Below are 72,089 nucleotides of genomic sequence, written 5' to 3' on the forward strand. Positions count from 1 at the left end.
CTACTAATGTGTATCCCCCTGTCCGCCCCTAACTCCAAAACGTCAACAGGAGGAGCAGGTTTGCCTGCTGAAGCCCAGACACTGTTCCAGGGACTCGAGACCCAGCAGAACGAAACACTGAGCCCCTAACTGCTTGACGCTTCAGCCTCAGGGGTCTGAAGGCCAGCGCTGCCACGAAGCGAGCAGGAAACTTTGAACCAGTGAGCGCATGGCTCCCTGGCCTCAGTTTCCCCATCTGTGAATGGGACGACAATCCCTCCCTCCCAAGGCCATTGTGAGGCTCAGCGAGCAAATGTCTCAGAAGCGCCGCGCACCCAATGGGCCCTCAATCAGAGCTTGGTCCTCCCCTCTCCAGCCCCCGAGCTGGCTGTCCCCCAGGGGACTGTGCTGGGAGCGTTATTTTTAACCGTGGCTCCGGCGGGCTGGGCAGTGGCTCTGAAGGCTGCGGGGAGACCACAGGGCGAGCAACATCCCGGCTCTCTCGACGCCAGGAGACCGCGGCGTGGAAACATCAGAGGAGGACGCCCTGTGTTCACGCTCTGTCCGGTAACCCTTTATGCGAAATTATGTCATGTCACCCGACGCTGTTTATAAACTTAGTGCTGACCTTTCACAAGCAGGGTGCTGGGGGAAGGGGCTACACCCCAGTCTCCCCGCTGCTCCACCTCCCCCAGGAGCTGTTAGTGGCCCCTCCTGTTAGCCCACATTTACACCGAGCAAAGCTGGGGGGCTGGCCTCTGGCCAGACTGTGCCCGTTTGTTTCAACACCTCCGAGTGCTCGCAGCTGACCAGCCCTGGGTATTTTTAAACCTTGGCCTGGGCCCACCTCTTTGTCACATTCCGGTCGGGGCTTGGACGGAGTGCATGCCCCAGTTAGGGGAGCTGAGGGTTTGGGATTCGTTTGACAACAAACATTTAACCAAATTCCAGGACTTAGACACCTACTGTGTGCCAGGCCCTGGAGCAGGAATGGAAACCCCAGGGGGTCTAACTCACAGAGCCTGTCCTCAAAGTGGCCTCAGCCTGGAGGGGACACTGTGACAAGTGCTAGCATGCAGGCTAAGACGGCAATTACAACTTGAGGATCTACAGGGCCAGCAGCTTGTGTAAATGAATGAAGTGGGCCTAGTGTGAGGCGACAGGGAGCGGTGGGGACTGCGGTGCACTGCCAAGCTCATGCCCTGTCTGAAGGGGGCAGCCGCTCCTCAAGCTCTGACCTCTGTCATCAGGAGGGAATGAGGCCCCATGTGCCCAGAGCTTCTGAATTTCCAAGAGAAGCTGCAGATCCAGGTTTATGTGGAATTTCATGCAAAAATCTCATGACTTTTAAATGTTGGCAACAAATTAAAAAAAAAAATGTTAAAAACATTCCAAGAGCCAAATGCAACCCATTTGTAGGCTGGACTCCGCCCACAGAGTCAAGTTGATCAGGGCAAACAGATTGTGCTTTCTGCTGCAAACGGATGCATTATAAAATGTTCACCAAATACGGGCTGAGCACCTACTATGGGCTCCTTCTACTGTTCTAGACCCCAGGGAAAGAGCTGGAAAGAAGATGAACAATGTTCCTGTCCTCATGTTGCTTATACCCAGTGAGCTGGAGCTGGCTTGTACTGGCTGGCGAATTCTACAGAGCCATCATTAAAAATTAAATTTTTTGAACTTACAATTAAATAAATTATGATACAAATAAAGGTAACAACTTCTCAAAACTCATCACTTTCTCACTAATGTACTGTTTGCTATGTTCTTGAGGTTATTGATATCTATTGTATGAGATTGCATCATACATCATATTTCATGGTGGCAATAGTATCTGATGGCATGACACTGAATACATCTCCTCAGCTCCCCGTTCAGTGAAGTCAGGCTGGGAACTTAAAGTCGGCCATGGCGGGAGTGTTTACGCCACAGAAATTGGCAAATGTAAACATCAGAGCTCCCCCCTTGCCAAGAGCCTATCCAACATTTAGCAGCAAACTAGATTAAAACAAATATACTGATAATATGTAATATGTCAGATAGCAGCAACCACAGTGAAGGAAAATAGAGTAGGTTGAAAGACGGGTGGTGATATAGGGAGCATTTTATGTGGGCAGGTCATGGAAGTCTTCTCTGAGGAGATGATATTTGAGCAGAGACCTGAATGAAGTGACAGAATGAACCAGACAGATATCTGGCAGAAGAAGGTTCAGGCAAAGGGAACAGCAAGTTTCTGCCTAGGGACAGGAACAAGCTCTCTAGTTCAGGGACAGGGAGGAGGCAAGTGTGGTGGGGGCAGAGTGAAGGAGGGAAGAGGGGTAGGGATGAGGTTGGGGAGGTGGACAAAGGTCAGATCATACAAGGTCTTATAGGCCACTGTGGGGAGGGGGATTTTTATTCTAAGAGGGAAGGGGAGTTTTAGAAAGTTTTGAGCTGGGGCATGACCTGACTTAATTTATCTTTTAAAAAGGTACCTCCTACTGTGATGGAGCAAAGCTGGAAGCCAGGAGACTAGGGAGGAGACAACTGTCACAGTCCAAGTGGGTGAGTATGGTGGCCTCCTGTGCCATGGTGGTGGCTACAAAGGTGGCACAAGAATATGGATTCAGGGTGTATTTGGCAGTTGAGTTCACAGGACTTCTGCTGGATGGGATGTGTGGGGTGATGCAACAGGGAATCAAATATGGCTCCTAGGTTTTGTCCTGAGCATCTTGGGGAGGGGAGGCACCATTTACTGAAAGGAGAAGACCAGAGGGAAGGGCTGGGGTTTTAGGGGGGGGAGATGGGAGGTCCTGAGGTTCTCTGTGACCGTTGAGGGGGTCTGTGTGACACCCATGTGGAGGTGTCCACTCGCCAGCTGGAGTACAAGGTAGTTTTGGAAGCAGTGTCTCTCTGTTGCTATGGCAACCCCCAGCCAGGGGGACAATAATGCTGGGGGATTGGGAGGGGGGGTTCTGGGAAGGCCTCACGGTGAAGGAGTTGTGAGGATAAGGAGAAGCACCTGGTGGGTGGAGACAGGAGGAACTGCACCCCAGGGGGAGGGCAGAGCAGGGGCAAAGGCCTGGGAGCAGGAAAGCAGAGCCTTTGTGGAAGATGGGGTGGGAGGGGGCCCAGGAGTGGGAGAGAAGGCTAGAAAGGCAGAAGGGCAGGTCTCTCAAAGGCTGCTTCTCTCAGCCGAAGGAGGCGCAAGGGGAAGCATGTAAGCAGGTTCAGGTCACAAAGAGCACCCTTAAGAAGGAAACACTGCACCCACTCTGGCCTGAGGTTGTGCAGGCAGAGGAGCTCCTGCCCTCCCCTCCCCACCAGCCCCCCCCAGCACCCTGCCCCCAGCAGACACAGCAAAATGCCCCTCTTAGTCAGCCTGGAACATTTGCTAACCAGCCAGTTTCTTGGAGATTTTTTTTGCCGACAATCCAAGAAAACAAAATAACCCTGAGGGGAGGGAGGAAGGTCGAGGGAATATTCTGGAAACTTTGGTTTCTGGATTCCCATCAGGTGGAAGATCCAGGAGGTCTCTTCCCTGGACTGAGGGATGACTGAGGTGAACATGGCACGGCAGGGACTTGGGTGTTTACAGGAACTTTTGTAACCAACCTCAGGTATAGGCGTGGGGGACATGGGGGTCTGGGTTCAAAGGTGGGCTTTTCTGCCACATATTTGCAGTGTGATCTTGGGCAGGTCTTATCTTTCTGAGCCTCAATTTCCTCATCTGTACAAAGGGATAACAGTGGCACCAGTAATACTGTCACCGGCCCCCTGGAATTTGTAGGGGATGAAATGAGATAAAACAGATCAATAATTTCGCCCAGTGCCTAGCTCATGCCAAACTCCCAGTAAATGTCAGCTGTCAATCATTATTTGCAAAGTTATTAACTATTGAGCACTTTCTGTATGCCAGGCTTTGAGCCATATGCACTATCTCATTTAAGCTTCCTTCCCTCCCTGTGAGTGAGGGGTATTATTGACTCCATTTTACAGACAGGGAAACTGAGCCTCTGAGAGTTGACCTGGCTTTCCCAAGGTAAGTTGTCATAGGGAACACAGCTGGGATTTGAACTTACATCTGATCTTATAACCCATTCCTGTTTTCATTCTGGGTTCTGTCTCCTGTGAATCGAATCAGGCTCCAGAATTCTGGTAAACAATAATCCACGTGACCCTCAGTATCTCCCCACTCCAGCAGGGACCCCTGCCTTTCCTGGAGCCAGCCAGCTCAGGCTGCACCCTGGGCCTGGGGTGTGGACAGGACACGGATGACAGCTGCCCCGTGGCAGCGCAGGGCGTGGAACAGCAGAGCCATCCTAGGCCAGCCTGCGGCCTTCCTCTCGAATCAGGAGTCCAGCTGGGCACCCGTGTCCCATCAATAAACGAGCCCCAAAATAGCTCGCTGGGCCCAGCCAGGGCAAGAGGACCAGGACGTCCTGTTCCCACTGGCTCTGGCCAGAGAGTGACTGTGTACTTGGCCTTCCCCTTTGGAGGCTGCTGGAAGGGAGGGCAGAGCTCATCCTGCCTGTGGACTGATGGGAATGAGCAGCCCCTGGGCACCAACACCCCCAACCTGGGACACTGGGATGCTTCCCAAATGCACCGCTGGTGGAATAGGGCCAATGGCTTTTATCTTAGTAAACAGTCTCCCAGGGAGGTTAAGAAATTGGAGTCTGACTGGTGGGGGTTCAAATTCTGACTTAGCCATTTCCTAGCTGTGTGACTTAGGGCAAGCGACCTCTGCTCTCTGAGCCTTGGTTTCGTCACCTGGAAAATGGGGATAAACATTTCAGAGGATGGTTGCTGCTGCTTCAGCGCGTTTGTGTATACACAGAGTGGGTTGTAGGCTTGGCACGTTTATTTATTATCGGCTCCTCTCCCTACCTCGCCCCTGGAATGCGAGCTCCACCAGGCAGGAATCTTTATGGTTTACTGATGAACTCCAAAGCATTCACAGCTATTTGTTGAATAAATGGATAAGTGAATGAATGAATGGAAATGCCAGGCACATAGCAAGTGCTCAAAGATGCTTAGCAATTCTCACTGTCTTAATGTGCCTTCGAAAAAGAGAAACTCAAGGATCACATGTGACTCACCATGAGGACTGGTCAAGATGTGGAGAAAGTTAAAGTGAGTCAAGGGGAAGAAAGACAGATGTCACACACAAAAGGGCCGGAGAGAACTGGAGGGGACAAAGCCGGGCAGGTGGGCTGAGACTGCCGAAAGCTGGGAAACATGGGGACAGTGGCCACTGGTCTGGAGTTCTGAGTCTGGGAGTCTGGGATGGTAGGAGCACCTGCCTCTTGGCGTGACCTCCTCCTGGGTCACCTCCATGCACGTGAATGTGGGGGTTCCAGGGCTTCTACATCTGAGGAGCTGGACGCAAGGGAAGAAGTGAGTAGCTGGGCGGCTCGTTCTCCTAATAATACAGCAACAATACCGATTCGGGCTCCTGCAGCCTGCCCCATGCCAGGCTTCACATGCATGAATGCACTGAATCCTCGGGACAGCCCTAGGAGATGGGTACTACTATCATTACTCCCATTTTACAGATGAGGACACTGAGGCCCAGAGAGGGGGTGTGGGCCACCCAAGGTCACAAGGACAGTGAGTGGTCAAGCCCCTCCCTGCAGCACTCTGGCCACATGCAACCTCGAAGAGTCCCCCGAGCACATGGGCTCCTCTTTCCGGGGGCCTTCCTGAGCTGTCCCTCACTTGGAGCACTCTGCCCGGTTGTTCTGCTGGGCCAGTGTCACACTTCCTCGGGCCCCTCCTTGGGGGGACCTCCCCTGATCTCCCCGCACCCCCAGCTCCTGCTGTCTCTTGCTGAGCTGTGACAGTTACATATTCATCCGTCCTCAGGATCTCAGGGGCAGCCGAGGGCTCTGCATTTTCTCTGGGACACGGTACCCAGCACAGAGTGGCCACTGCTGGAAACTGTGGCACAAACACATCCTTGGGTACAGCTGTGTACCAGGAGCTGTGTCCCTCAGAGCCTTGAGTCCAGGTTAGTACCTGGGACAGGTGGTGGGTGGAGGGGACGCCAAGACTGCTGAGTCTCAAGCCACACTCTGGGGCCTTTAGCGCTACTGCCTGGTCTGTTCACATACAGAAGCAGCCCTGTTCAGTGGTCAACGCCCCAGCCCCAGGGCCCAACAGTGTGCATGCAAATTCTGGCATAGCTACCACCCTTCCAAGGCACCCTGGGCCAGTGATTTAACCCCTTTGGCCTCAATTTCCCCACCTGAAACATGGGGAAAATGACGGGGTCGTCGTGAGCATTCAATGAATTGAATATATGGTTAATGCTTAAAGTCGTGCCTGCCACATGCCAAATGCTGGACGAGTGTGAGCAGTATTACCATCGCTAGGCAAGGTGGATTATGCCACACCACAACTAAGAAGTTTGGACGTAATCCTTGAGGGCTGGGTAGCAGGGGTAGATTTTTAAACCTGCTCTGAGCTGGTTTCGATGACACTGAGAGAGATGTGAGGGTGATGCTAGAAGATCTGGCATCCGGAGCTGCCGGGCTGTGCTCTGTGCTTCAGTACGTTGTTGACTGAGGTCTCACAAACACACCAGAGGGAGCGCCCTTGCTACCCCTTTTCAGGTGGGGAAACTCTGACTCAGCAATAGTCAGTCACCTGCCCGAGGGCACACGGCCAATTAAGTAGCCAAACCAGGATTCAACCCAGTTTTAAGTTTCCCGCTGCTACTATAACAAATGATGTCAAATTTAGTGGCTTAAAACAACATAAATTTGTTATCTTATGGTTCTGGAGGTCAGAAGTCCAAAATAGGTCTCCCAAGGCTAAAATCAAACACAGGCTTGAGGTTCCAGTTCTTGCCTTTGCCAGCTTCTAGATGCCACCCACACTCCTGGCTCACATCACTCCAACCTCTGCTTCCATCAATACCTCCCCTTCTCTGACTCCGACCCTCCCGCCGCCCTCTTACAAGGACGCTTGCAATTACGTTGACCCTTCTGGATAATCCAGGTTCATCTTCCCACCTGGAGATTCTTTATTACATCTACCAAGTCCCTTTTGTCATGCGATGTGACATAATCACAGGTCCCAGGGATTAGGACGTGGGCATCTTTGGGGGAGACATCATTCTACCTGCCACAAACCCAGGATCCAGGCCCAGCCTCTTTGGCTTCCCCTGCGAGCACCCCAGACTGCAGGACCAAGAACGAGAGGATGCCCAGCGTGGTGGCAGGGAGTGTGCGGAGCCCAAGTCTCTGTGGCAAGTCTGGGGTCTTTGTGCAAGGCGGCCCCAGGGAGGGAGGGCAGGCCCAGAGATGAGTGAGGTGGGCTGGGCTTGGACACAGGGACCAGAGAGGCCCAGAACACTACCCCAGCTGACCAGAGAAGAAGTGGGCCTATGTGGCCCACGTTGCCAATTTTCCAAAGGAAGCTGGAAATCCTAGTTTTTATGTGAAATCTTCAGTTTTTAAATGTCAGCAAATAGCTCAAACTTATGAGAAAAAAAAACCCCTACAACACACACATGCACACACCCACACTGTGTGTAAGGTCACACAGAACACATCTGAGGTCAGATAAGGCCCACGGGCTGTGAGATCCTGACGGCCGGCCTGCCTGGGAGAGAGGGTAGTGGGTGCCGCGCCGTCCTTGGAGGAGCCTGAAGGGCTTCCCCCGGCTTTGCCATGTGGGGAAGACTGGACGGGGAGCACCATGTATTCTATCCTCAAAATCTAGAGATTGATGTTATTAGGGCCCCCATTTTACAGGTGGAGAAACTGAGGCCAGGACACACAGGTCACTTAGCTAGCAAGGGGCTGTGGTGGGAAGGAACCCCTGACCCCAGAGACTATTCTCTCAGCCCCCCTGCCTTAACCTTTAGCTACTTATCAGTCCCTAGGGAAGCTTAAAGCCATCAGCCAGGGCATCCTTGGAGCTAACGTGGAGGAAATGTCCTCCCTTTGTGCTACACTCTGTCCGGAATTACCTCTTCCCAACTTCAAACAGGCTCCAGTTCCTGACCTTGTTGACTGCATGGCCCCTGGGCGCCTTGAGAGATTTCAAACAACTGATACTCTTTTATCTTTCTGGACTCGAGGTCTGGGCATTTTTCCATTTCTTCGCCTGAGGCTGTCCTGGGACTCCCTAAGCCATTTTACCATGTGTCCAGTTATTGGACCTACTATGTGCCAGGCACTTGATAGGCATGACCTCATTTAACCCTTAACAATTTAACCCTTAACAAGGCAGGTGCCAGGGCTGATGAGGACACCGAGGCTAGATGGGGTGTAGTCACTTGCCCAAAGTCACACAACCATGAACGGAATGGCTTCAAAACTGCCCTGTGAAGCCCTGTGCCACGTGGCTGCTCTCCACCAACTGCTGGGTGGGGAGACTTTTCTGCCCTTCACCAGAAACTTCACACTCCCTCGGCCCAGTTCATTCTCAATGCCTGAGAGCTTCATTTCTCATTCGTCCCCAAAGGGAGGGCTCCTGCCTGGGATCAGGGGCTGGGTTGCTAATGTGTTCCGAGGCCCCCTTCCCAGCCCCTGTCTCAACTCTTGTGTGGGGTTCCCCAGTGGGGAAGTCTTCCCATCTTTCTCCCCCTTGAGTCTCCATTGCTGGGAAAAGCAAGAAGGGAATGAAAGGTGGACGCTGAGGGCAGGATGCAGGGACAGGCTTTAGGGTCCCAGATGCCAAACACCCAGGGAAAGTCCAGTCAGAAGGGTGGAGCTGCCCAAACCAAATTTGGCTGGTTCTTATCAGCTGCAGAGCTCTTCGGACAGGCAGTGTGGAATCAAAGGAGGCTATTTGTTTACTTTTTTCCCTCCTTTTTGGCAAAAGGAGATCAAAGAAAATCTGCTCTGCCCAGCCCCTCCCTCCTTTCTTCCTCTTTTCCTGGTCTCTTTTAGAAGCCCGAGAACTGAAAACCCTAAATTTGAGAGGGAGGGTTTGTTATCACCACCTCATTATCCCTGGCGTGACTCTGCACTGAGCCCTAGGTCGAGCACTTTACGGGAACAATGGCAAGGATTCCTGTAAATGATGAGTAACAGCTCATATGATTCCCCCGGCAAAGGAGGAAACCGAGGCACTGAGAGGGAAAGTCACTCTTCGGAGGTCACTCAAGATTCTGACTCCCTGGTCCAGGCTCTCAAGCCACATCCCTCCTCCAAATCTGTATCTCCAACAAGAAAAATGCCATGAGTATACAGGGGGCTAACAGCAGAAATCCAGCCTCAAAGGCTCCCTGAGTCTCTCTGCTGTGCCTAGCCGTGATTTCAGGGGCTACAAACTCCTGGGACTTTAGTGTGCAGGCAAGACACACAGATGATTGAAGGCAGCTGGGTGGGAGGCAGCAGGGAGTGGTGGGGACTGCGGTGAACTGGAAAGCCCCGGAATTTCAACTCAGCACCAGCCCACGGCTGCCTTAGAAAAATAAGGGCCCAGTATTGCCAGGGTTTTCAGGCAAGTCAGAATTCCAGATGTTTTATGTGAAATTTCTGTATTTTTAAAAATATGATAGAAGATGAGAGTCTATTTTTATTTTAGTGATAAATAGAATAAATTGATAGTACACTACGCTGGCATCCTGTACTCAATATTCTGTTTTCCCAGTGAGTTGAAATACCACCTTTGTCTCCCACCATTCTTCTATTTCATACGTTTCCTTATAAACTCCAAGATGATTTTATCCAATTAAAAAAATCCTGTGGGTCACTACTTAAAATTATATTAAGTTTATATATGTTGGCAGACTTGTCATTTGAAGGATGTGAAGTCTTCCCGCCTATTTATTCTCATCTTATTTCTTGCCCTTTGGGAAGACATTTCAGTTTTCTTCCAAAGTCTCTTGATTTTTAAAGGATGGCGAAATTCCAAGGTGTTGGAACTGCGTGGGCTAAGTAACACTTCTCGTGGGCTGCGTCTGGCCCAGGGCCCCCTGTTGCCCCCTGAGATTCTGGGCGGCCTCACCCCGGAGGGGTGGGGGGTGGCTGAACACGCTGTCATTCAAAGATAACCCTGTCCCAGGCGGAGAGATCTCCGGGGCCAGGGAACTCGTGGCAGGCTGGGCTGGGAAACTCTGGGATGTTCACCACTTAACCCACCCTGTGGAAAGGCAGGGTACCCACTTCCTTCATGCTCAGCCAGATAAGGCTGCAGAGGCGACGCTTTCCTGCAGGGCTCCAGCCAGCTCATTTTTTACCAGCACTTAAAACATCAATTAAAAGTAATCCAGATGGTTTGTTTTTTAAAAAGAAAATTTTTTAAAAATAAGAAGAGGAAAACACAGTCAGTTGGTCAAGGAATATCTATTGAGGCCCCCTCACGCTGGGCACTGCTCAAGGGGCTGTGGGTAGGGGTCCAGCTTCATGGATCTTATGCTCTAGTGGGAAACACAGGCCATAAACTAAGAAACAGATGAAAAACTAAGGTACATTCCAGTGCTGCTCAGTGCATGAAGAGATGAAGTAAGGTGATGGGAGGCCAGAGGACCTCCACAGACAGGGGCTTGGGGAGAGTCTCTCAGCAGAGGTGACATTTTGCTAAGACCTGAGTGATGGAAAAGAGACAGCCGTGAGATCACTGCCCTGGCTATCCTGACCCCCAGAGAAACCACTGTGACATTTGGGTGTATATCCTGCCAAAGTTTTTTGCCTAATTTTATTTTTATATTTGTATGACTAAACTAAAAAAATAATTTTTATTTTACATGTTTACATTTTCCGAAAAACAAAAGTGGCCACATAGTGGGGGTACTGGGGGTTTTGTTTGTTTGTTTTTTCACATAGTGTTTTACAATCACCTTCTTTCCTACTCAAAGTCTCAGTTTCCCCAGCTGTAAACCAGAGTTGACGTTAGTAGCTACCCCACGTGAGGGTGAAACAGGTGGGTGTGAAGATTACCCAAGAAAATGGCCTATGGCACGTGACTGATCCAAAGATCAGCCATTATCGGTATTTTTTAAAAATCACGTTTCAGTAGCAGCCCTGAGAGGTGGATATTATGGTTCCCATGCTGCAGGAGAGATTTTAAGGCTGAGATGGGAGCCAGCTGGGGAGAGGGCAGGACGTCACTCCCCGGTCCCCAGCCTCTGCCCTGTGAAACCTCAACCAGATAGCGCCCCTTCCTCCCCAGAGAGGAAGTTAAGGCTGAAACCAGGGGCTTCTTTTTGGTTGTTTTTTTCCTCTCTGTGATGTTGTTCATTTTTGTGAACATCGCACTTATCTGATGTCACAGGTTTGGGGAACCCAAACCGCAAACACAAATACGCCGTGTTATTCTTTGAAGGATTGTGTGGCGAGATAAGAGAGCTTGGTGCTGGGGGGATACGGCATGCAAGGAGGCATGGCTTGTTTCTGCAGAATGAGGAGCGTCAGGGTTTGTTCTTGGGTACAGAGTTGTCAGCATCTTTGGTGGGAGCTTGGTTACTGGTCACTGTTGCCTGGGCCACACTGGGTGTGCTGTGAGACTTACCCTTCCCCAGTGCTGCCACAACAGGCAGGTGGCGGATGCAGGGGAAACCCAGAGGCATCACCTGCACCACAGCATCAGCATCTCTTGAGGATGCTGCTGAAAAGCCTGGTGGCCCAGTGGTTCCTGAGGCTAAAGCATGCTGGGCCCTTCCATCTTTTGGTAAATTCTGAGATAACCCGAAAATCCTGTTTGGTTTTCCTGTGCTTTTTGAGAATGTCACTCGAACACCTGAATTCCCTCTCTGACCTAAGTGTCATGAGGCCTGCAAAACCCTGCTTCCTGCTTCCACCCTGCAGACTCTTGTTCATATGCAATCAGTGGGATCCTGTGAAAACCCAAGTCAGGTCACATCCCTCCTTTGCTCAGAACCCTCCTGTGGCTCCCACTTCACTGAGGGTCAAAGCCAAGTCCTTACTGTGGCCTGCAAGGTTCTACCTGCCCGATCTTCCCCTCCCCTCCTCCACCCTCACTCCTTCATCTCTCCCACTCACTGCACTGGACTCCACCATGCCCCTTTGGGCCTCAGGGCCTTTGCACTTACTGCTCCTTTACTTCCTTCACTGCAATACATTCTTATCAGAGAGGCTGACCCTGATCCCACCAAAATGGTGTCTCTTTCCCAAAATACCTATCCTGTACCTGGCTTGATTTTCCTTCCTAGATCTTTGTCACTACCTGACATGTCAGATATTTATTCTTCTGTTTACTGTCAGTTGGACCTAAGTTCCCAGGGACTTTTGTGTTTCTCTAGTACCTAGAAACCTCCTGGCACCTTGAGTTAGCTCAGTCATTTCCTCTTTTGTGTGAGTAAACTCAAGAATCTTGGTGTCAACTACTTCAGACCAAGCGGTTTAGCTCAGGTCTTCAGGACAATGAGAATCATAAAGGATTTTAAAGTGGGGACTTCCATGATCGATTGGTTTGGGAATGACCACTGAAGCTTCTGAGAGAGGCTACATGCTCTACTTGTTGGGCACATATGTCGGGGGGTGGCGAGGGGGGGAGCGGGGAGCAGCACTGATGGATAGTGTTGTGTGGAATACAGACAACTTAATACCAGCACCTCCCTCCTCTCAGGGATTAAATCAGATGATATGTGTATGATGCTTAGTCCCATGCTTGGCACGTGGTAAGTGCTCAGCAAATGGTCATTATAAGTACCAGCCATAGCACAAAGGGTGGAGCATGGAGACAGGATTAGCTGACGTCCAGGGTCCTGGATTGAGTGGCTGCACCAATGGGTATGCACGAGACTGAGAATAAAGGAGGAAGTCTGGGGTATGGTTGAGGCCAAGGGTACCAGGGTCAGGGTGGGAAAAAGAGTTGAGGGTCTGTGAGATGTCTCAGTGAACATGTCCAGTTGGCTGAGGGTCTGTGAGATGTCTCAGTGAACATGTCCAGTTGGCAGGTGGACTCAGGTGAGAGACCAAGCCTGGAGTTACAGATTTGGGGATTATCAGTGCAAAGATGGTGACTGAAGACCCAAGGATGGCCCTAAGTCAGAGATCATGTGCAGAGAAGGAGTAGGGGTGAGGATGGAACCCTTAGGGATTCCCAGTGGCCCTCTTCTGCTCAGGGCTTTGTCCTGAGACCTGACTTAGCTCCTCAGGATGGGGAGGGGGCCTCCCCCTTGAGCACATGGACTGATACCCCCTCAAATAAAACAGGGTTCTCAGACAGGCAGAAGAGTTGACAATGGCTGTGGCTGGGCAACTGACACACTTCTATTGACTAGAAATTTTGTATCCATCCTCTTCTCTCCTCAACTCACCACCATGTTGTTAACATTCTCACTACATGTATTGGTCATCTATAGCTACAATAATGCTACATAACAAACCACCCCAAACCTTTTATTCTCTTGAATGTGGAGGGAGAGAAGGGAGAGAGACGAGAAAACCATAGATGAGGCTGAAAAAGAGAAGCCAATGAGGTAAGTAACCAGCAAATAGAGGTGATATCAGAGCCAAGGAATTCTTCACCATTCCCTGGATCCACACCTCTTGACATATGACCTGTGGTTCCTCCCACAGAAGAGGTGCAGCATATTTCCTCCCCCTTGACTTGAATTCAGCCACATGATTTGCTTTCACCAACAGAATGAGATGAAAGTGATAGTGTGTCAGTTGGATACTAGGCTTTAAGAGACTTTGCATGTTTCCACCTGGCTTTTATGTGTCTGTCATCACTGTAACCAGACACATCTGAAGAAGAGAGGTACATTAGGCAAAGCGAAGTCACACCAGCCGGGTCAGCCTAGGTCAGCTGACCTCCAGCTGAACAGTAGGCAGATGGAGGGGTCCAGCCAAGATCAGCAGAGCCACCAAGCCAAGCCCACACCAGATCAATTGAACTGTAGCAACTCCATATTCAAGAGAATAAAAGGTTTGGGGGTGTTTGTTATGCAGCAGTATCACAGCCGTAGATAACTGACACATGCTGTGAGAACAGAAGTACGATTGTGGTGAGTTGAGGAGAGAAGAGGAAGGGATTTTTAAAATTTTGGTTAATAGAGGTGTGGCACACATGGTCAACTGTTCAACCACAGCCACTGTCAGCTCTTCTTGTTGGCTGAGAGAACGCTCTTTTGTTTGAGGGGTCATCGGCCTATGTACTGAAGGAAGGGGGTTGTCCTCCCAACCTGAGGAAATAAATCCAGTCTCAGGACAGAAGCCCACACACTGCCAATGGTAGAGTAGAAAAAGAGAAAAAACATGTGTCCTGGATAATGTCTCTGAGTCTTTGTATTAACATCCCTTGAACAACTTGTGGCAGATATTCCTCGGTGCCTACCCAATACCCACCCTTCCTTTTATCCTTGTTTACAGAACCCTGATTTTATTGGGATGGCAGCAGGCTAGGTGAAAGCGCTCAGTCTCCTAAAGTCCCTGACAGCTAGGAATGGCCATGTGACCCAGGTATGAGCAATGAAAATTAAGCAAAATTTGCCAAGTGGGGCCCCTGGGAAAGCTTTTTGAAAAGGGACAAACATAGTGGGCATTCTACCCTCCCCTATCCTCTTCCTCCTGCCTGTAATGTGGATATGAGCTGGAGACAGAATGGCCATCTTAACACCATGACCAACCATGAGGACAAAAGCCACATGTTCAAGCTGGCCAAGCAAAAACCAGGAAAGAACCGGGCCCTTGGTGGCATCACTGAGTCATCCTATCAGCCTGAGATGCCTACCCTTGAATTTGTAACAGGAGACAATAGAAATTGGCCAGTGGTAAGGTTTTGTGTCACTTGCAGCTGAATGCACACCTAATAGATCCACCCCACTGCCACTGGATTTCTGAACGCATAAGAAAGTACATTTCCCTAATGATTAAGCCATTTTGGGTTGGGTTTTCTGTCCTTGCAGTTGAATGCATCCTAGTGAGTCCTGAATTTTGCAGTGAGTTGATTTCTGGTAAACTGAGATATGCCTGATCTTGGACCTGAGTGAAATGGGGGTGGGGGGCAGGGGTCACTTTCATCCTCCTAGAAAATCAGATGGTGAGAGATAGGCATTCTGATCTCCTGTGCATCCTTCTGCCAGGATCAAAAGGACTAAGGACTCAGAATTTACTTCTACTTTAGATACTTGTGAAGAGTTCTTATGAGTCTAGTTGTTTGTTTGGTTGGTTGGTTCTTTGCTTTTGAAGGAGAAAACTAAGGTTCAAGGAGGCAAATTTACCACCTAAGGAAGGCACTCAGCCAGAGCTAGGTCTGCCTGACCCTGGGATCGTCTTCTTTTTTTCTCCTTTCTAGGTCCCTGTCTTCTCATCGGTAGAGATTACTCAAGAACAAAGCTTTTAAAACATTTCATTTCAAAGTAGGCAAAACTCTTTTACAGCTGAACTCTAACTTGTTGTCCAACCTATAAAAAAGATAAAAGAGAAACTGCTCAGAATGAGGAGGGTGAGGAGGCCTGCAGCCTCCTCCCCAAGCCCCACAGCCCACTGGCACCTCACTGCAATCCCCGGTTAGCGGGAGGCTTTTAGGAAACGCCAGCCTAGATTATCCCAAGGCTTTTGGGAAAATCTCTGAGTCCAGGAGGTGAGTCTCTGATCTTTCAAACATTGCTAAAGTGTTTCGCAGAAGACAGGCATACACACAGCAAAACCAAAACCAAAAGCTCTCTAACAGTGCAAAAGGAACGGAAAATCACCTCCCTCTCATCTCTGACTTGCCATTCTTCCCCGAAAATACAGAGCCTTGTCTCCCAGAGAGATGGTCTGTGCATCTCCCAGTATATATATGTACACATATTGCCCCATCTTGCCTTGCACCACACACAGACACAGACACACACAGACACATAGACACACACAGACACAAAGACACACAGACACACACTGTAGCATCCTATAACCACTGTTCTGCATCTTGATTTTCTCGTTTAAGGTTACATCTTGGCAGCTTTTCCGAATCAGTACTCAGAGGTCTGCTTCATTCACTTCAGTGGCTACATGAAATACTATTTAATTTATTTGGCTAAAAAGGCCCTTATTCTGACTAAGAGGTAGAAACTACTATGTATAGAATAAATAAGATACAAGGATATATTGTATAGCCAGTGAATATAGCCAATATTCTATCATAATTTTAAATGGAGTATAATGTATAGAAATACTGAATCACTATGTTGGACACCTGAAACTAATATAATACTGTAAATCAACTACATTTTAACTTGAAAAAAAACAAGAAAAGAAAAAAGCAAAGAAAATGGGATACTAAAAGAAAAAAAAAGTTTCTTATTCTTGGATACTCAGGTTGCTTCCAGTCTTTTACTGTGTCAAAGAATCCTGCAATGAAGGTTTTTAGTTCCTTATATATGCATCTTGGTACACATGTGCTAATTTAGATTCTTGGTTTGTTTTCTCCCTCTCTATCTCTCTCTGTCTCTGTCTCTCTGCTTTTTTGCTTTATTTATTTATTTTTTTGCTTATTTGCATTTTTCAACTTTTATTCTATGAGCACGTCTCATCTGTGGAATAATTAAAAGGATATGTTTACAGGCGCAGGCCTCTAGCTTCAGCCAAGTTAGATAAACAACCCCATGCATAAGCACAATTGAGAAAGAAAAAAAACCATGCAGCCTCAGCTGCTGAGGTCTGTTTGGCTGGGAGGCTGCATATCTGGGGAGTTGTGTGCCAAGGCCTTCCCTGCCTGCTGCAACACGTCCTGGAGTGTAGGGTCTGGGTTCTGGTTTAGGCTGTGTCATTAACTTGCCGGGTGGCTCTAGGGAAGTCACTAAACCTGGCTGGGCCGTCAGAACAGTGTTTACCATGTGCTGGGCTCTGAGCTAAGTGTGATATAGCATCTGGGAGGTTGGTATTATTATCCCTACAACTCAGATGAAGAAAAGAAACTAAGGGAGATGAAGCACTTGCCAGTCTCCTAGGTCAGTCAAGGAACCACCATCCACCCAGCCCAGGAGTCGGTCCTGATTCCTCCCCACCTCCCCTGCTAATATCAGCTCACCTTTAAGTACCCTCAGTTCTACCTGCAAAATATATGCCTGTCTCTCACTGAATCCTCACCACGCAGACTTTCAGGCCTTCTGTCATCTGCCTCACCACGCCCCCACCTTTCTAATTTCATTTCCCACCCCCACTCTTCCCCAGCTTTCTCTGCCCCATCACACCAGGCTCACTCCTAACCTCAGGGCCTTTGCACTTGCTCCTCTACTTGGCTTCTTTCACTTCCCAGCAGGTCCAGGACTAGGTTGAGGCATGTAAGGTGTCCAGGGTGAAAACATTAAGGAAGCAACCTCCTCATATGCCAACCTGCCCCTGAACAAACCTGAGACCAAGCCTCCCTCACATTTTGAACTCTGGGTCACTCGTTTATCTCACCCTCACTTTGTGCTGCTTCCCAGACTTTCTTCTTCTCATCATTTGGGTCTTAGCTTAAATGCCACCCCCTCACCCCCGGCAGAAGGACCTCCTGACCTTCTTAGCTAAGGGTGTTCTCATCACTATCTAGTCCACCACACTGTCTCATTTTCATTTATTTTCATTGCTCTTATTATACAATTATTTGTTTTGTGCCTATCTCTGCCCACTAAGTTCCAAGCTCAGCGAGGGCGGGGACTCATTCTACGATACTATTAGGTATATTCTCCCATGTATCCCCAGCACGCAGCTCACAGCGGCATTCAGTTTATAACATACCCAATAAATATCCATGGGATGAATGAAAGAATGAATGAATGAGCTGGTTAGAGGCAGAGTCACGATTCAACCCAGCTATGCCTGACGCCAGTCAGTCCTCCCATCCACGACTGAGAAACAAGGGCCAGGGCACTCTTGACTGTGGCTTGTGTCACAGCCTGTCCTGATAGGAAGCCTGAGTCCCCAGGACAGGCTGCCTGAGGAAACTTCCAGGTGGGGAGGAGCTTGGCCACAATCACGGGGGCTGCTGTCAGCCTCGGGCCTTCGTGAGGCCAGCTGTGCCCCACCCCCCTCGTTCTAGTTTTTATTTTTAGAGGCGAGTTTTTGGGCACAGAGAACTCTCCTTAGGAAAAGTCCAGCAAGAGGATGAGGGAGGAGGTTTTGAAATCCGGTGGGAAAGTAGGTCAGGCTGGGTTGCTGGCTGGAGTCCAGACGATAAGGCCTCTGTGGAAGTTTAATAACGTGAGCGGCCGTATCCATGACATAATTCATAACTGAGAGGAAATAGTAATTAAGGGACAATTGTGCAATGTGGGACAAGCCTCCTTCACAGCTCATAAAAGCAGGAGGAGAGAGAGGTGATGCTGTCACTCTGGGGGCATGGGGGCCGGGCAGGGACTGGGGGCCGCGTTTCTACATAGGGGGGGTTTACACCCATCCTCTCCCCCTCAGGCCTCAGGGAACTAGGAGGATGTAGAAAGCAGAGAGTCCCTTCAGCAAGCACCTACTACGTGCCTGGCTGGGCTCAGGGCTGGGGAGAGAGCCGTAAACATGGCATTTTGCTGAAGTTCAGAGATTTGGATGCAGCTGCACTGTTTTGAGGCTGCCTTGCCAAATGGAGAATGGCTTTGATTATGAAGTGAACTGTACAGCAGACACTCTGATACTTCCTCTATCTCCCCCTCCCTCTGCTCCCGTTACTATGGATTTTCAGCTTCCCCTTTATTCATTCTCTATTGATTGATCTTTCCAGGAGCGCTCTTTGCTTTTATATAATCAGTTAAACACACACACACACACAATTAAATCCACATTGGCACCTTTTCTCTTTCTTGAATAAGCCAAGCATGTGCTCACCTCCGGTCCTTTGCACTTGCTGTACCCACTGTCTGGAATGCTCTTCTCCTAGGTATCCCTATAGCTCACCCCTCACCTCCTTCAGGTCTTTACCCAAATGTCACCTTCCCTTTGAAGTCTTAGTTGACCAACCTTTTTAAAGCAGCAAACCCATCTATTGTTCTCTATCTACCTCTCCAACTTTATTTTTATCTACAGCACTTACCACCAATTAACCCTCTCCATCTGCTGTTTTTTTTTTTTTTTTTTTTGCCTACTTGGTCCCACTCGTATGTTAGCGCCACCAGCAAGGGGACTTTTGTCCATCTTGTTCTTGGCTGCATCCCGAGTGTCGGGAACCACGCCTGGAACACTGTAGGTGCTCAGGAAATATTGGTGGATGAATGAATGAGTAAATGTTTGCTACTATTATTGACTGATAAAAAGGCTGACCATTTGCTGGCTTGGTTTGGGGGCTGCGTCAGAATGCCCCCGGATCAAGCCCTTCTCAGATACTGCTGATGGGATCAGAAGTTGGGGTCACCAAGGCTGGTTCAGCTGGCCCAGGTATTGGCATCTGGCAGCTGTTCTGATTGGTCAGTGCTCAGTTTGAAGATCACACCTCCTCCCTCCTCCCTGGGAACTCCTTGGCTATTTTAAACTTAAGATTCTAAATGCATCTACCCACCGACCCCACCCATCCATGAACATTCTCGTGAAGGGGGCGGAGCTCTGTATGCAAAGGGCTTCCTTGCAGAACTTTTCACAATAGTGAAACACACACACACACACAAGTCAGGGATACACATGCTCCCACGCACATATTCAGACACACCCTGATCTCGAGATCCAGACCTGGGGACACACACACACACACATGCACGCATGCACACACACACACACAGTTGATCCCCCCAGACAGCCTGCCTGCCCTTCCTGCAGGCCAGGGTCCCCTGAGCCGGTCCTTGGCTGTGTTTAGAGGACTAGGGACTGACCACGTGCCCCGACCCCCGCCCACCCTGGATCTCTCCACTCTGACCCCCGGCTACCCCGAAGCCACTCAGCGGGAGCACGCAGGGCCAGCTCCACAAGCGGCGGCTGCATGATGACCACATCAGCCCTGACTGTGCTGCCTCTGGGCACGTCTGTCCAGCTCATCTGCGCCCCAGGCACCCGCCCACTTCCTCCCCATCAGAGGGCGGGCCAGGCTGCTGACATCAGGCGGTTTCTGAGCCTGCCTGGCACCTAGAACAGAGGAAGGAAGCGATCTGTCCCAGCTGCAGGGGCCGACCCGTGGAGCCCAGGACGTGCCTGGTGGCTCTGTGACCCAGGGCCCCTGAGGCTGGGTTGCCCACCCCTCCACCCACAGGGGCAACGTGATCTGGGCTGCGGCCACAATTCAGGGGACTGAACTCTCTGAATTAGCCCCCAAGGTTGCAAGTACCTTTCCTTCCATCCCTGAAAATAAGGACAACAATAACTGATATTCACGGAGCACTTACTGTGAGCCAAGCACTGCCCTAACTTGCCGTGGAGTATCTCTTTAAACCCTCAAAACACCAGCCCTATTGACTGGTGTTGTCATCATCTTAGTTTTACAAATAAAGAAACTTGAGCTGGAGGACTAGCCCAAGGAGTAGGAATTGCACCCCCGCACCCCCCCACCCCTCCCCCGGTGATCTGTCTCCAGACACCTGCTCTCAACCACCCCAGCCTCTCCCAGCTTCTCTGTGTCATTTGTTTGTTTTCCTGAGCCTCCAATACCCACAGGCCTCTGGACCTCACATCTCTGTGAATCCTGGCAACAATCTCACAAGCAGGGCACCAGTATTAGCCCCATTTAACAGATGAGGAAACCAAGGTTTAAATGACCTGCCTGAGGCAGACAGCAAGGAAGAGGCAGGTTTGTACCTGGGTCCAAGGACTCTTTTTGCAATGCCAGGCCATCTGTCTCATGTGCCAGAGGACTTTGACAGGACCAGAGGTAGGGAAAAGGGGGCTATGGGGGGGCGGGGTTCTTAGTGGCCATACAACTGAGAAATAATAGTACATTTATGACAATGACCACAAAATTTTTCTACCTTTTAAAATAAATGGGAAATAATGAACATACAATAAAATGCACGGATGTTTACAGGGTTCCATTTGATGGAGATCTGACAGATACACTCAAGAATCACCCACCTAAAACACGATACAAACATTTCTAAGACCAAGTTCTCTCATGCTCCTTTCCAAACAACCCTCCACTGCTTCAGCCCCAGGTAACCACTGAGCTCTGCGTTGTCATCATAGGTCACCCTGTTTCACATCATAGGTTAGTTTTGTTTCACCTAGAGTTTCAAATAGAGGAAATTACACAGTATGTGCTCTTTTGCACCTGGCTTCTGATACTCAGCCTAACACCTGTAAGATCCTCTGTGCTTTTGTAAGCAACAGGAGTGGATTCCTTTTATGGCTGAGAAGTATTCCACTGTGAGATTTTCCACGGCTTGTCTATCCAGCCTCTGGGGGATGGGGTCTGAGTTTCTGGCTGCTGTGAACGTCTGTGCACACTGAGCACTGACTCTGAGCCAATCACAGTTCTAACCTAGTGCCCGTCCCAGGCACCACGCCTGTTAATCCCCACCCCAGGCCGTTATCACTGATCCCACTTTGGGGCAGGAGGAAATGCAGGCTCGAGGCAAGAAACCCAAAGATACAGAGCTTACAACGGCCAAGGCAGGCAAGCAACACCGAGCAAGGGGCCGATGGAGACACAGTGATGGCAGGAGGCCCTGGCCCTGGGAGTGCATGCTTAGTGGAAACCCAGCCAGACCAACAGCAGTGATGACCATGGCCTGCATTTATGAGGCACCTGCTAAATTCCCAGGCCTGTTCTGAATACTCTGCATGAGTCAACCTGTTCAGTCCTCCCAACAACCTCTGTTATCCTCTTTCATAATTGGGGACACTGAGGCACAAGCAGGATGCTTCCTACCTCCAGGGCCACACAGCTAGTGAAGAGTGGAGCTGAATTTGGACTCAAGTGGCCTAGCACCACGTGCTTCTCTCTTAACCACAAGTCTGTATTATCTCATCAGCCCTCCTTCTATTTACTTGGGGCCCCTAGTCAGGCAGGCTCGGGTCCTATCTCACCCGGAGGCATTTCCTCTCATGGTCATCTTCCTGCTCAACTTGGAACCTCCCCCAGGTTGATCAGTTTAGGACCCAAGGGCCTGGTGCTGGGAATGCAGGCAACAGGAGGGAAGGTCAAGAGCAGGACTCTAAAGTCAGCCTTTGAATCCTGGCTGTGCCATTAGCTGGCTGTGTGACCTTGGATCAGTCACCTAACTTCTCTGTGCTTCCATTTCCTCATCTATAAAATCAAGGATGGTGACAAAGATAGTGACCTCACGAGGATTCAGTGAGATGGGTATGGAATTACTAGAACAGACATTTACGTGCATTTTGCTACCTGCCTAGGGCCTCTCAGTGCTTAACGCAGGCTCATGGCAACCTTGCAAAGCAAATGCTGTTTAATCACCACCATTTTACAGATGAAGAAACCGAGTCTCTAAATACCATCTCCATGCTAAAAATCTCCAAACGTACATCTCCTGCCGGGATGTTTCACCTGAACTCAAGCTTGAATATCCAGCTGCGACTCGACATGCCTGATTGACAACTCAGCCTGCAGGTAAAAAACTGAACTTCACCTCCCTGCACGGCCCCACCCCTCCTGGAGCCTTCTTCACTTCCGGAAAATGCCACCTCTGTCTTTCCAGGGACTCAGGCCAAAAACCTTAGATCCTCACCGACTCCTCTCTTTCTCCCACCCCCACTGCCCCGCTTTATATCCATCAGCCTTCAGAAGGCATCCAGATCTGATCACTTTCCCCCACCTCCACAGCCCCACCCCAGCATGAGTCACCAAGCACTTGCTTGGATTATTGCAGTGTCCTCCAAACTATCTCCCCTATTCTGCCATTTCTCCCTACCAGAAGGAAGTCAGATCACATCTCCCCTATGCTCAACACCCTGCCATGGCGCCCACGTTACCCAGAGTAAAAGACAAGTCCTGGCAGTGGCCCGTACATCCTTCACAGTCGACCCCTGCCTTACCTCTGTGATCACTCCCCTTCAGCCACACTGGCCTGCTCCCTGCTCTTGGAACACACCAAGCACTCTGCAGCCCCAGGGCCTTTGCACTTGTTCCCTCTGCCTGGGACTCTCTTCCCATAGATAACCATGTGGCTCTTCTCTCACCTCCTTCAGGTCTTTGCTCAGATGTGAATGTATCCAAGGCCTTCCTTGACCACCCTGTTTAAATGAAAAAGACCCTCCCTTCATCAGCACACCTTGGCCCCCTTCTCTCCATGGCACCCATCACCAACTGACAGGTGGAATTTTATTACTATTATTATCATTATTAGTTAGAATATCTCCACCTACTGTGCCCCACAAGGGCAGGACTGCTTCTGGGTGTCCATTGCAGATCCTCAGCACCTCTGGGTCTGGGGCAGAGTGCTTGCTCAATAACTGTTTACTGCATGCAGGAATGGGGATCAGGAGGGCTTCACTGACTTCCCCAGGCCACCAGGTGAGTCGAGTTGGAGCCAGGATTTGAACCCAGGAGTCTGAGTCCCAAGCTGTGTCCTTAACCTTCCGGGGCTTGGTTCTAGGTCAGCACCCCAGGGATGGTGGCTGTCACTGTGATGACTTTTAAGGCAATATGCCCATCCTTCCCCACCTGCAAGAGAAGGCTGGGGGGTGGGGGAGGGAGCAAAGGGAGAGGTCAGGTCGACTGTGGCCTCCAACTAGTAGGAGATGACTCATCAACCCCATGATGACAGGTGACATTCCATCCCCTTCCCTGGGGGACTTTGGCCCAAGATAAAGGGAGCACCCTGCTTCTGGGAAGAGGAGGACAAACAAGTGGGAAAGCTGGCCAGGCCACTGCCTGGGGGGTTGCATGTCTGGGCTGGAGGGCCACAGGGTTCAGTCGTGAAGGGGGGACAGCCCAGACTGACCCCTGAGCCTCCCTTCCAGGGTCAGAGACACAGCCTGAGTCCTCTTAACAGAAAACTGGAGCTTTCTCTACGAAGTCAACACCCCAGCCTCTCCCTCAGGTCATCAGGGGAAAGCCTCTTGGTGCACCTCCATTTCCCCGTGGCATTCTTTCCTACATCAGAAGAACTTGAGCCAATCGGCAAACACATTTTGAAAAGGCACATCAAGGGGCAGTAGACTCTAGCCAGATGGGCTATATTTGATTTATATTTTAATTTTTAAAACTCCTAATAATAATACTTAAAGACAGTTCTGTTACAAAAGACTCAAGCAACACACTCCCTATGGTGAATTAACTATCTCTAGGATTGGGTTTGGCTGCAAGTAACAAGTAACAGACTCCAGTGGCTTTGCTGGCTAGAGGTTCCATTTTTCTTGCGTAAAATGAAGTCCAGAGGAAGTCCAGAGGTGGACTCGTTCAGGGACAGCACCAATGACCAACTTCCTTGAATGCCACTTTGGTAAGTGACTTTCAAACTCATGGCTCAAGAGGGCTGCTTCACTGCCTGGCATCCTATGCTCAGCCCAGGAGGGGGGCAGAGAAGGGGCAAGATATGGACCAAACCCCACCTCTTAGATCAAAAACATGGTGGCTTTCTCAGAGCCCCACCTGGTAGATTTTTATTTATCGATACACCTCACTGACCAGAATAGGGTCACATGGCCACCCGACTGCACCTGTGTGCCTGCAGGGGGGCTGGGGATGTGATAATTTTGCTTTGGCCCATTGCTTTCCGTTCAAAATTGGGGTCTTCTTAGTGAGAAGAAGGGGTGATGGATGACGCCTCAGACATGTTTTGTGTGATCTGAATAGAAACAGATTATAAGTGTGATTTCTCTCGGCTTGTTTCTTTTTTTCTTTCTTTTTTTTTTCACCTACAACTATGCATTTAGAGATCTGCCTTGTCATTATTGCAATCTGCTGCATAGAACTCCATAGGATGGATGTACCAAGGTTTATTTACCTCATCCCATGTTCATGGACATTTAGCTTCCCCTAAAAACGTCCACTATTTGAAACAATGCCTCGGTGAACGTCCTCACAAAGCTCTCCTCATGCCCGTTGTGCATTTCTACAACGTGTAACCGGAACCGAGGGTAGACGGGTGCGTCTATTTAAAACGTCAGGAAGTGTTCCTGAGTCAGCACTAGGGCTTTGCCGGTTTACATTCCTCCCACCCTGTATGAGACAACCTGCCTCCCTCACACTCACCAGACAGGATATTATCACTTAATTTTTTGTTCCCGTATGATGGGGAAATAATTAGTATTTGTGTTATAATTTGCATTTCCCTAATTAGTATTGAGGTGAAGCCCCTTATTTATGTATTGGCTATTTGTATTTTCTGATGTGTTAATTTGCCTTTTAAAATTATCTGGCATTGTCTCCCACTGATTTGTTTTTTTTTTTCCTTTCTAATTGGTATGTCCTTTTCCATTTGGGCTACAAATCTTTTTTTTTTAATTTTATTATTTTTAAAATTTTCTTTGCCAGTACCACACAGCATGGGGGAATCTTAGTTCACCAACCAGGGACTGAACCCAAGCCCCCTGCAATGGAAGTGCAGAGTCTTAACCACTGGACCACCAGGGAAGTCCCCAAATCTTTTGTTTTTAAATCAACATTATTGAGGTAAAATTTGTGTATCATAAACTGCATCTATTTAATAAACTGCATCTATTGCTCTGACATTTGGAGTCAGATAATTCTTTGTTTGGGGGGTGGTCCTGTGCATCGTAGGATGTTTAGCAGCATCCTTGGCCTCTACCCCTAGATGCCAGCTGCACATTTTCCCAGTCATGACAACCACAAAAGTGTCAGGACATTTCCAAATGTCTCCTGTGGCAAAATGATCCCCAGCTGAGAGCCTCCAATTTAAAGTGTACAGTTGATGGGCTCTGATAGATGTGTGCACCCAAGAACCTACTAATACTGTCAAGATTTTTGTATTTAGTTTGCAAATATTTCCCCCAGTCTGAGGCTTGGCTTCAGATCCAACACCTGCCCCTTTCTACTGGAGTGACCTTCGTAAAGCCATTTCTTTACTCTGAACTTCAGTTTCACCAACTGTGAAATGGGGATAATAGTTTTGACCTGGCAGTTATGTTGTGAGTCTTGAAGGCAATAGTGAATGTGGCTGGCATGTAGTAGGTGCTCAATAAAAGCTAGTTCCCCACCCTTCCTCACCTCGTAGGTACTCACTTAGTCAACAAATACTGAGCACCTCCTATGTGCCAGGCCCTGTGCTATGCTCTGGATACAGTGGAGAACAACACAGACACGGTCCATGTGCTCAGTTGGAGGAGACAGAGGAGAAATGAGCAAACAAATGAATGCCCAAGAACAATGTGCCTACAATGATGCTGATCAGTGCTGGGAAGTCAGATGGCGCAATGTGGTAGATACTGACGGGGGGTGGTGGCTCTTTGGGAGAACAAGGAGGTGACATCTAAGTGGAGAGCAGAAGGAGAAGCTGAAGCAGAAGGAAAAGCTGGAGCAGCAGGGAAGGGAGATCCAGGCAGAGGGAACGGTAAGTACAAAGGTGGTGAAGCTGGAGCCCGTCGGATAGCTTTGAGGAACAGCAAGGAGCAAGAGTGGCTGGGACACAGTGATCAGGGGAGGGGCAGAGGTGAGACTCAGGAGATGGCGGTGGACCACGCTATGCCTTGGCCGCCAAGGATAGGAGTTCTACTCTATTCTAACGTGCAGTGAGAAGTCAGTGGACAGGTTTTAGCTGGGGAGAGACATGATTCCTCCACTCACTAAACACGGAGGTCTCACTCTGCACTGAACCCTGCAGATGCTACATTGGATTAGAGTTTGCCCATTTCTCCAGGCCTCTGCCTGCTGGTACCCTATAAATCAGGGGTCCCTAACCCCCCGGCCACAGACCAGTGCCAGGCCGCACAGCAGGAGGTGAGCAGCCAGGCAAGCCAGTGAAGCTTCATCTGCTGCTGCCGTTGCTCCCCATCTCTCGCGTTACCGCCTGAACCATCCTCCCCAACCCCTGGTCCATGGAAAAAATTGTCTTCCATGAAACTGGTCCCTGGTGCCAAAAAGGTTGGGGATGGCTGCTATAAATAACACTGATCTTAACAACACTAAAAACCAACTTTTCTCTACAGGACCCAAGGCCTCAAAGTCCCTTTACATCCATTTCCCCATTTGAGTCTTATACCAACCCTGAGAAGCCAGCCTGGGCTATGGGTGCCCATTTCACAGATAGGGAAGCTGAGGTGCAGCCTCACAGCTGGAAAGCATCAAGCTGGGACTCCAATCCTGGGCTCTTTCAGCTAAGCCTGCTTCTCCTTGATCCCAGGTCACAGCCCTTAGGGTGGAGGGTCAGGGGAGCATTTTTTCTCTTCCTACCTAAGATACCCCTTGATGCTGGGACTCAGATCTACAGTGTTCCTATCAGGCCTTTCCCACAGGGAGGCTCCTGGGTTGCCCCCAGGGAGGGAAGCCCCATCCCTTGCCCTCTCTCAGGAGAGTAGGGAAGGCAAGTGCTCAGGGCTGGGCCCAAGGCCAGATAAAGTTGGCGCAGGGCAGGAAGTGCAGTGGGACCAGGGCCAGGTGGGATCAGGATTCAGGACCTGCCCCACCTGTGGGCACTCATGGGGGCTCCTCCCTCTAGCTGGGGACTCTGCCCTGTTTCCGAACCAGTCCCTGGGACTCCTCAGCTCCCCCATCAGGAGGGGGTCTTGCAGGTACAGACCCAGTGTTGGCTGGGACACTGCTGGGCCAGGCCAGCCGCAGCGCCCTCTGGCCACCTAAACCAGGTTGTGAGCCCCAGGGTCTTCTGTGTAATAGGTGCCCAGGAAACGTGTGTGGAACCAAACTGGGGCCTGCCTCAGTTTCTCCAGCTTGCACTTCAGCTTCTGCTGCTCATTCTCATTTGCCACATGCCAGGCACACTGCTAGTTGCTGGAGCTGCAGCAATGACCACCATACATGGTCCCTGTCCTCAGAGAGCTTACAGTCTGGCTGGGCTGATGCATGAGGAACCAGATAACACTGTGCTCAGCGTTGAAGATGAGGGTGGCAGGGACTACCAGTGTCCATCAACCTCCATCATCTTTTTCCTCATAATGAGAGGATTTGGGGGTGCTATCAGGGCACATGCTGCCTAGAGAGTGATTATATTTCCCAGACTCTTTTGCAGTCATATGACCAAGTTCTGGCCAATAGGATATAAGTAGAAGTCATAGGAAACCACTTTTGGGTCATGCCCTCAAAAGGAATAACCCTTTCTCTCTTCCTGCCAACTGGAATGTAGATGTGATGAAGGAGCTGAAGCAGCCATTTTGGACTTCACTGGAAGCTGTGGAATGAAGATAGTAGAGCAACCAGATAGAAGGAACCAGGGTTTCTAGAATGAACTTGCAGAACTAAACCAGCCCACTTGGACCTTCTACCTCTGTGCTGGAATTAAAATTCTGTCCCATTGAGCCACGGTGGGTCTCCATTATAGCAGCTCAGATGTAGCCTGACTTATACAGAGGGGTAAACATATGTTGTTGGGGAAGTCTCAGAGGTATTTAACCCAGCCTGGCAGGGGTAGGTGTGGAGGGCTTCCCAGAGGAGACAACTTTTAGATGGAGGCTTGACAATGAGAAGGATTTTTCTAGACAAAGTTTCCAGGGAGATGCGTAGCATATGGGTAAATCTAGAGGCGAGAGAACATGGAGCTTTCAAGACACCTAAAGGAGCTGACGGTGGCTAGATCAGAGGGAACAATGGGGGCAGGTGAAAATGGGGCTGGATGGGTGGCAGGATTTACCTTGAAGGGCCTGGAAAAACCATGTTAAGCCCTTTGAATTTTGCCCTGAGGGTAAAGGAGAGCCATTGGAGGCTTGAGGCAGGAGGGTGAGGTGATTAGATTTGTTTCTTAGAAAGATCTCTATGGCTACAGGGTGGGAAATGGATTTATTCATTTTTTTTTTTAAAAACACAGACTGTGCTACGTGCCAGGCACTGAGGATTATCAGTGAACAAAACAGATTTGGTTTCTATCCTTATGGAATTTGCAACCTAGTGGGGTGAGACATGAGTCAAATAACCACGTAAATAAACACGAAGCATGATAAGGCCAATGCAGGGAGGTATGCATGGCTGTGAGGAGATATAAAGTGGGGGTTGACTCTGGGGAGTCAGAAGAGCTTTCCCGGGAAAGGTGATGGAGGAACAGCTGTGGGAAAGGCTCCAGGCCAAGGGAATGGCAAAGGCATAGGAGCCCAGACAGCCGCAGGGAGAACAAGGAGGGTCAAGCAAAGGTGATGGTCAAGATGGAGAAATACAGACATGGATGGTGAGGAAAAGCAGGGAATCTCTAGGGCCAGCCAGCTTCTGGCTTGAGCAACGTGGGCAACAACAGAGAAGAAATGAGGCTGGGGAGAGAATTGGAAGTGAAGACCCTGAGTTCAAATATGGTATGTTAAATGTGAGGTTCCTATGAGCCTTCCAAGTAGAGATGGTGAGTGGGTGGTTGGATATAGGGGTCTGGCTGCAGAGGGGCTCCCTGGCCAATTATAGCTGTGGTCATCGCACGCATGGACTCCCAGGCCAGAGATTGCCAAATGCTGGCCTCTACTGTATGCCAGGAACTAGGCTCATGATAGACATGGTACTTTCCCACTCATATCTTCTCAGCTAGCAGGGTCCAGTTTTGTTGGATGTGCATCTACCTAGGTGCTCAGGGACAGTTCCCCTCCCCAGTGTCAGACTGAGTTATTATGGGTCTAAACCAGTGATGGTCATTCTCACTTCCCTCGTCAGTGATTGGTTTGGAATTGGGCATATGATGCAATCTTGGTCAACTGGAAGCCTTCAGGGGGGCTTCTGGGGAAAACTGTCTCCCTCATAAAAGGGGATACATGGAAGGAGATGCCTTTCCTCTTCTTTACTTGACGTTATCATGTCTGTGTGTGTGATACCTGGAGCTGCAGCAGCCATCTTGAAACCATGAGGACAGCCATCAATAAATTGCTGAGAATGACAGAGCAGGAAGATGGAAAGAATGTGAGTTTTTATTTACATCTTCATGCCTTCAAAGTAAACAACCATTATTAGATGAAATTATGAACCACCACCACCCCCTCCCCTTTTTTGCCATTTTCATTTACATTCTAGTCCTTGTGGCTGAACACATTCTGACTAAGAAAGTGCTTCATATGTATTGTTTTATTTAATGTTCTCAATATATCTCTGAGGTTGGTATTACTATTAGAGCCATTTTATAAGTGAAGAAACAGGCTCAGGGCAGATAAGTGACTTCCCCAAGGTCACAAAGATAGTAAGTTATAGAGCTGGGATTTGAGTCAAGGCTGGTGATTTGAGAGTGCAACTGGGCTAAAGCCACAATCTCCGTTTAAAAGTCTTTCCCTTAACACGTTTTTAGTAGGAAACCATAGCCCTGTTCTTATTTTTCCCTGGAAAACTGTTATTATGGTTGGTGGGAAATTTAGAGTGGGCTGCATTTCTTTGTACACAGTTAATGGCTTTGATTATATGTTTCTGGCTTCTTCATTCTGAGAAAGCCTTCCATTGGTTGTACAATATAATCAAATCATTTCTTATGTAAACAGCCGTCTGGCATAGAGTCAGTGACAGTTCCATCAGCGGGAAGGTGAAAATGAAACTGTGTTCCCAGCTCCGGAAAGCAATCTGCTATTCAGCAGGAAAAGATCAAGGGTTAATGACACGGAGTTGGGCAAAGGCTGCTGCTGTGGCTCTGAGCATTATCAGGAGGCGGGAACAAAGAATCGTTGTTAAATGGATTTGTTACAAAAGTTATTTCCTAATGTAATTCATGAAATGCTTGTCAGAACATTAAGCACATCCTTCGAAAGCACAAGAGAACTTTAAAAAGAAGAAGAAGAAGAAGAAGAAAAACAGAAAGAAAAGCGGCTTCTGAAGTCAATTACAGAGCTCTTAGAGAGGGTTAATATCCTTAATATACAAAGAGTTCCTGCAAAACAATAAGAAAAGGTAAACACCTTATTATAAAATTGACTATTCACAAGTGAAGAAATACAAAAGGTGGGCATATGTATGAAACAAGATCCACTCTGCCAATAATCAAGGAAATGCAAACACAACCTACAATGATTTATCATTTTCCACCTATCAGACTGCCATAAAATGACTGGGCATACCACGATGTTCAGTGGGCAGGTATTTTAAAGCACTGCAGAAATCTAATTTTGCAGCACTTATCCTAGGGCTGTAATACGCCAAGCATTCTCTATGGACAAAAATGTTCACTGCAGCATTATTTATCATAGTGAAAAATTGGGGAAAAACCCAGAAATGCCAAACTACAGAGGATTCATGAAATACACAATAAAATACTATATTAAAATTAAATTGTATTAAATAAATATTAAAAATTGTATTAAAATACTAATTAAAATGGCAACATAGAGAGATGCCACAACATATTGGACAGAAAAAATTTTTCACACACATGATCTAACGTGTACTAAGTTGTATGTGCAATTGAATGACTATTAAAGAGTGTATTCTGAAGGATGTTTACCAAAATGGCAGCAGTGTTTATTTCTAGACGGTAAAATTCTCAGTAGTAATTTTTACTTTCATTTAAGTCAGTTTCTCAACCTTGGTACTATTGACATTTTGTTTCGGGGGACTGTCCTGGGCATTGCAGGATGTTTAGCACCACCCCTGGCCTCTACCCACCAGATGCCAGTAGCACCCCTGACCCCACTCCCAGTCATAACAACCAAAAATGTATCCAGACATTGCCACATGTTTCCTGGGGGACAAAACCGCAGTCCTTTGAGAAGCACTGTTTTAAATACTTTTCTGCATTATTTAAATATTTTAACAACAAGCATGTATTGTTATAATCAGAAAAAAACAAACACATTAAAAAAATATTCAGTAAAGTCATTTGTGGCTTTGTGAATTGGCTGTGGGTTCAGGCCATGGAATTCAATCAGAGAGCAGAAAAATCTGTTATCTTCTTGCCTTTGATACAGGGTTCTGGTGAAATATCTAGGCATTTGGCAAAGTTTTCCCTGGATTGGTCTTTGCTCAAAGAACAGCTTTATTCTCCAGACTTTAATATAATTAAGTTCTGGAATGGATGTTTTGACTCTCTTGCCACCTCACTCTTCTCTTGGTGACAGCTCCAGTTTGGGGGAGTGCCACGCTTCTCTATTACAGCCCTCCTTTTGAGGGGAGCTGACTGTCCTCCTGCCTCCAAACCCAAGCTAATTTTCTAAATCTCACTCTCTGGTAGTGGCTACTGGCTCAAGGATGGACATGTAACCAGTTCAGTTCATTGAGTCTTTAGAGGTAACTCAATGCTGTGGGCTTCTGGAAGAGATGCATTCCAAGCACTCTTTAGAAGCCACTCAAAGAGACCTCCTGCATCTGAATAGACGGAGGCCCAGGATTGCTGTACCCATTTTAATACCACAAAGAAAACCAGCTAAAGGAACACATCAACACACAGAAGCAGCAGAACCAGGTGAAACACAGAGGAAAAGACTGGAGCCCCAATAAACCAAGCCTGAAGCTTACCCTTCTGCTAGGTTTTTAGTTTATGGGAGCCAATAAATCCCTTTACGGTTAATCTAAGCTTCTATTACCTACAGCCCCAAACTAACTGATGCAACTCCCTTTGATGACAAAAATCCCTCCCAAACTCTACTTCCACATCATGTCAGCAAATATGTATTAGACACATACTGGATGCCAGGTCCAATGCTCAATCCTGGAAAAGCAAAGATGATACAATCCCTTCCCTGACAAACGTGCAGCCTGGTTGGATGGGGAGAGAGATGGAGAAAGGACAACAAATAGGCAATGTGATCTGTGCTGTGACGACAGGGACACAGGGACACAGTTCCAGGCATGGAGTGGGGAGAGGAAATCCTGACTGAGCCAGTCTTGAAGGGAGAGTGGCGAGAGGGAACAGGATGTTTGGACAGGGGGAGAGCATGTTTGCCAGCCTGGACATTTGAGAGATTGTTGTGGGCTCAGGGCAGGGAACCACCTGAAGAAAGGGAAGAACTGTTGGGGGAGGGGAGGCATGACCCCAGGGCACATCAGGGGACCCCCACATAAAGGGGGACCAGGCAGGGGCTGGGTCCCCAGAGAGATCTCTGCAGCTTTGGGGCCTGGACCCTTGCCTCCCCCACCCCTTGGTGCAATCCAGCTGTTGGCAGAGAAGGTAGGGGGTTGGGGAGAGGGCACTTAGAGCCCAGCTTTTCCATTCCAAGGCTGGAAAAACTAAGGTATCAGTAAAGATGACACTTTATGACAAAAATTCTTTCAACAACATTCATTCCATGCCAGCTCTAGTATGTCAGAGGGCAATAATCAACCTGGGCTATGGCCTGGTGGGAGAGAGATAATCACCTAATGATTTTGAAAAATATTAACTGTTGTCAACTGTGCTCTGGAATCCTTTGTTGAAGTGTGTGACATTCCAGGGAAGTCAGGGAAGTCTTCCTGAAGGAGGTAGCACTTGAGCTGAGAGCTGAAGGGTAATAACAAGTTAGTTCCCTTGGCAAAGCCAGGGAAGAAGGGGTTTGCAGAGACGGAAATAGCTTGTGCAAAGGCCCTGTGGCAGGAAGGCATGTGTGAGGATGAAGGGCTGGTAGGAACAAGTCCTTTCCTTTACACTGTGCTTTTCATGGGTCCTGGCAGTAACCATGTGCTCTTATCATGCTGTAAAGTAGGTCTTGCTATTACCATTTTATAGATGAGGAAACAGGCATAGAGAAGCAAAGTGCCCTGCTCAGGGGCACACAGCCAGGAAACAGTGGAAATGGGAACTGAACTCATGTTCTTAATCTTACCCTGGCACGGCTTTTGTGAGAGTCAACCAGGAGAGGAGATTTTTCTTTGAGAACTCAGCAGTTCTCAAAGTGTGGCCCAAGGATCCCCGGGGGTCCCCAAGACCCTTGCACAAGGTTCACAAGATTATTTGCTTTCTTCACTCTCATCCTCACAGGAGTGTAAAGAGTGTGAAAATCTCATCATAGGTATTAAGATTCCACAGTGCAACTAAACTCGAAGAAACCGCCACTGGCAAGTTTTGGTGTAGCATTAAAGAATATTCACAATAGTACAATACTCCCTCTTTTCCAAAGATGTGCCTTTGTAAAGCTGCAATTTATTCTTCAGATACTTCAACCAAAACAAAAAATCACAACAGATGGAACGCAGCAGCAGATATGAGATCCAGATGTCTTCTATTAGGTTAGCCCTTTGAGAGAGCTGCAAAAATGTAAACAGTGCCACTAATGCCACTTTTCTCAGTCCATTTTTTTGTTTTGAAATCTATAGTTACTTATTATAAAAACATGTTAATTATATGAACATGTACTGGAATTATTATTAAGTGAATAAAATAAATATTTTCTAAACTTCTTACTTTTCATTTATGATATGAATATCAATTGATATAATCCACATAAACAAAAGCTCCTTGGGCTTTTCAATAATTTTAAAAAATTATTTTAAAATCCTGAGACCAAATGTTTGGGAATGCTGCCTTCACTGATAATTCCTTCCTCTTCCCCCTCACCCTGACCCCTGGTTTTCTTCCTGTCTCCCCTGTTCCCCTCCCCCCTGGAGGGCAGCCCTGGGCCAGTCTGTGCTCAGTGCCTCTGGGAAGGGGTGGGACACCAAATACTGGGATCCCAGGAGGTTTCCTGGCTTTGGAGTTTCAAAACCAAGGGGAGCAGGAAGAACTCATATTTGGAAAAAAGCATCTTGTAGAGAGCAAGCCTCCCCCATCCAGAACCAGGGGCAAGGTTCCAGGGTGGGGAGAGAGAAAGGAGTGGTGGGGGTGGCCCCCTGCCTGAGGTTGAGTCCAAAGAAGACAGACTTCAGGTAGGAATGGCTTCTCCAGGATTCTGGAAAAGGTAGCTTCCATCCAGCCCTTGGGGGTAGCCAGGAAACAGCCAAGCGACCCCAGGACATAGGCGTTGGGGAAGAGACAGGCACAGCACCAAACGGGGCCTCACTGATGGGAAACAGCCCATCCCAGACCCATGTCCCTGCTCTCACTCCTGTCTCCAACACCTCGGCCTCACTAAATGAAGGCTAGGAACCCAGAATGGGGAAGTGGTCGGGGAGAGCTGGGAATCAACCGCCAGATGGCTTCCACTGGCCTGCCAGAATGGTGGCACAAGGTGGAAATTTAAGTTCAGTTGCAAAAAAAACCAAATCCACACAGCTGCAGTTTGTAAACTGGGACTCACACCCACTGCAGGTAAAAGCCCTGCTTATATAGGTTGTGATTTCCCAGCCAGGCCTCTTTCTTTGGGCATCAGAGAGGTGGAGTCACCTGTTCAAGGCTGCACAGCAGGAAGGGGCAGCTGGGATTTGCACTCAGGCCTGGCTCCAGTCCCCATGCCCTTGACCACCAAGCTATGCTGCTAAGCGAGGTTGTTCATCCCCAAAGCCTGGGCAGCCCCTGCCAGAGTATGGGGCTCAGAGTCTAAGGCTGGGCCTGGGGTTACGGCCCCTGGGATTGGAGGTTTGGACCCCAAGAGCCCTGGGGGAGGGCAGAGGACTGGTGTAGGGCGTGAGGGGCTGGGCCGGGGCCTCTTGCGCAGGCCTTGCCCCAGGTGGCCCTCTGCCTGCTGAATACCCGGGAGGGGCGGGAGGGGCTTGTGAGACAGGTTCTTCAAGGTTCTCTGCCTGAGCTGGTGGTGTCCCGCCTCCTCATGCTCTTCCTGGAGCAGAGGAGGCGTAGATGCTCCGGAAAAAGGCCCGGAGAGCCCAGGAAATTGGCCAGAATCACGCAGGGGGCTGTGGGAGAGCCACGGCCACCCCTGAGAGAGGCTGAAGGGGAAGCAGAGGCCTGCGGGGCAGAGCGGGGTCCCTGCACCAGCTACCCCCATGGAGGCTTCCGGGGGATGCAGGGCCAAGGTTCCAGGTGGGTGCCTGACCCCAGCTACTCGGTCTTGTCCTTGATGCTCCCCCTCGCACCCCCACATCCAAACCATCTAAACTGTCAGTTTTAGGCCCTAAACATCTCTCATATCAGACCACATCCCCTCACCTCCACGACCCCCCCCCCGAGCCAGGTCACCATCCTCTCCTACCTAAGCTGTGACAGTGACCTCCTCTCTGCTCTCCCTGCTTCCTCCCTTGCCTACAGACAGTCTCCCCTCCACGTGCAGCCAGAGGGATCCTCATAGAACCCGAGTCATATCCTGTCCTTCCTGTGTGTACAACCTGCCACGGCTCTCAACTCACTCAGGAAAAATACAAACCCCTGACTGTGACCACAGGTTCCTGTCTTATCACCAGTGTCCACCACCACCACCTGCCCCTCCAACCTGTGGCTCCAGGCAGATGAAACAATTTGCAATTTCTTAATACTCCACGCTTCGTCCACAATCATGTCAGATTCTTTTCAGTATCTCTGCCACCCTTGGACTTGGGATGTGTTTGTTGAGGGACTAAGCAACTGTCAGGATAAATGGGGACAGAGAGGCAGAGAAGGGGTGAGGTAGTGTGAAATGTGGACTGAGCCCCTACTCCATCAACAGACAGGCACTGCGCCTGTCCTTGTGAAGTCAATGTCCTGGTGCAGTTGTGGGGACTGCGGGGGACAAGCGGCCTGACAATTATAAGATGGTGTCATCCGGTCAGTGATGGCAGGTTGTGGGAGCACCTAGAAGACTCCTGACCCCACCTGGGGCTGGGAAGGCTGCTCATGGGTGGCATCAAAAGGGACCTGAAGTACAGACAGGAGTGAAAGGATGAGGGCAGAGGGCTGGGAAGGCGTGTTCTCAAAAGAAAGAACAGCGGAAACAAACGCTGAGCCCAGTGGTTCCCACCCAGGGTGACTTTGCTCTCCCCGGGGAATTTGGCAGTGTCTGGAGATATTTTTGGTTGTCCCAACCGGAGAGGGGTGTAGTGGCAGAGGCCAGGGGTGCTGCTAAACGCCACAGTGCACACCCCCACGACCAAGAATGTTCTCACCCGAGGCTGAGTAACCCTGGCCTAGAGGCTGACACTTGGGGGAACTAGAAGTTGAGTCCAGCTGGAGCAGCTGATGCAAGAAAAGCTCAGTAAGAGGGAGGAGGGAAAGAGATTCAGGCTGCAGCGGCCTCGTCTAGGGATGTGTACTCAGGGATTGTAGGGAGCGGGGGCCAACCGAAGAAAGGATTTAGGCAGGGGAGGACTTCGCTCAGGTTCAGGGTTCAGAAAGCCAGCTCTGGTCACAGTGTAGACTGGATTGGATTCTAGGGGCTCCCAGGGTGGAATGTGGGAAGAACAGGGTGTACTGCCTTAGATTCTAACAAGATGCCTGTGACTGCACGTGGAGAACGGATCACAGAGGCGAGGGCAGGAGCAGGGAGGCTGCTGCAGCGGTCCAGGTGAGCAGGGATGGGGGCTGGGCCCAGGTGGAGGCAGGGAGATGGAATAAATTATTTAGAAGGTGTGGCGCCAGGGTTGATGGCGGGTGAGGGGCAGAGTGATGGAGAGCGGCTCAGAAACTTCTAGCTTGTTAGAGCACCTGGACATGAGTCTCCATGGGTGTTTCTTGTCACATCGTGGCTCCTGAGGGCTGAGAAGAGAATGTTGCTGGGGAAAGTCCCAAATTCCAAAGCCATTTCTCAAAAGCATGAGTTTCTTCTGTCTGACGGGCCCGGGTTCAAATCCGACCTCTACCACCACTCAGCTGTATGGCCTTGGGTGGGTCCTTCATTGCTCAGAGCCTTGGGCCCCTCATCAGTCAAGTGGGCATAACAGAGGCTTCTCAGAAGGTTCGTGTGAGTTTTAAAATAAGATAATACGCGGAAAGTCCCTGGCACATATTTATAGCATTCAATAATTAATTGCCTGTTAACATTCTTATCATTCGAGATTTATTATTATTATTTGGGCACAAAAAATAATTCACTTCAGCTCCCCTCCTCAGGTAGAAGAGCTGGTTTTGGCTTCAAATCACCTGGGGATATCAGAGCCAAAGCAGGCCCACAAATAGAACCCAGGGCGAAGCTCCCAGGAGAATCAACCAAGGGGATGCTCCTGTCACAATGGACAGCTTGTGAAGACTTGTGGTTTGCAGGGTGCTGGTGTGGAAAGGGGAGGGCTTTGGAGCTGAAGGAGCTGAACAGCGACCCCGCTCCCTCATTCAGATGCTATGGGACCTTGGGCTAGCTCGCAAGCCCCTCAGGGCCTCAGTCTCCCCATCCATCAAATGGGAACTTTCTAACTTCCTGCACAGGTTGCTAGGAGGTGAAATTGTACCCTCTCTGTTCTACTCTTGAGACACAGAGGTGACAGCCTTCTGGGGATGGCATCCTGGCCCCTTTGAGAGTTGAGGGCTACTTGGTGCCAGGCACTTGCCACTATTGTCTCATAGCCTGTCCCACTGACCCTCAATTGTCCTCCCCACTGCAGAAGAGGACGCAGAGGCTTGGCCTCACAGCGCCCAGCCCGTGCCAAGTTTGGCGCCCTCCCAGCCAAGGTGCCTCTTCAGACTTTAGAGACAGTCACTGGGCCCCATCATCCCAAGTCAGGAAGTGGGGCCAGATGGCGGCAGACCCACGGGTATGTGTTGCATGGTCAAGTGAGGGTGAGAAACATTGTTTGTAATTAAACAAAGGAACCAGGACAGCAGCGGCCCCCACACAGCTGGGACAGCAGGGGGATGGGGAGGCTGCCCCTCTAGCAGCCTGGAAGATTCTGGCTGGGGTGTGGGGGCACAAAGCCTGCAGAGGTCCCGGCCCCTGTGTGCTTCCTCCATACATCCCCAGCCCCACCTCTGCCAGCTGCCTGCCTTAGCTCTGGCCCTTCCTCTCTTTGTGCCTTGGCTTTCCAGTCCGCAGGGCTTGACCAGTTCTGTCCCGTCAGTGCCCACCCCAGGGCCTTTGCACTGCAGTTTTCCCTGCCTGGAAGTTGCTTCCCACACCTAGGTCTTCCCAGGAAGACCCCTTGTCCTCCTTCAGGACACAGCTCAGATGCCTCCTCTTCCTAGACCCCTCGCGACCACCTGTCACTGTCCTGTCACCCTGTTCTATTTCTGCACAGCCCTCACCATCTGAAATCATCTTGTTTACCTCTGTGTTGACTCATCTGTTGCCCGTCCCTGCACTGGAATGTCATCAGCTCCCAGGAGACAGGGAATTTGTCACATTCAATGTTGTGTCCTCAGTGCCCAGCACACAGTAGGTGCTCTATAAGTTAAATAAATAAAGGCCCCTGTGTCACTTTGTTGCCTTTTATCTCAATCTTTTTGTGCCACAGCTGGGGAGCCATTATACAAATGAGAAACACTGAGGCAGGTGAAATGGGACATACCTTGTCAGGGACAGTTTCCACAAATAAAGCAGCTACTACACGACAGCCACTGAGCCTTAGCTCATAATCCACAGTTCTGGAGCTCTAAGGGCAGGCTGCCTGGGTTCAAATCTCAGCTCTGCCACTCTCTTGCTGGGTGGCCTTTGATAAATGACTGTGCCTCTCTGCACCTCAGTTTCCTCATCTGTAAACGTTAGATGGTTATACTTAACTTCCAGGGTTATTGCTGAGAGGGTCAGATGAGTTAATATATAAAAAAGTGCTGAGGTACCAATAAATGTCAGATATAGTGTTCCATAAGACATTTGTTGAATTAAGGTGGTGCGATCGTGGTCCCATTTCATGGATAGGAAAACTGAGGCTCAGGGAGGTGAAGCTAATTAAGCAGTGGAACTGGGTATCAAGCCCATGTCTATCCAACTCTAAAGGCTACCTTTGGGCAAAGGAGGTAATGCTTGGGGGAAATCTAGGTCTCAAAACTCCCAGGTCATGGAAAACCAATGACAGAGCCTGGGGCCTCTCCCCAGGGGGAGGCAGGCACTGGAGATGACTCCATCACAGCCCCCATAGGGGGATGGCTGTGCTTGGCCAGCCCCTGTTTACTGCTGAGAAGCCCCTCTCCACCATTCTCAGTCCATGGAGTTTGAGTAGAGTTGATCTCATCCATGGCCTGAAAGATGGTCACATAAACCTTGTCACAGATCCTGGCCTTGGCCACAGGGTTTGGTTCAGAGAGGGCCACACAGCCCCCTCTGAGTGAGAACCGGTCCTGGGACTTTTATAGGAAGAGTTGAGAAAGAGCACTCACTTTTTCTGGGTTACTGCCCTGACAAGGTAACAGTAGTAGTAGTAGCAGCAGTAATAGTAGTAGTAGTAGTAATAAAATAATAGCCAATATTATAGAGTATTGGGTGTATTAGGTGCTGTTTAGTGCTTCACAAACATCAATTCATCTTCCAGAGAGACATGGAAAACTGATGATATCATTCAAGTACCTGGATGCAGCTACGTCTGAAGCAAGGGCGCCCCTGAGGTTTTTTTTACATGACCCAATAAATTCTCTTTTGCTTAGACCAGTTTGAGTTGGGTTTCTGTCCCTGACTAATCCACCTGCCTTCCGGACATTATCTAAGCTTCTATCTCTCCATCATTACTGTAGCTGCAAGGGCACGCCCATTAACTGTTTTATGCCTGTCGCTGACTCACAGATTTACACTGTAGTCCCTCCTGCCCAGGCAGAGGCTGCGGGTCTGCCCCCTTTCCCACGTGCCCCAAGCGGGAGACTGGGTATGTGGGTGATACACACATCCTTGTTCCAGGAAGGAGCTCTGTGGGGTTTCCTTGGCCCCAAAACAGACCTCATTACTAGTGCGATGACTGAATAAGTAGTTTCAGCTCCCGCGCCAGGCCAGCTGCTTTGCATCCATGGTGATCTCATCCAGCCCTCCTGACAGCCCTGCGAGGCAGGCACTATCATCCCCATTTCACAGATGAGGAAAATGAGGGTCTGAGAAGCAAGGCCTGAGGCACACAGCTCCTGAGCCGCAGGGCCCACCCTCCCAGTGCCACAGCTGTGCCCCTTCCAAAACACGAGGCTCGCTGCCCCTGCTGTTAGAGCTCAAGGTCGACAGGGTTTATAATACATGTGTTGAGTCTGTATGTATGGGAAATACATATATGTAGGTGCTATATAGGTTTGGAATCTATAGGTGTGTAATATGTGTAGATTCTACACATGTGCATAGTATGTATGTAGAACTACATGAATGTGGAATATGTATGTGTATATGTGAAGACTCCATACATATGTAGAATACATCATGTGTGTATATAATGTATGAAAGGGTCTATATGCATGTGGAATATATGTGTAAAATCTCCATATATGTGGAATATATGTATGTGTGTATATATGTATAAAATCTATATGTCTGTAGAATACATGAATATATGTATATAATGTATGGAAAGGGTCTTACGTATGTAGAATATATATATGTATATATGTATAAAATTTATAGGAATGTAGAATATAGGTATATGTATATATGTGTAAAATCTATGTGTATGTAGAGTATATGAATATGTGCATATGATATAGGTGTGAAATTTACATTATGTAGAAGATACGCATACATATATAGAATCTATACGTATGGAGAGTGTGAGAGTGTGTGTGTGCATGCGGGTTTGGAATCTCCTTGGTTCACCTGTCTTGTGTCTCTGGGCACCAGGCAGGTTGTACAGTGACCACCTCCTCCCAGCTCTATCTCTACTATCTTGGGACACGGTCGCCTCCCCTCTGGACGAGTGCAGTTGCCTCCTCCCTGGCCTCCCTGCTTCTGCCCTTTCCCCAACCCCACAGTCTATTCTCTGGCTTTGGGCCAGAGGCCTGCTGTTAGAACCTAGACCGGATCAGGGCTCCATCTCATAGTAAAACCAAAGTCCTCACCAGAGCCCCACAAGGCCCTGCCTGGTCTGGCCCCTTGTGACGTCCCTGACCTCATCAATGTCCCTCCTTCGGCACCAGCCGCAGTGGCCTCGATCACACCACGTGCGTTCCTACCTCAGGCCCTTTGCACTTGCAATTCCTCTGCCTCATATATGACTTCTCTCAAGTTTCAGCTGAAATGCCACCTCCTCAGAGAAGCCTTCCCTGACCACCCCATCTAAAACACCACTCTGATTCTCTCCAGTTCTCACCCTGCTTTGAGGTCCCTGCGGCGTTCTGAGCGGGGTGTATGGCTTAACCCTCATGGCCTGTCTCTCCCACTAGAACTGTGCCTCCGTCCACCTCACTGAGCATACTAAGTGCTCAGTCCATGGTCCACGGTGAAGGATGGTTACCCACAGGGGTGAGGCAGGGAGGAGGAAGGGGGCAGGAAAGCAGCCCCCACCCCCGCCACACACATGCACCGGATTCTAGAAACTTCACAGATAGACACAGTGGAAGGTGCTGGGCTTGGTCTGCTGGACTCTGGAGCTGGTCTGAGCCACAGGCTCTCCCAGCTCTATTTCCTTCTCGTTTGGGGCTAGAGGTTAACAAACAGAACTTTTCTCCGCTTGCATTTAATTGTTTATTTTTAAAAGGAGCAAAAAAGGGAAGTGTCCAGAGCAACCCCCACTCCAGGGCTGCTGAGCCCCAGGAGGAAGTTCTGTCCTCTGGGGCAGTCCCGGGATCTCTGCGAGAACCCGGTGCTCCAGGTAGCTGAATATCCGGGTAGCTGAGGATGACCTCCTCAACCAGGGAGCGGAAGATTGTGGCCTGCGGTTGACTCTGACCAGCCCAAGGGGCTCTATTAGGCAAATGATTTTAAATTATAACAGCTTTACTGATATATAATGTACATATCATACAATTCACCCACGTAAAGCGCACAATTCTATGGTTCCGAGGATGTTCACGGAGTGGCGCAACCACGCCCACAATCCATTTTACCCCGCAAATACCCCAAACTCATTAGCAGTCACTTCCCGTTTCCCCTCCCCCCCAGTCCCTGGCAGCTACTGATCTACTTTCTGTTTCTACAGATTTGCCTATTCTGGACATTTAATATAAATGGAATCATACAGTATATGGCCTTTCGTGTCCGACTTCTTTCACTTAGCATAAGGGTTTCAAGGTTCACCCACACTGTAGCAGGTGGATGCTAGGTGGTATTCCATTGGATGGCCAAACCTCACTCACGGACCCGTTTCTCAGTTGGACATTTGGGTCGCTTCCACTTTTTGGCTACTATGAAGAGTGCTGTCATAAACATTCACATGCGAGCTTTTGTGTGGACACGGGTTTTCTTTTCTTTTTTCTTGCTTAACATACAATAAACTGCATATATTTAGAGTGTACCATTTGGTATCCCAATCTCCCAATTCATTCCCCCCCAACGTGGACATGGGTTTTCAATTCTCTCAGGGATATACCCAGGAGTGGAATTCCTGGGGCATGTAGTAGGTAACTCTGTGTTTAAACTTTCGGGCAAGCGCCAGACTGTTTTCCAAGGTGGCGGTACCATTTTTACAATCCCTGCAGCAGAGTAGGAGGGCTCCGACTGCTCCACATCCAAGCCAACACTTGCCACCATCCGTCTTTTTGATCATAGCCATCCTAGAAGGTGTGGGGATGGTAGGCCAATGCTCTTAATTAGTCAGAAACATTTAAAATTGAGAGAGTTGATATAAAGATCTGGATTTCTGACTTCTCTTGAGGGCACAATGGCTTTCTGGCATGACTGGGACGCATTCACCGTGGAAGCTGACTCACGGTCATCCCTTCAGGTCACCACAGTCCTCACCTAGCCACCTCCCTTGCTGAAAGGACCACAGCTCTTCTGCCAGTTAGGTCTGTAATGCTCGTCTGAGTCCAGCTGAGATTTACAGACAATGAACTTTCATCATGCAGCCTTTCTGGAGTCAACCTCCCTCGAGCCAACCAGGAGGTGAACTGCAGATGCGTTTTAACTCATAGTATTTGTTGCATCAGCATGATGGTCCTGAAAGGATTCACTGTCCCAATTTCCAGATGAGGAAATGGAGGCTTCCAGAGGAGAGGGGTTGTGATCTGAACTGGGTCACACGCTGGTGAGGCCCAGGGCTGGGGCTTGGGGTCTGACCAGGGTCTCCTGTGATATCAAGAGATCTTTCAAGGTCCTTTGGTCTTTCTCCTCACATCCTAACAACCTAACTCTTCAGGGGGAGACCTTGGGTCAAGATCTCTTTCTTGAAAGAATTATATTCGAGCAGAAAAGCCTAGAAAAAAGGCCAGTCTTTCCACTGCAGAGTCTCATACAGTCCTGATCTGTACAGGCGCTGGCAGCGTTGAGTTCATGTGTCAAATTCTCGACTGACTGCCTGTTCACTGGACCCCTGGTGTCTACAGGGCGGGGACCTGACCTGTTTGTCTGCTGCCATGTCCCCTGTGAAAAGCATCAGCTGATACATGGTATCTACTATGGAAATATCTGGTTGATGAATGAATAAACTGATGATTTTTTTTATATATATAAATTTATTTATTTATTTATTTCATTGGCTGTGTTGGGTCTTTTTTTGCTGTGCACGGGCTTTCTTTAGTTGCGGTGAGTGGGGGCTACTCTTCGTTGTGGTGTGTGGGCTCCTCATTGCCGTGGCTTCTCTTGTTTTGGAGCACGGGCTCTAGGCACGTGGGCTTCAGTAGTTGCAGCACATGGGCTCAATAGTTGTGGCTCACGGGCTCTAAAGCGCAGGCTCAATAGCTGTGGCGCACGGGCTTAGTTGCTCCGCAGCATGTGGGATCTTCCCGGAGCAGGGATCGAACCCGTGTCCCCTGCATTAGCAGGCAGATTCTTAACCACTGCGCCACCTAGGAAGCCCCCAATGATATATTTTTAAACAGAAATTCCCATTTTTCTCTTCCTAACTTTTTCTTCTACAAAGGTACTTTGTGAAATATCTAATTAAATATGGTCAAAGTTCCATACCAGACTGCTTGAGTTCAAATTGTGGCTCCTTCACCCATTAGCACGTTATTCAGTCTCTCTGGGCCTCGTTTTCCTCATTTAGGAAATGGGGATAAGCAAGGTGTCTACCCCAAAGTTAATCCATGTACGTGCTCAGGATACTGTTAGAATCAGTAGCTATCACCACCACCACCACCGTCATCATTTCTATTTCCAACGGGCCAGGGGCTTCCAGGACCAGGGTGAATGGAGGTGCTATCTCAGGGTGACTCAGGTTGCCGGCTGCAATGTGAAGGGTTCACAGGAAGGGACACAGTGTCCCCTGAGACATGACAAGGAACTAACTGGTTGATGAGTAGGAGGGGAAGTGAAGGAATGGTGGTTATCATGAGCTGGAAAACGCATGCTTGCCTAAGTTGCTTAATCCATCCGGTGACGGGGAGACCCTCCGATTCCCTGGGAGAGCCAGGTACGGGTCCTGCGGCCAGAAAGCTGCTCAGGGCACAGTGTGGAGGTGTTGGGGAGTCTGGCCAGTGAGGCAGGAGGCCCCAGGCCTGAATGCTGGAGGTGTGGGAGAGTGTGGGAGGATCCTCACGACTTCCAGCTCTGGAGACCCCGAGCAGTGGTGATGCTGCGGAGTCTTCGGGGGGAGGAGTGAAGGCCACCGTGGCTGCTTCTGACTTGATACCAAGGCGTTCCTCAACCTCTCACCTTCCTGAGACCACTCTCTTTTCATTTACAAGGAGAAAGGCACTTTTCTCTCGATGGGGATGGTGGTGGCTCCCCTATACCTTGGGAGATTCTCAGGGGCTCATGCTTCTCCTTGAAGTTTCTTTACCTGCTTTGGTTGAATCCTTTTTTTCCGTCCCAGTCTCACCTCTTGAGGCTGCCAGTCTCATTCTGCACCCGCCATCCATATTGGGTCAGTCCAAGTTCTTTCATCCCTCGCTCCAAGTAATAATAACAATGGCAAGAATAGCCCACATTTACTGAGCACTTGCTATGTGCCTGGCCTTGTGGCTGTTACTTTATGGAAATAACTCATTTCATCCATCCTTATAACACCCTGTGAAACAGGTGGCCCCATTACCACCCCCAGTTCACAGATGGGGAAACCAAGGCCCAGGGAGGCAAAGTCTGAACTCCATGGAGGAACTGGCAGGTGGTCTCCTGGAGGTTCTCCTGCCTGAGCCCTGAGTACATCTCCAGGCCACAGAGTATGTCTGGCAGCCAGATGAGGACCCAGGTGTCCGATATCTCTGGCAAGAGTGAGTCCCTCTGCATTATTTAGAAGGCAGGCAGGAAATGTCAAGAACAATTTAGAAGCAACAACTTCTCTATGGGGTTTGGCACACTGATCCAGTGCTGCTGGCTACAAGGAATAAAAACTCAATCTAAAGAGGCTTTGAAAACAAGGAAATTGTTATCTTGTAGATCGGAAGTTTGGAAGTGATGGGGAATCAGGGATTGGTTAATTCAGCAGTTTAATAACATCAACAAGGACCCAGGTCCTGGGACTTGGGTTTTGCCCTCCAACTGGCTCTCCTCATTGACTCCAGATGGCTGCAAACATCATGACCTCTTCCCAACCACACCAGAGGGAAAAGAGCCGGTTCCTTTTTTTTCCCCCTTTATCTAAGAACTTTCACATATAATTTTTTTTAATGTCGGTATCATTGGGAACTCCACATAATGTTGTTTTATAAATGCTCTTTTTTATTGTAGTGAGAGCATTTAACATGGGGTCTATCCTTTTAACAAACATTTAAGTGCACAACACAATACTGTTAACTATCGACACCCTGTTGTAGAGCAGATCAGGAGAACTTAATTCATCTTACACAACTGAAACTTTATATCCGTGGAACAGGAACTCCCAGTTTTCCCCTCCCTCCAGACCCTGGTCAACCACCATTCTACTCTCTGCTTCTATGAGTTTCACTACTTTAATTACTTCATATAAGTGGAGTCATACAGTATTTGTCCTTCTGTGACTAGCTTATTTCACTTAGCATAATGATTCAGCAATCCCACGGCTGGGTATGTATCCAAAAGAACTGAAATCAGGATCACAAAGAGGTATCCACACTCTCTCGTTCTTCACAGCATCATTCACAACAGCCAAGATGTGAAAACCACCTCCATGTCCCGACAGGTGACTGGATAAAGAAAATGTTATATCTGCATACCATGGAACATTATTAACCTTAAAAAGGAAGGGACTCCTGTATTATGCTAAGTGAAATAAGCCTCTGTCTCTTTTGAAGAGCAAGGAAACCTCTCCCAGAAGCTCCTAGCGGATTTCCTAACATGTATCATTCACCAGAATTACGTCCCATGCCCTTCCCTGAGTCCATGAGGTGCGGGACAGGGAGAGTACTTGGGCAAAATCAGCACAGTGGGTCTGTCAGGAAGAAGGAAGTGGAAGGAGTGGCTGAAATGAGGACTAGCTTGTTATGGCTACCAGCACATCGACCTTGCACTGTGTGGACTCTCGGAACTGCCTCCATTTCTGTGCTTTTTGGACCTTGTTCTCCCCCTTCTTCATAAATCCTGTAAGCTCGCCATGCTCCTCCAATAAATTTCCTTCCTGCTTAACTGAGCCAGCTCTGAGCCTCACTGAGACACCTGAATTTCCTAAATGACCCTTGGCACCATTATCACCACATTATCATTGCTGGTATTTACTGAGTGCTTGCTATGTGTGAAGTCCTATGCAAAGCTCTTTGTCTCCACCAGGGGTTCTCAATCAGGGGTGATTTGCCCTGCACGGGGCATTTGGCAATGTCTGAAGACATCTGTGGTTGTCACAACTTGGGGCATGGAGTGCCACTTGCATCTAGTGGGTAGAGAAGTAAGGGACGCTCCTAAACAGTCCCGCAACGCATCGGCCGGCCCCAGCAGCAAAGAATGAGCTGGTCCCAAATGCCAGTAGTAAGAAGGCTAAAACCCTCTCCTAACCAATTCTGGAGGGAGGAATCCTGATTACAGTACTTCAGAGAGAAGTTCCAGTCCAGAATGCCCGTCACACCCAGGTTGAAAACCCTTGCCTTACACTACCAAGCAGAGAATGGCCAAGAAGCACTGCTGTGTGCCCAGGACCATGCTGAGCAGCTGTCAGGCCAGAGGCCCAGCCTTAGCCCTCAGAAGCTTGAGCCCATTTTACCTCTTTAGGTTATTCTGTTTGCCCCGTGCCTTGTTCCAAAAGTTGCTTGAGGCAGCTAGAACCTGGGATCATTATCCAGGAGAGATAAAAGAGACAAATGCTACATCAGCTCCATGGATAACTATTCAAATCAGTTCTTCAATGAGGGAATTTCACTTGGGGTCTTGGAGGGATGGGCAGTGAGATGATAAGAGATTTATTCAGAAGAAAGCTCATGTATTTCTCAGGAATTCGTATAGCCGCAAGCAATGGAATGCAGCTATGCTCACCACTATACCACCAACGCTGCACCACAAGCAATGGAAATCCATCCCAAAGTTCATTTTAAAAGAGAGAATGAGAAAGAAAAACATATTGACTATCTAACTGAGAAGTTCAGGTCTATGTGAGCTTCAGGTACAGCTGGATCCAGGAGCATCCATATTGTTTTTAGGACTCAGGCTGTCCCCAGCTCTCCTCTCTGCTTTGCTCTGTGTTGGCTGTATTTTCAGGCAGCCTTTTCTCTCATGGTGGCACAGTGGCCATGGCTGCTCCAGGCTGAGATCCCACTAGCTCAGCCACCTCAGGGCAACAACATCTTCTCTTCTGTTCCACAGAAGTGAGTTCTCTTGGCTTTGACTGGATCATGTGTCTACTCCTGAACCAATCAAAGTAGCCAGGGGCCTGGGAAGTTTTGATTGGCCAGGCCTGGGCTGCAAGCCTACCCTGGGGGATGGGGCCAGCTCACCTGATGGGGTGGTACACCCCAGGGAGAAAACCAGAGTGTATTCTCCAGAAGAAGGGGGAATGGGTGCTGGGTGGGCCCAGGCCACTGGGAATGGAACATCTTCAACAGTTCACCCACTGAATCCGACAAGGATCTGCTTTGAGCCTGGCATCAAGCCCAGAAATAAATCTGGCACCTTCCTGCCCACTGGGATGAGGGAAAGATATAAATAAGTGTAATTCAAAGCACTGTGTGATATGTCCTGGGAGAAAGAAACAAACAAGAGGCTACAAACACTAGAGGCAAGGCCTTTACACTCATCCCTGAGGTCAGAAAGGGCACTCGGCTGGCCGGAACAGCTTAGGTGAGGCTGAGGAGGGGGAAGGGACAGGCTGCATTTGAAGAACCAAGGGTCATCCGCTCATTTGGCCATGTGAGGGACAAGGCTGCAGAAGTCAGGGTAGATGGTGCAGGGCTGGAATAACCCAGGTGAAGCTTTTGGACTTAATCCAGGCAGCAGCGGGGAGCCATTGATGATTCTAGAGCAGAGAAGAGACAGGATCTAGAGTTCTGATTTCTGAAGATGAACAGGTGTGGAAGAGGAGGGCCTGGAGCACAGAAAGGCTGGGAGAAAGATTAGATGGTTGTCACAATTCTCTTGAGGCAAGTACTGAGCCTTGGAACCAGGACAAGGGCCTTGGGGAAGTGGTAGGCCATGGCTTTCCTTATTCATCTGCTCACAAAATACCTCAACTCAGTGCACCCTCCCCTGAGCAAAGCATCTGCTCCCACATCCCCATTACAGAAAGTGGTCCCACCAACCTCCCAGTTACTTGGACCAGAAATCCTGGAGTTGTCTAGACTCCTCTCTTTCCTCTGTGACCCCCCACAGCCCCCAGCAGGCCACGCTGTTGGCTCCAACTTTCAAAATACACCTGGATGCCACTTCTCACCACCTCTGTGCCCAATGCCCTGGGTCAGGTTGCTCGTGCCTGGCCTCCATCCTCACCCTTGCTGCCTCCCCACCCCCCACAGTGTATTCTCCCCAGAGCAGCCAGAGGGATCCTTTAAAAAGACAAAGCCCCGTTTGTAACATGAATTCAAAAGGCATTTCCTGCACTGTCCTGCTCAGAGCCCTCCTGTGGGACTTCATCATGTTAGAAGGAAATCCAAAATTTCCTGGCCTGGAGGCCCTGCACCATCTGACCCCTTGACTCCTTTGACCTCCCCTCCTCCACTCTCCCCTTGCTCACCCAGCTCCAGCCACACTGGCCTCCTCCCTGTTCTGCAAACACACCAAGCGATTCCTTACTCTAGGCCTTTTTGTTGTCCCCCAGGGATGGGGCACATAGTAGGGTGCTTAATAAATGTGGGGGGAGGGGTGGTGAACGGAGGACAGAGAGAAGCCGGAACCCTGACAGGGGCGTGAGGAGAGGGTGGGGGCAGACACCAAGGTGTCCAGTTATGCTGAGCAACACCTGACCTGGTCCCCGAGGCAGGGACCACGAACACCCCAGCCAGCCCCACACCCCACTTCCACTGACCAGCCCCAGTGCCCGCCAGGTGCCCCGGGCCAGGGCTGGGAGTCAGGAGAGAGGAGGAAGGAAGGGAGAGGACAGAGGAGCCTTGTTCTTTGACGGGCTCAGTCCCCCTCTCCAGCTCCTGGCCCTCCTCGGGAGGCAGGGACATAGGGTGCAGGGGAGACAGAGCTGATGACCAGGTGGCAGGGGGCTGGACACAATGACCTTGTGAGGTCACCACGCCACCCAACTGGTCTCTGAGGTCTCCAAAAGGTTATGAAGCCATCTCCTCGACAAACACGAGGACTTGACAAATATTTGCCCAGCGGCTCCTTGTGCCATCAGTGGGACATTTTTGCCAGAGCTGCCAACTGGACTCCCCCCCCACCCCCCACAATGAGAGAGTTCTGCTTGATGGTACCATTACCAATAGGGGGACAGGGATCCTGAGAAATGGGGTGGTGGGACCCCAATATTTTGGGAATGTCTTGAGGACACGGAGACCATTAAAGTTGCTGCATAAGCCAGGAGGGGCAACGAAGTCACTGATTCCTCACAGGGGCAGGGAACCACCAGCGCACAGTGTCTGTCGGAGCCAAACTGACCTTGAACCATGGAGACTAAAGACAGGAGATGCTGGGGCCAGCGAGGGCTCAGCAGATCCAGATGTGCAGGACCAAGGGCAGAAAAGGGAATGGGACCCCAATTCCTGGGCAGGCTGCCCGGGCTTCTGTGCTTCCAAACACTCATCTCCAAGCCCATTCCCAAGTTAACAATAACAGCTGACAACTCATGTTCCTAGTCCAGTGTTTTATACCCATTATCTGGTTTCATTCATTCGACAAAAATTTACTGAGAACCGACACTATTCTAGATATTAGTAATGACCAAAACACCTCAAACTTCCTGCTTTCCTGGAAATGACACTCTAGGGCCACAACAAATTAATATAACATGTCGTGTGTCAGAAGGTGGTAAGCGTCTTGGAGAAAAGTTAAGTAGAGGGGGAATCCTGCTGTGGGGAGGGTAATCAGTGGCATCACGCTTTAAAGGTGAGTATGTCATTATCCCCATTTTGCAGATGAGGAAACTAGGGGCACAGAGAGGCTATGTGACATGTCCAAGGTCACACAGCAGTTATGTGTCAGAGATAGATTTGAACCCAAGCCCTGTGGCTCCAGAGTCCTGGTTCCTGAGAAGATGAGGATGCCAAGTCCTCTGTCTGTAGCACAGCCACCCCCATAGCCTTGGAACAGGAAGGGACTTGAGGAGGGACTGGCAGCCAAGGTGGGGAGGATGAGAGTTAGCTCTGACGTTGGACCAGCTCCCAAACTTCCAGCTTTGGAAGGCATTTCTCCTCCCTGGGCCTCAGTTTCCACTTCTGCAAAATGGAGAGCTGTCATTTCTGCCTCGAGTGGAGGCAACCCAGGGTGCCCCCAGCAGCTTTCATGCTTGCCCTGCAATCTTTTCTCTACCAGAGGCATCTCCATAAAAGACCTTGTTGCTCCCGAATGCAGACACCACATGGCTCCATCTCACTCAGAACAAAGGTTCCAACTCCAGGCTCCCGCCCACAGGTGGCCCTGGTGTCTTTTCCCCTTGCTCCCTCTGCTGCAGCCGCCCAGGCCTCCAACTGCTTCTGCCCATGCCCCCGGCTTGGTCCTGCCTCTGGCTGTTCACCTGCATCCCCTCTGCTTGGAACCCCTTTCCTTACACATGGGCAACAAGTGGAACTTGGCCCTTACCCTAAAGCCAGGGCTTTGCTGTCTCCTTGGTGTCAAGATGCTCCACAGACAGACCCAGATGGAGAAGGAGACGCTGACACTTACAGATAATGGCAGCCTCACTCGACACACTGGAGCACCCGCCAGGTACATGGAACTGGAGACATACTCTGCAGGCAGATTCACAAACGGCTGCAGATACGCCCAGGAAGGCACGCTTGGACAGACACAGTAGACGGGGAGAGCTACAAGCCTGCTCAGACACACTGCCACCACGTGTAAGGCGTGCATGGGCACATTCAGTGATGGTGTCAGACACACGTGCCCTCTGTACACACATGCACACGTGCGTGCACACACACACACTCCAGCATCACACACACAGGTGCGTGCACACACCTCCCTCAGGCGCCCGGAACAGCCCTGTGCCAAGTGTCCTGGGACGGGGACCGCCTGCAGCCAGCCATGGCGGGAAGGTGTCCTGGAGAACAATGCGTCCCCTCCCCTACCACCCGTGCAGACACAAGGAGCCATTGTTAGGCCAGCGCACACCATGGGGCAGACTCTCAACAGGCTCTCCTGGCGGCTGTGCCTGCCTGTGGGGGCGGAAGGCTGGCGGCTCCCCGGGCCCACCTGTTCCCATCCACGCACCTGGGACCCTACCTCCTCCACAGCCTCCTGCCCGGTCCTGCAGACCTCAAGGGGCCTAACCCCCCGGCCTACCTCCCCTTTGGAGCTGATTAACTCTCCTCAGGGAGAAATCAAGAGTTACAAGGGTCAGGGCTTGGTGGTCCAACGTGTGGAATGTAGACCAAACACACATGCTGTGTGACCCTGGGTGAGTCACTTCACCTCTCTGAGCTTCAGCTACCTCATCGATAAAATGAGATAATGCCCCTGGCTACCTCACAGGGTTGGGAGGATAGTAAACTGAGTCAGAACATACAAAATGCCAAGGCAGTGGGTGCAGCCTGAGATCCGGGAGGCCTGGGCTCCAGTGCCAGCCCTGCTGCTTCCTGGCCACAAGGCCTCAGGCAATGGATGCCCCCTCTGAACCTCAGTTTTCTCACCACAGAAGTGGGCGTTATCATTGTCCCTCCCTCCGAGCTGGTGTGGACACCAGCTCAGGGTGGGTCTGGCACACAGTAGGCACCCAATCAATGCTGGCCGTGATCCATTATCTTACATGGACAGGGGCTTGTTTATTCATTGATCCTGTTCCTTCATTCGTTTGACCAATATTTTCTGTGTACCTACTATGTGCCGTGACTGGTGCCAAGCACCTCAGCCTAAAGTTGCTCTGTCCCACTGGGCCACGGTGGGACCGTAGGTGATGTTTGTTGACCGACTGAATGAAAGAAGGCAATTCAGTGACCATCATGCCCTCCAGGCACCCCACGGACACCAGATCAGAGTGGTCAGGTGGCCTGGGTCAGCCTCTTAGGGGCTTGTGACATCCAGCCAGGATCCCTCATCTGTAAAATGGAAACAGGACCACTGATCCCAGCTCCATAAGCAAGGCTGTGGTGACAAGCAGGGTGGAAAGAGGGCAGATGCTACTCAGTGAGCAACTACGATTTGGGGCCACCCTGCCAGGGGCACCCCAGTCTTTTCAGGACCTGCTCCTTCTCATCCTTAGGTCTCTGCTCAAACGGAACCACCTCCTGATCCCCACTGCCACACTGATTCGTGTCATCAGAAAGCTCTCGGCACCACCGGACTTCAGATGATGCATTTATTGGCTCGTTGGGTTTACTGTCTCCCGCTACACCAGGGTTTCTCAGTCTCAGCACTCCGGACATCTGGGGTCAGATCATTCTTTGCTGGAAGCACTCTCCTGTGCATGCTAGGACTGGCTCAGCAGCACCCCTGGCCTCTACCCACTGGATGCCAGTAGCATCCCCCCTCGCCACCCACATTGGTTATGACACCACAAATGCCTCAAACACTGCCAGCGTCCCTGGGGACAAAATAGAACCCAGCTGAGAACTGCTGTCTGAGATAGTGAGCTCAAGGAGGGCAGGGATTTTTATCTGTGTAGTTTCCTGCTATCTGCCCCAGTGTATACAGTAAGCACTCAGTACATACTCATTGAGTGAATCTCGGACAGATAAATCGCATGGACATATGCTCTTCTCTTTCTCAGAATGCTTTTACACCCCTTTGTCTGGTGAACTCCTACTCATACTTCAAGACCCTGGTAGACAATGTGCATGAGAAAAGTGCGCTGAGCAGGAACTGGAATGAAGAAGAGAATATCTACTACCATGTGCTGCTCTGACAGGGGCACATGACCCACTCTGGCCTTCCTATGCCCTGCAGGAAAGTGGGCCCAGCACAGCCAGAGAGTCTCATTTGTCAAGAGAAGCCAGAGAGATGGATTTTATGTGAAATCTCCTGGTATTTCGAATGTTGGTAACTGATTCACATTTTTAAAAATTACACCACAGCCAAACCAAACATATTCCTGGGCTGGATATGGCCTGTGGGCAGCAGCAAGCTCTGCCCTGAGGGGTTTAGGGGATACAGCCACCTTTGGGTATGATAAAGTGTTAGAAGACAGTTCTTCCTCATGTCTCATTGCATCCCCTTTGCTTTAGCAGTGTGGAAGGGGTCCTCATACACCTGAGGCAGCTTTGATGGGCAGAGGCAAAACCCCCAGCAGTCAACAGGATTCACAGGCAATTGCTCAGCCCACCCTAGACCAGCTGGAGGCCCAGCTCAACCCAGAGTCTGGGGTGGAGATGCAGGTAGACAGTCATATCCTGGGGACTGTGACCGACCAGTTTGTGGCTCTTAAATTTTCACATTCCAGGCCTCGTGCTGGGGCTCTTCACCCCCAGATTCCTAGGCCTCTCTAAGAAATAAAAACAGGGAAATGAAGGCGGGGCTGGGCTTCATGGAGACCTTGGCTTGTCATCTCTCAGGCGAGCTTGGAGGCAGCCAGGAGGCAGACTCCTCTGGAAAGTCCCTCTGCTTCGGGAGCTGGCTAGGTGCCGGGGAGAGAGGACACATGGGGTCTCCTAGTCTCTGAGGCTCCAGCCGCATCCAACAGCTCCTCCAGCATCTGCCCTTCCTGGGACAGAAATTTCCAGAAACAGAAAATTGAAAAAGCCCCTCTCTGCAAATCCTAGGCCCCCTTGATGGGAACTACGGGACTGCAGGGCAAGGGTGTGAACCCCAGTCCCAGGGCCCCATGTCCCCTGAAGTCACAGCCAGCATCCCCTCTGCCATGGTCCTTTCAAGGGCATAAAGAGACCCACCAGCCATGCCCCACAGCCAGACCCTAAAGCAGCCAGGCCTGGGTCGTATCAGACACTGTCACCACCATCCAGGAGGCTGAGAGTCCCGCGGACCAGACTGCAGAGCCTCACCCTGCTGAGTGAGCTTGGGCTCTCCAGCCTTGGTTCTGCATCTATAAAAGGCATCCTTCTGTTATAGGAAGTCAAGCATGTGGCACATGGTTGGTGCTGGGAAGGGAGAAAAGGAAGTAACGTTTAGTGAACTCTGCTGGTTTGAACAATGTACACACATCACTCTTCATCCTCACTACATAACCCTGCACCTGTGCAGTCAACAAACATTTGGTGAGCACCCGCTATGTGCTAGGCTCTGAGGATTGAATAGAGAATAACCTAGAACTGAACTCTGCCCCCTTGGAATTTATAGTCTGGAGGATGGGGAGTAATAAACTCCCCAAATCATGTCAAGTAGTGGGGAAAAATTAACATAGTGTAGAAGGATAAAGAGTAACAGGAAGCAACTTAAAAGAAGAGGTCAGAGTTGCCTCCTGGGGGCATTTCAACAGAGCCCAAATAGGGTGAAGGAGGGGTATCTGGAGAAAGGATGGTGTAGGCAGAGGAAACAGCAAGTGCAAAGGCCCTGAGGCAGCAGTGTATTTAGCATGTTGGTAGAACAACAAGTTGCCCAGTGTGGTTGGAGGGGAGGGAACAAGGGAAACTAGGAGGAGAAGAGGTTGTAAGGTGGAGCAGAGGGGAGATTACGTAGGGCCCGGTGGGCCAGGGGAGGACTTTGGTTTTTTGCCCAAGTGAGGTAGGAGCCACGTGAGGATTCTGAGCAGAGGAGGGTCATGACCCAACTTCCTATTATTATCCCCACATCAGAGATGAGGAAACTGAGGCTCACAGAAGTGAAGTCACTGGCCAAGGTCACGTGGCCAGCGAATGGCACAGGTGGAATTTGAACCCATATCCGTGTGACTCCCAGAGTCTTCCCATCTCCTGACTGCTCCTGGTTCTGGTGTGAGTCAGGAGGACAGATCAGGCGGGGAGTGAAGGGGCTTCTCAGAGCTGCTCTTTACAGTCTCCTGCCTCTGCCCGACACATCTCCTCCTCACTTAAGCCCTCTCCCTCACCCCAGTCATCCTCCAACTACCCGGGCCCTGGGTGAGCGCCTAACATTTAAGACCATCCCTTCCCCGGTACAGATTGGCTTCTGAGTAACAGACAAAAGGGGCCATTCAAAGGATCCCAGCACTCACGGAGGGGTGACAGACAAGGACCTAGAGCTTCTGGGGCCCCTGTGGCTCTGCCTCTAATGCGCAGAGTGGCCAGGGCAAGTCCCTGGCCTCCAAAGTCATGCTTGCTTCGAGGACAATCACTTTCTTTTTCTTGTAAAAAGAAGAGAAATTGTCAGCCCTTCAGTTTCACTCTGAGCTTGTCGATGTCTTTCCAGTAACTGAAGGGCAAGGGGCTGGGCCACTGCCCGGAGGCAGCCTGTGGACGCCTTTGGGGGCTGTGGTTGATGCCACCTGGCCCCCCTTGCATCACCCCTCTCTCCACACGCCTCCCGCCTCCTCCAATAATTGTGGTATTTGGTTTCCCTTCAACACCAAATGCAAAACTCTGCTGGAGGTAATGCAGAAGGGAATCTGTGTGAATCTCTGAACTGTGGTTGAATGGAGGTATTCTTAGGCGCCTGCTTGCAAGGGTGGTGAACTTCTGGTGCTAAAAGCAGAATTGCTTTTCAGTAAATGTTATTACTCAAAAGGAAGTTGTCACCGCCACCACCACCTCAAGCTCCTTCCAACGGCCACACTGTCTGTCAGGCCCGTGGAGGGAGGGGGGGGTCTCTGCAAGTCTCCCCATGGCCCCACCAAGCCCCCAGGGGAAGCTCTGGCCATCTCAGCTGACCCTGGCCATGAAATGCCCACAGACTGCCTTGGCATCATATCTCAAGGTACCAACTCTTTGCTTACTCAGCAGTTAGGTCTCCAAGCTTGAGTGGTCTTGGCTGTGCTGAGCGGGCGATGAGGATGGGGTCAGGGGCACAAGGAAGAGCTGTCAGTTGACTGTTTTTTCAAGAACTTGAAACTCATCTTGGCAACTCATCCCTCTTAATCTTTGTTTCCTCTTCTCTAAAATGGGGAGGGGACTTCCTGGGTGGTGCTGGGGTTAAGAATCCTCCTGCCAATGTAGGGGACACGGGTTTGATCCCTGGTCAGGGAAGATTCCACATGCACTCTGCAAGAAGAGAAGCCACCGCAATGAGAAGCCCACACACCCCAGCAAAGAGTAGCCCCCACTCGCCACAACTAGAGAAAGCCGCGCGCAGCAACAAAGACCCAACACAACCAAAAAACTGAACTGAAGTGAAATGAAATAAAATAAATAAAATAAAATAAAATAAATAAAATGGGGAGGGGGGGATGATACCCAGCGTAAAGAGCTAAGCATAGTAGTTGGCCATAGTGGACACTGAATAAATAATTATTAATAGTCAAAATGACACTAAATTTAAATCAGACTAGGGCTCAGCTCCACCATCTACTAGTTACATGGCCTTGGACAAGTCCATTCACCTCTCTGAGCCTCAGCTTTCTCCTGTATAAAGTAGAAGTAATAATAACACCTATTGCACAAGATTGTTGGGAGACTTTGATGAGCTGGAGCATGTAAGTCACCTGGCACACAGTAGGTATGCAGTGAGCATTACTTCCATTCCCTCTCGTCACTGCCTCAGAGAGGCCAGCTCCTGGGCTGTTGTTTCCCCAGAGCAGCCCAGCCCACAAGAACCAGCTGTGTCCTTCATTCATTGAGAAAGGTCCATGAAAGTGTGCACCCGAGTCCAGAGGGCAGACAAGAACCAACCAGATCAACCTCAGTGCAGCTGTTCAGTACACACCCCGCTGTGAGAAAGGAGTCAAAACAAACCTCAGGATGGCGGGTCACCATCCCAACCTAGAGAACTAGGAGAGGATGCCCTTGAGGTCTGTTCCCCCATCTGCCACAGCCCTGACATGTGACAAGTAATTTACAGAGCAGCACCTGCACTGGAGCCCTGTGCTCTGTGTGATTCACAAATCATCTCCTGGGAGTCTCCACACCAAGTCCTTGAGGCAGGACCTCTCGTCGCTCAGCCACTTGCAAGGGTGGAAACCGAGGCTCATGTAGCTGAGAGGTCTGGTCGACTGAGATTTGAGCCCAGCCTGTGCCATTGTCAAACCACACACTTAACCACTGCACTACATCCGCTGTTTGAGATTCTGATGGTGCTTCCATGTTACCAAAGACACAATTATATTCACAAGTGTCTTGAGTAGAAAAAAAAATTGTATTTGTATTCTTTCTTAAATTTCTTATATTGAGATTAGTGTGGATTCGGGGGCAGTTGTAAGAAATAAAGAGAGATTCCCATGTACCCTCTCCTGCTTTTCCCCCAGTGATAACATCTTTAAAACTACAGCATAGCCAAATGCTGGCGGTGATACAGCCAAGATGCAGGACATTTCCATCACCACAAGGACCCATCGCGTTGTTCTTCCACAGCCCTGCCCACCTCCCACCCCCAACTCTGTCTTTTCCCCGGCAACCACTATTCTAGTCCCCATTTCTATAACTGTGTGAATTCAAGAATATTATATAAATAGAATCAGATGGCATGTAACCCCTTGGGACTGACTTTTTTTACTCAGCATAATTCCCTAAAGACTCATTCAAAGTATTGCATGTATTAATATTTTGTTCCTTTTTACTTTGAGTAGAATTCCGAGGTATGGATGCAGCAGTTTCTTTATTCACCACCGAAGCACATCTGGGTTGCTTCCATGTTTTGCCTGTTATGAATCAAACTGCTATGTACACGTGTGCACATGTTTTTGTGTGAATCGAAGTTTTCATTTCTATGTCCAGGAGCACAATTGCTGGGTCATATGGTAGTTTTTAAGAAATTGCTTAACTGTTTTCCCAACACTGTACCCTTTTACATTCCCACTAGGAATGCACAAGTGATCCAGTTTCTCCAATCCTCGCCAGCATTTAGTGTTCTCATCATTTTTCATTTTAGTCATTTGGATGGGTGTGTAGCAATACCTCATTGCGGTCTTAATTTGCATTTCCCTAATGGCTAATGACGTTAAACATCTTTTCATGTGTTTATTTGCATTTGTGTATCCTCTTCCATGAAATGTCTGTTCCTGTCTTTTGTCATTTTCTAATTGGATTTCTTTTTCATTGCTGAGTTTTGAGAGTTCTTGATACATTCTAGATACTAGTCCTTGGTCAGATATATGATTTTCAAATATTTTCTCCCAGTCTGTAGCTTGTCTTTTCATCCTCTTAACAGGGCCTTTCACAGAGCAAAAAATTTAATTTTGATGAGGTACAATTTATCAATTTTTTCCTTTTATGAATCATGCTTTTTGGTGTTCAGGTCTAACAATTCTTTGCCTAGCTCTAGATCCTGAAAATTGATTTTCTCATACTTAAAAAAAAATGAATAAATGTTTTATAGTTTCATGTTTTATGTTTAAGTCCATGTTCCATTTAATTTTTGTTATAAGGTGTGAGCTTTGGGTCAAGGTCAAGGATCTTTTCTTTTTTTTTTTTTTCTTTTGCCTATGGATGTCCAGTTGCTCCAGCATTATTTATTAGAAAGGTTATCCTTGGAATTCCCTGGTGGTCCAGTGGTTAGGTCTCCACGCCTTCACTGCCAGCGGCCCAGGTTTGATCCCTGGTCAGGGAACTAAGATCCTGCAAGCTGCGTGGCGCAGCCAAAAAAACGGTTATCCTTCCATTGTAGTAAACTTTAATATTGGGTAGAATGATTCCTCCCACCTTGTAGAAAATTGTACATCATATTTTAATTCCTTGATAAATAGGTGGAAAAGCTCTGTTCCTCATTTTACTTGTTTAAAAAGAGACTATTGAAGCAGAGATGACCAAGGGTCCACCAAAGATTTATGCTCCTCCTCTAAAGGGTAGAGTAGCTGCCAAGCCAAAGAACTATATTTCCCAACTGATTTTGCATCTGGGTGGAAGCATGTGAGTAGTTCTGGCCAATGGAACGTGGGGGGAAAATATGTATGTATGTCACTCTGGGCTGATGGGTACCTTCTCTACCATCTCCTCTTTCTGGCTGGATGCTGATTCCCAGGGTGACTTTGACCTTAGTCGAACCCCCAGCAGTCAGGATACCTAAGTGACTATGTGAATCAGAGCTCCTCCTCCCTGTGGCCATCCCAACAAACAAAAATATCTGCATTTATAAATGAAATACTGTTTAAAATTTAACAGTGTTAAGTTTTAAAAGTTAAAATAAAAAATACAACTTATAAAATGTCCATCCATGTACAATTTACAACCATTTCACACACCTCTGGCATACTCACAGTTTGGGAAACATACATCCTAACCCTGTGTTAGAAGTTAGTCCACATTCCTTCTACAGATAGAAAAACAAAGGCCCAGAGAGGGAAGAGATTTGCCCAAGGTCACACAGCAAATCCAGGGCTGAGCCCAAGTAATTCCACTAGTTATGTATAACTGATTTCCATGAACCTTTGATTCCTTCTTTTAAAGGACAGACAAGTCTGAGCATGTGTCATCCGAGACTCGAAGTGGCCAATTATAAAAACAAATCATAATTAATAATTCCTTCTGAAGCAGGTCAGAGAGCTTCCAGGGCAGGGTGGCGCCTCTGAGGGCTGGTTTTGGGGAGCAGTAACTTTAGGACTTCCCGTCTTTCATGGGGGGGATGGGGAAGCATTTAAAATAAGCCTATTAAACATGGCCCATGCAGCTCTGACCCATGGAATGAAGCTCTTGCCTCCAGAAGCCGCTCAGCCTTTATGATGTGGGATTTGTCTGTGTGCTGAGGTCAAAGAAGGAAAAAAAAGTCCACAGGGGATTTATGGGGGAAGAACAACATCAACAACAATAATTTCTTGTGGAACTGAGTGGGTCAATTCCTCGCGGTTGCTAGACGAGTGGGTCAAAAGGCATCAGGAAGAGCAACTTTGGAGGAGGCAGGAGCGCAGCAGGCAAGGGCTCTGGTGTCAGGCTCGCAGACCCGGGTACAAACCCGGTCTGCGGCTGAACAGCTGTGAATCCTCAGCCAGCTGTGAAGCCCTTGATTTCACCTCTCTGTGCCGCAGCTCCCCCATCTATGAAACGGGGATTGTAAAAGTACCTGCCACCGACGGCTGTTAGAGACTAGAGTGAGGCAATGCATCGGAAGCTCCTAGCACAGTGCCGCTCACACAACAGGCCCTCAACTCATGCGTGCCCTCATTCTATCATGACTGGACAAATGACCCTTGCAGGACACAGAATTGCGATAATCATACTCCTGGGTTTCATGGTGCTCCACCTGGGCTTCACATTTTAAAAATATTGGTTCCTGGAACCCACCGCAGAGATCCTGCTGGGGTGGTGTTGGGGGTAGGGGTGGCCACCAGGTTACCAGGTGATTCTAGAGGGCAGGTTTGAGAATCCCCACCTATGGGACAGCAGAGTCTCGTTGCGGATCTGAGTAAATGCACATCATACAGTGATAAACCATCGTTCTGCATTTTTCCCTTTTTTCACTCCGCACTGTTTGTTTTCCAGCTCTGACCATATGGCTCCCTATATATCTAGTTTATTGCCTCAAATGTCTAACTTCTGCATCCTCCCCATTTCTCGTGGCCCTCTTCTAGCATAGACTCCAGGTTGTACCCCCACCCTCTCCACCTTCATGTCTGACATTGTGTTCAACTCTTCTTGAACACCCCTGAAGTGGGGGGTAATTTCTCTGAGCTTTCTTATTACCATTAAAGTTTAACCAAGTAGCTCCAATGACTGAATCTGAATCTCTGGTGTGGGGTCTCAGCCCCCAAAGTTTTCTAAGTGCTCTCCAGCTGATTCTGAGGAGAAATAATAAGGATTGAGACCCACTGACTTAACCAAAATCTCCATAATCAAAATACCAGGAAACTTCAGGGGAAAGAAGAAATGTCAGTGAACTAAAAATGTAATTTCAATCCCTTTGCTCATACATTTACTGAGGGACCAGTAACAGCCAGGTCCTGGGGATGCGGACATGGTGACCAGCATTAGCTTCAGAGAGGCCAAGAGACTGGAACTCAGGACCTCGTGACACCAACCAGCATGTTCTATATCCCAAGATGTAGCCCCTGCCTCAAGTTGTTCACTTCCTAGTGAGGCAGCCACAATCCACTGTGACAAATGCACATGTTAGAAGTGCACGCAAGGAATGGGGTGAAGTGATTGGCTGATTTAAGGGGGTCAGGGAAGTCTTCCTTGGGGTAGTGAAGGATGGGTTTTAAAGGATGAATAGGAGTCTGCTAGAAAAAGATTAGGAACCAATAAACATTTGTAGCAAACGCTGTTGGTATCCACCCACATCCCCTAGATGCTCACTCATGCTCATTGCAAATACCTACGACCCCTTGCTTGAGAGCTTTGGTCTGGCTGTGGACATGTACATAGCCAGAAGTTTCAGAAAGTTGATGTCCCTGGAATTAGCCCTCAGCTGACCACTGATGGGGAGTTGGAGGATACATGGCTGGTTTCCTCTCCCCTTGGTTGGAATAACTCTGGGGTGCATGTTCTACACTGGCTCCCTGGGTGGGTTTGAGATCCAGCTGCCCACAGCGGTCACTGGCCTGATAACCACATGTTATTTGCTTCCTTCCCTATCTCCCTCATTCACTATGCGATGAGCACTTCCCGGCATCACTTCCCAAATATACTTTTCACACTTCTTCTGCTTCTGGAAGAACTCAGACCAAGACAGCATCCTCAGTGGAGGAGACAGATGGGCAAAGGCAGAGGCAGGAAACCACGTGGTACGTGGAGACTATTCCCAGCAACTCGATGCACAGGATGCAATTTGGAGAAGAGGTTGAAGGCAGGAAGCAGCCATGTGGGCCTCTACTGCCACACCAAGATCATGGACTTCTTCCCACGTTCTCTGCTCGGGCTGTGGGACCTAGGCTCCAGAGCAGGCAGGGAAATGAGCTGATCGTTCAGAGTCCACAAGGATGTTCCAGTGAGGTTGGCAGGCTAAAGGGTGCCAGATTCTCCAATCACTGCTTCCATGATCCACTGACCTTGGGGTTCATTTGAATAACATCGAAGTCTGATCTGGACAAAAGTAGGAGGAGACTGGCCAAAGGCCACTGTCTTTGATTGGCAGAGACAGTCCAGTTGGGTAATGACTGCCCATCCATCTGGCTTTCAACTGGGTGTGCTAATTAGTCTCTCTGGGCCTCAGTTTCCTCCTCTGTGCAATGGGGACTGTAATAGCACCACCCTCATGGGACCACTGTAGCACTGAGGTTCCCTTCTCTTGCCCCTCTGCCCTGTGGGGACAACTCTGGGGGACAAGAAGAAACACTGCCCCAAGCCGTCTATAGAGAGCCCAGAGCTAACTTCATCTTGTAACTCCCCTACCCATCTCAAAAAATCAACCTCTCCAGAAAACTCTGGGGTTCCCCTGGGTGGGAACCATCTCTGTGCTTTGGCCACAGTGTCCCTCATCACACACCCATTATGCTCAGCTCTAATATGGACCACAGGAGCCCCTGGGCCCAGCTTGACAGGTTAAGTCTCAAATTAAGTTAAGTCACTGACTTGCCAACAACTTCCCACCCTGGGCTATAGAGGGGCCAGGCAGGGGAGGGAGAACAAAGGCTTTTGTTTGCCCAGCCTCAGAGAAAGATGAGAAACAGCAACTCCTGCCTGATCCTGTGGAAGCCCCCAGAGCTGCCTGCTCAGGCCAGGAGCCAAAGGAGGCAAGTCAGAATAGCCAAGTGAGAGACCCAAAGCCCAGGGTTGGGAAATGATGTTGGGAGAATTGTCCACCCATTCACCCAGCCATTCATCCATCACCACCCATCTATCTATCTATCCATCACCTACCTATCCATCCATCCATCGATGACCCATTTATCATCCATTCACCACCCATCCATCCACCCACCCATCCATATATGCATCATCTATCCATCTATCTGCCCATCCATTCCACAAGCACATATTGAGCATTATGGGGCCCAGGCCTGGGTTAGGCACTGGGGAAACAGCTGTGAATAAAGTCTCTGTCCTGCAGGGGCTGATATTCTAGGCAGGGAGATGGACAATAAACAATAATGTAAATATTTAATATAATGATGGAGGGTAAAAAATACTAGGCAGAAAAATAAATCAAAATAGGAAGAGTGAGTGCAGGGCTGCTGTCAAGGAGTGGTCAAGGAAGGCAAAAAAGAAGCGGTGGACCAGATCTGATAGGGGGAACAGCAAATGCAAAGGCCCTGAGGCAGGATTGAAATTGGCATGTTGGAGCAACAGCCTAGAGGCCAGTCAAGCCATCATGAAAAGAAGGAAGGAAGGTAGAGGGGAAGAAGGGGGTAAAGTTGGAAAGGCCCTGGGAGCAGGGAGACCAGCTCCAGCTCTGGCTCTGTATAGTCAGGGAATGGTTCCTTTTTCTCTCCAGACCTTGGAATTTCCATCTATATAATGAAAGACTAGATGGGATTGTCCTTTCCCATCTGGGGCTTTGTCATTTAAAAAAAGAGGGCCTTGCTCTTGCCTTGAGAGCTAGAGGAGCGGGGTCTAGGCTGCAAGGGTGAAGAACGTAGGCCCTGGAGTCAGGGTACTTAATCTCTCTGAGCCTCAGTGTTCCCAGCCATAAAATGGGAATAATAATACCCCCACTGCCTGCCCCAGGGCGCTCACCAGGATTCGCTGGGATGGTTCAGGGAAAGCATCTATTTGGGGCACCTTCCCTTGCCACTGTTATATTATAATTAGGTAACCAGACAGTGATAGTAGATTTTGCTGACCCTCCAACTCAGAGGCAAAGAGTGTGAAGCCCTCAGATGACCCCCTGCAGTGCTGCTGGCCTTGGCTGGCAGGACAAGGTTCACACAAGCCTGGGGGCTGGGTCTCCAGGGCTCGGCTCTAATCATAGAGAGATTACTGGAGAGGAGTGTGGATAAAGCCCTTCAAGCAACTCAGAGGCCTCCGCCCTAGACAGGCAGCTCAGCACCAGCAGCAGCGCAAAATGCATCTTGGGACAGGCACCGGAGGCTCCCACCTGGCTGCACTATGTCCAGCGCTGTGCCCTTGAGCTATCCTGTTCCCTCTCTAGGCCTCACGTTCCAAAAGCACTACTTGGGTTCTCATTCCACCTCATCTGATCCATTCCTACCTCAGAACCTTTGCACTTGCTGAGCTGGCCACCTGGTATGCTCCTTCCAAAGCCAGCTCCTTCTCCTCCTTCAGGACTCAGCTCAAATGTCACCTCAGAGAGGCCTTCTCTGACCATCAATCCAACACACCCCCACACCCCCATTTATTCATTGTCTCTGCTGGTTTGCTTTTCTTCAGAATACTCCTTAACGCTCTCTGAAATTACCTGCTAAGTTCTTTGTTTGCTTCTTTACTGCCTGATTCCTCCACTATGATGTCACCTCCACAAGGATAGAGGCTGCCCATCTTATCCACTGTATCTCCAGCAATGAGCACATAGCAGGTGCTCAGTCAATATTTGATGAATGAATAATGGGAACTTAACGATTCCTTTATTTTTTGAAAAAAAATTTTCCCACTTAAAAATTAACTTTAATTACATAATTAACGTTATTACACTCTTTAAAGTTTTTTTTACTGTTACAGCTTATGGTTAAAATTCCCTTTGACCTCCATCCTGGATACTCCCTGAGGTGGTCATGTAACAGGTTTGGCTATATCCTGCAGACTTATTCCTGCGCACGTGCACACACAGAAATGCATAACACTGCTGTTGATATTGTGTGTGTGTGTGTGCGTGCATGCATGCATGTGTGTGTGTTTATGTAAATGGTGCATTAGACTGGGCTCCAAGTTGCAAACAGAGTAAACGACTCAATAATTGGATGGTTAAATTCTATGTGTCAGCTTAGCTAGGTTATTGTGCCCAGCTGTTCAGTCCAACATTAGTCTCAGTGTTGCTGTGAAGGTATTCTGTAGATGTAACATCTACACTCAGTTGACTTTAAGTAAAGGAAAGTATTCTCGATAATGTGGGTGGGCCAAACGGCTAAAGCCCTTGAGAGTGAAAACTGAGGTTTCCTGTAAAAGAAAGAATTCTGCCTCCAAACTGTAACATAGAAATCCTGCCTGAGTTTGCGGCCTGCCAGCCTGGGCTACAAATTTCAGACTCGCCAGCCCCACAAGTGCAGGAGCCAATTCTTAAAACTAAATAACAGACAGATAGATAAATAGATAGATGGATAGAAAGATAATCTATTGATTTTGTTTCCCTGCAGAACCCTGCCTGATACAGTAATGTAAACAAAAACACAATGTATTGAAAGTACTTTAGGAACAAAGAGACAATCAATCCAATAGACAAAAAAGGCAAAGACTGAGCATGCATTTCGCAAAAGGAGATGCCAAATGACCAACAAACACACAAAGGGGCTTAACATCATTGATCATAAGGGAAACGCCAATTAAAACTACAGGGGGTTAGCATTGTACACCCACTAGGATGGCTACAATGAAAAAGATGGGACATACCAAGACCTGACGAGGAGGTGGAGCATACAGAAAAAACTCATACGCGGCTGATGGGAATATAAAATAGTGCAGACACTTTGGAAAACTGGTGATTTCTAATCAAACGAGACATGCACTGACTATATGACCCAGCAATGGGTCTATACTTAACAGCAATGCAGACAGATGTTCACCAAAAAACGAATGTTCACAGCAGCCTTATTCATAAATAGCCTCCACCTAGAAAATACCCACATGCCCGTCAGTAGTGGAGTGAATGAATGAGCTGAGCCACATGCAGACAATGGAATCCTGCCCAGCAATAAGAGTGAATGATCTGCAACCACATGCAACAACATAGATGGATCTCAAAGACATTAACATTAAGAGATGGAGCCAGAGACAAACACATACCGTTTGATTCCACTTAAGTAAAGGTCTAGAGACAGACACACTACCCTCGGTTACCCTTGGGGAAGTTGTGACTGGCAGAGGGCACAAGGGGAGCTTCTGGGGGACTGGAATGTTCTGTTTCTTGATGTGGGGCTGGTTACACAGGTGTGCTCACTTATGAAGAATCATCAAATTATCACTTATGACCTGTGCATTTTTCTGTATGTATTCTATACTTATGTAAAAAGTTCAAATTAAAATGAGGGGTTGGGGGCTTCCCTGGTGACACAGTGGTTAAGAATCTGCCTGCCAATGCAGCGGACACGGGTTCGAGCCCTGGTCTGGGAAAGTCCCACATGCCACAGAGCAACTAAGCCCGTGTGCCACAATTAATAAGCCTGCTCTCTAGAGCCAGCGAGCCACAACTACTGAGCCCACACCCTCCCAACTATTAAAGGCCGCATGCCTAGAGCCCGTGCTCCACAACAAGAGAAGCCACAGTAATCAGAAGCCCGTGCACCACAACGAAGACCAGCTCCCTCTCTCCACAACTAGAGAAAGCCTGTGCACAGCAACGAAGACTCAACGCAGCCAAAAATAAATAAATAAATAATAAAATAAATCTTAATGAATAAATAAATAATAAAAATAAAATAAAACTAGGGGTTGGGGAAGTCCAGGAGGGTTGGAGAACCAGATTTCAAAGACAGCAGGGACAGTGCCCCAAATCACACCACAGGACTGGGTCAGGTAAGAGATCTCTGCTGACTCTGGACTATCCCTTATTCCAAGTTTAGGTGGGTGGGTCTGATTGGTGGAGCCCAGGTCATATGACCACCCCCTAGCTGCAAGGGAGGCTGGGAAGCACGAGCGTTTAGCAGGTTCAGCATCAATGGTGGAGGTGGGCAGTCTCTGCCTCAAAAGACAGGGAGTCCTTAGACCACTGCAAGGTGTTTAACCCTTCCCCAGTTAATGGATATTTAGGTTGTTTTCAATAACCATCTTGGCACATACTCCTGTGCCTGATGTTTCTCTAAGGGAGACGCCAAACAATGGAATTGCTGAGTTCTAGAAAATATGAAATTACAGTTTTACTGGATACTATAAAATTGTCTTCCTGAGAGGCTATTCCAATTCATACGTTGACCAACAGAATATGTGTGGCCATTTCTCCACGGTCTCCTGAATACTCTACATTATCAATCTTTTATTTTTGACAAACGGAGTCAAAAATGTTATCTAATTTTTTTTTTTTTTTTAGTTTATATTTGCCTGATTACCAGCAAGGCTGGACATCTTGCATGTCTATTTGCCATATGTGTTTCCCTTTTCGTAAACTGCTTGTTCCCAGCTACTACCCTGTTATTCTAGTGGGTTGGGGTTTTTTTCTTATTGCTCTGCAGGGATTCTTTAGATGTTATGGAAATAAATCATTTGTATACATTTATGTTGCAAATATTTTTACCCAGGTTGTCATTTGTCTTTTAATTTGGAAGTGAACACAAGCTGTTCCCTCAGGCTCACAACTTTTCTGAGGCTGGGAAATCAACATTGAGGCGAAGGGGGTGGAGATAAAGAGGAAAGGGGATCTTTCTGACCTTACCCCGTTTTGTTCCCACTAGCCCTGAGGACATTTTGTAATATCTCTACCAGTCATCCTTTCATTTCCTTGTTCTTATCACCAATAGGAAATAGTATTAGAGCCGCAGCCATAGGACTACTTAACTGTTACTTTACAATTTTTTTTTTCAAGCCAGAAGTTTACAGCACTTGGTGTGAAGAAGAGTAATTCTCAGGGCCCTGAGCACTCTCAGGGTTCCTGGTGGGGAATCAGCCAGGCTGAGAACATGAGTGTCATTCATTTATTGACTATGTGAATAAAGGATTTAGATTAATGCCAGGAATTTGCAAATTCCTTCAGAAGCTGTCACTAGCAGACAAAAGGGTAAACCATGTATGGGGCATGTGTGAGCAAAAGGTCTGGAGGTGAAACTGAGCAATGGTTGAAAGTATCCTTGAAAATCCTTTGCTGTTCATAAAAAGGCAAGAGAACATGGTTTGGTGAATATGGATATATTTAAAATGCACAAAGTCAGCAGTCCACAGCCCTTGGGCCAAATCCGGCCCTCCACCTATTTTTGTAAATAAAGTTTTATTGGCACACAGCCACACCCATTAGTTTCATATTGTCTGTGGCTGCTTTCCAGCTACCACAGCAGGGTTGAATAGTTGCAACAGAGACCACATGGCCCACAAAGCCTAAAACATCTATTATGATACCTTTATAGAAAGAGATTACCGATCCCTGAACTAAGTAATTAAAAAGACGTTATAATTTCACAGTATTTTTAGATATAGAAAACAGAAAAATGAAAAAATGATTTTAAAAAGTGTTTGGCCAATCATGTATGGTTGGACCTTTCTAAGTTAAATGCATACAAGTTGTAATCCATTAATAACATGGTTAAGAGTAGGAGTTTGGGTCCAGATTTTTTTTTTAAATTCTGCTGCTTCCTAGCCAAGTAATCTTTGCCTATGACCCTAGCCCTCTCAACCTCAATTTCCTCATCTGTAAAATGGGAGTGATAATAGTACTGACCTCATAGGGTGGTGTATTTAGTGAGATTCTTAGAACAGTGTCTTAGAACATAGTGAATGCTATATAATTATTTGCTATTATTATCATCATTGCTGCACACAGACAGATTGATGTCCTGACTGTGCTACTTCCTAGCTCTATGGCCTTGAGTGCATGGCTTCCCCTCCCCAGACCTTAGTCTCCCCATCCGTAAATGGGACCACAATTGTTTCCATCATGTAGAGTTGCTGTAAGGGCTGTGCTTAGCACAACATCTGGCATACAGTAAGCATTCCACACATGGTAGATGTTATTGCCACTGTTCCCATTATTCTGACTTCCTTTCTGACCCCAAAGCCTCCGCACTGTCTGGAGCTCAGCCCTCCTCCTGCTGTGCAAGGCAGGTCATGGCTCTGGACCTGCTGTGTACCAGCACTGACTGTTTCCACCCAGCGGTTGTTTATTTAACTGTCCTCTTAAGTAACTCTCCAGCCATCAAAGGGCTGTTTACAAACCCCACAATTAGCTTTCCTGGAACAGCAAATAAACAGAAACCTAATTAGGTGTGTTTCTCCTGGCTCAAGGCACAGTGATCTGAAGGCTTGGACACAGCAGCCATCAGTTAAATAAACATCTGTGGGACGTATGGATGAATGGATGTATAGAAGGATAGATGGATGTGTGAATATATAGATGGGTGGATGGATGAATGTATAGAAGAATGTATGGGTGAGGGACGGACAGATAATGTTTAAGATGATGGATAGATAGAAGAATGGAAGGACAGATAGGTGGAAGGGATAGAAAAATGGACAGGATAGGTGGATGGAAGTGTGGATGGATGGATGCATGGATGAATGGAAGATGGGTGGGTAAATGGATAGATGAATGAATGGGTGGGTGGAGGTTAGTGGAATGCTAGAGGGAAAATCTAATGTGAACTGCAGTTCCAAGCTCTTTCTGACATCTGTTCTTCACTGAGATGCTATGTCACCATGCTATAGAAGGGACTGTGGCCTCATGGCATCAGAACAATCCTGGGTTTAAATTCAGCTTATGCTATATCCTAGCTCTGTGACCTTGAGCAAATCCTGTTACTCTCTGGGCCTTAGTCTCCTCCTCTATAAAATGGGTGCTAATAACTGTCCCCAGTGCACAGGGTTGCTGGGAAGTTAATGGGTTAAGTGTCCAGGCCATGGTCCCTGTTCTGTATGTGTAAATTCCCTTTCCGTCATTGTTGGTGGATTGCCCAGACCCTGTATTCTGAGGATTCACCTCGATGGAAGGACCAGCCTATACCCTGAGAAGAGGGGCTGGTTCCCACTGTGGGTGAGGGGCACTGAGACAGAACCCAGGACTTGGGTTTCCTCCCTGCCCAGCTCCCTCAGGGGCCTCCAGTTGGTTCTCCAGGTCTGGGAGATGAGAATGGTGGCATGACATCCAGACTGTGTAGGTTCAAATCCCTCTTCTTTCACTTACCAGCTGGTAATCTTGGGCAAGTTTCTAACCACTCTGTGCCTTGGGAAAATGAAAGTCCTTAGCTCATAAGGTTATTGTGAGGGTTGAATGAATTAATACAATGAAGTGTTTAGTACAGTGCCTGGCACATGGTAAGCATGGCTAGTTACCACTATTACTATATAATAGGTATTATTATTATTATCACCTCTCCCACCACCCCTTTGCCCTTTGTGGGAATCTCTGACGTTTCCCACCAGAAGACGGCCCTCGGGCTCGACTTGAAGGAACAGAAGGCTCCAGGCAGAAGGGCACTGCCAGCCAAGGCACAGCTTGGGCAAAGGCGCAGAGGGGAAAGCTCCCCAGGAGCAAAGCTGGAGCATCTTTGGCCAGAGGGAGGTGTGACTCCCAGTGCAGAGGCTGGGTGGGGTGAGGTGAGTCAGTGTTTGGCCCAGCCAGGCTCTAGCAGCGCTGTTTCCCATCAAGGGGCCGGGCGGGGTGGCTGCGGCTCCCTCTGGCCAGGGGTGAGGGTCTGAGTCAGCCCAAGTCAGGTAAGGGGAGGAGGACAAGGGACTTTCCCACCTGCACCCTGGAAGCCTGTGTGAGCTGGGCAGGGTGCCTCCCACAGCGGGCAGGCGGGCAGAGGCCTCTGCACCAGGGACAGTTGGGTGCTGCCTGCCTCCACGGCTGACCCCGGGCCCCAAGTCCAGAGAGAGGCCCGGGAGCCTCTCCTCTCCCGAGATGCGGGGCGGGGCCCAGGACCCCAGCAAAGGGCCTTTCCTAGGGGAGAAAAAGAGCTTTGGAGTCCAGTGAGATCTGGGAAGCCAGGGAAAACCTCCCTGAACAGGGAATATTTGAACCAAGGCCTGGAGGAGGGCAGGAAACGAGCAGCGGGTGGTATCTGGGGACGAGTGTCCTTGGTAAAGGGAATAGCAGGTGCAAAGGTCCAGAGGTGGAGGCCTGGAGTTGTAAAGCAACAGGGAGGAGACTACCATGGCTGGGGCCAAGAGGGGACCGTGGGGGGAGACGAGGGCAGAGAGACAATGGTGGCAGTGAGGGTGGGGACAGATCATACAGAGGCTTGTGGGCCACAGGGAGGACTTCGGTCATTACTCTGAGTGATACGGGAGCCCTGGGAAGGTTCTGAGCAGGGGAGGGACAGGATCTGACTTAGGTTCTAATGAGGTCCTCTGGCTGCATGTAGAGAACGGACTGCAGGTGGGGAGTAGAGGACAGAAGCCAGGGGACCTGAAATGGTCCAGGTGAGTGATGAATGGGGCTGGACAGGGTGGGGACCGTGAAGGTAGAGAGAAG

The 72,089-nt window shown here is 49.1% G+C and overlaps 1 long non-coding RNA gene across 2 annotated transcripts; it reads left to right on the forward strand.

Moving 5' to 3' along the window:
* The first annotated feature begins 439 nt into the window (after window positions 1–439).
* On the forward strand, window positions 440–31,228 carry LOC130832483 (uncharacterized). Of its 2 annotated transcripts, none has more exons than XR_009048293.1 (8): window positions 440–546; window positions 2,453–2,526; window positions 22,193–22,332; window positions 22,911–23,035; window positions 24,012–24,166; window positions 27,983–28,160; window positions 29,646–29,724; window positions 30,291–31,228. It is a non-coding gene; the product is annotated as an uncharacterized LOC130832483 (long non-coding RNA). The 2 variants fall into 2 exon arrangements; XR_009048292.1 differs by having other exon boundaries at window positions 29,652–29,724.
* The last annotated feature ends 40,861 nt before the right edge of the window (window positions 31,229–72,089 follow it).

This window comes from Hippopotamus amphibius, chromosome 12, assembly GCF_030028045.1.
Source record: "Hippopotamus amphibius kiboko isolate mHipAmp2 chromosome 12, mHipAmp2.hap2, whole genome shotgun sequence".
Lineage (NCBI taxonomy): Eukaryota > Metazoa > Chordata > Mammalia > Artiodactyla > Hippopotamidae > Hippopotamus > Hippopotamus amphibius.